We start from the raw sequence: 72,089 nt of genomic DNA on the forward strand, positions 1-72,089 counted from the left end.
TTTGAGTCCCGCTTCTCTAAATCTTCGCAAGACTTCCCTCAGTCAGTTTTTTAGTTGCTTTTTGTCCCTGGCAGATACCAATATATCATCAAAGTAAGGGACCACCCCTTTGAGTCCTGTCAAAAGGTGCTCCATCAGGCTTTGGAAAACGCCTGGGACCACGCTGACGCTAAACTGCAGTCTGTTGCATTTGAATGCCCCCCTATGCGTCACAATAGTCTGTGCCTCTGCTGTCTCGGGGTCGACTGGCAACTGTTGATATGCTTGCGCAAGGTCGAGCTTTGCGAAAACTTTTCTCCCTCTAATGAATGTAAAAGGTGCTGGACTACCGGAACGGGGTATGCACTTGGTTGTAACGCGTGGTTAAGGGTGGCCTTATAATCACCACAGATGTGTACGGACCCATCTGGCTTAATGGGAGTCACAATTGGAGTTTCCCATCTTGCGTGATCGATGGGTTCCAACACCCCCTGTGCGATGAGTTTGTTCAATTGCTCATCGATTTTTGGTTTTAGTGCAAAGGGAACTCATCTGGACTTAAGTCTGATTGGCACTATGTTAGGATTCAAATTAAATGATATAGGGGTCCCTCGGTACTTGCCTAGCTTCCCATCGAATACGTCTTGGAACTCCTTCATCATGCTCTCTTCCCAGTCCGTCTCGGTGATGCTGTTAATTCCAGTCACTCTGATTCCCAGGGTAGTGAATCATTCGAGTCCAAGCAGGGTAGGGTGATATCGGTCGACGATTGTCAATGGAAGAATTTCGGTATGTCTTTTGAATTTGACTTGTAAATGTCCGAGTCCAACTACAGGGATTCTGTTTCCCTGGTAGTCTTTCAGAGTCAGGTTTTGCTTTTCTAGTTCTTCCCTTTTTATGTTGGGTATCAAGTTCTTTATGGTATTCCATGATACCATGGACAGATATGAGCCGGGATCCACCTCCATCTCACATGGCTGTCCTTCTATGCTAACGTTGATGCGTACCTTTCTTGCATCGGGTGCGCTTGAATGGCCAATGATGATTGTCTGATGTGTTTCTTCCTTCTCGTTGAGTCATTTACTTCTGTTCTCTCGGCTCCAATGATTACCGGTCTGTTTCTCTCTGGTTCTGGGGGGAGTGCTGCCTCGTCTTTTGGGGCTGTAGTTCTTTCTGTTCCGGCAGACTCTGGCAATGTGCCCCATCTTCCGCAGTGTCTGCAAATGGCATCGAGGAAACGGCACTCGGAATGGGGGTGGTCTCCTCCATATCTGGCACAATGGAATTCTGATCTCCTCTCCCTCTTCCGACTGGAGCTTATGTATTTCTTCTTCCTCGTCATTGGTGTTGGCTGAGGAATCGATGTCCTCATGGTGGGTGGTTGTGGTGGCGGTCTTCTGATTGCCCTCTGATTTCTGGTCTTGGGTTTGGTTCGGGTCGCCCTGAGTTCCTTGGGCAGCTGTATTCATTTGTCACATGGTGGCTGCTGATTTTTTCGCTGCTTCAGCCGCGGTGGCTTCAGCAATGGCTTTGATCACGGTGATATTGGGTTGGGTCAGTAGTCGGTTTTGTAGAGTAAGGTCTCTCAGTCCAAGGACCATGCGGTCTCTCATGGCTTCGTCCATGTTGAGAAAGTCACATGCCCCTCCAATGTCTCTTAGGGCCGCCACAAAATCTCCGATGCTCTCACCTTCTCGTTGATCTCTTTTGTAGAATTCGTATCTCTGGATAAGGCTGGAGACAGCTGGCGTGTAATGGGTTCTCAGTAGCTGGTTCCAATCTGGCCACGCCATCTGTTTAACGTCCTGGGGTTTGGCCAATGCCTTGGCCATTTTGAAAACTGTGAGGCCACAGTGCATCAGGAATACGGCTCTCTTCCTTTGATCGGTTATCCCCTGTAGTTCGTTGCTCTCGAGGAACATGAGGAATATGTCAATGTACGACTCCCAGTCCTCTTCTGCTGGGTTGAATGGTGCAGGTGGCGAGTTGTTGCCAGTCATCTTGTCGGTTGCTCGGTTCTCATTGCCACGTGCTTACTGGTTTCCTTGTCTCAGCATCCCATCCTCGTCGCCAGTGTTCTGTCGCGAGAAAGATTTGACTCGAGACCAGTGTGAATTCAAGCTCTTTATTTGCAACCAGTAACTGCAACAAAACCGGAGCCGTAACAGCCTCTTTTATAGCGGCTGCTCGCGGCTCGTGGCCAATGACAGTTCCTTAAACTTCCCGCCATCAGGCAGACCAATCGCAACAGTCTTTTAGTAGCCAATCAATAGGCGGCGATAGCGGTCCAATTGGAATGTAGTATTTCAAGTATGTAAATGTCTATATACAACAGAAACCAATCCAGGACAGAAACAACCTGGAGCTAAGGAGAAACTTCCTAACAGTGAGGAAAATTAACCAGTGGAGCAGCTTGCCTTCAAAAGTTGTAGGTGCTTCATCACTGGAGGTTTTTAAGAAAAGACTGGAAAGCCAGTTCTCTAGAACGGTACAGGGTCTCCTGTTTGAGCAGCACGGGGTTGGACTAGAAGACCTTCAAGATCCCTTCCAGCTCTATTCTGATTGATTTTCCAGATTCAAAGTTCAACCTGATACGTTCCCCTATAGTCATGAGACCGAATCCCAGCAACTAGGCCACATTTATAGCTATTTGTAATGTCCTATAGTGAGTTGATTAAATTTTACAGTGCTGAAAATTGGCCTTTACTTTTGGTTTTCAGCAAAGTTGTATCCATTGCAAACCATAGATTTGCTTAATTACAGAATTTGCTTAACGACCACTGTAGTAGTGGTCATAAAAATTACGTCATTACATGACACATTTTATGTCTGTAATGGGCAGGTTCCATTACAGTCATAATTTGAGAACTACGTATATATGTTCCTCTTTTATTTGCTGAGAAACTTTTCCTGTGCCGGCTGATCTTTTGGTTTCAGACAGGAAGAAAACAGAAATATAAAGCAGGATGTCATGTTCAAGGTGATATGTTTCTTAAACATGATCAGATTTCATGAAGATGAACTATATTATATATTAAAAGTTTAAGTCGTAAGTCACATAACACTTATTTACTAAAATTCTATAAGACTAAAAGAAAATGAGTCATAGGGTAGTTTTGGATGAGACTTTTATTCTACAGTTGTTTACCTGGAACACAACTTACAATGTAAAATATGAATGATGTCAATCCACTACTTTCCAGCATTTACACTTTTGCAAGTAATCTACCAAGAAACTAAACATGAAGTAGTGACATTTCAAGGAAGGAAGGAAGGAAGGAAGGAAGGAAGGAAGGAAGGAAGGAAGGAAGGAAGGAAGGAAGGAAGGAAGGAAGGAAGGAAGGCAGGCACAAGCTACATCCCTTTCACAAATGTAAGAACTAGAAATCTAAGAACTTAAATGTCTGGATTTTTGCATCACAAGGAAAGAGGTCAATGATTAAAGAGGAGCAATATCATAGATAAAAATGCAGACTGGAATTCATTTTTGTTCTTGGCATGGCTTTGGTGTTAGCTAGGTCTTTCCATCACTTGATGTGGGCACAGTGGTATCTTGTCATGAGCTTCATTTATATACAATTTCAGCATCTTCAACAGTTCTCACAGGTAACAAAAGCAAGTCCTCACTAAAATAGAGAAGAGATTAAACAGAGAATAAGTGAAGAGTTATCTTTAGGAATAAAGATTATGATATTGTATCAAAGCCCATAGATGGGTTTTGAGGAAGGAGTCTTGAAAACAAAAAGCAGCCACTCTAGATTTTGGGAGATGTTGACATCAGACAAGATGCTCATAGTGAGATTTTACTCTACTTTACTTTATTGTCATTGCACCTCGTACACTGAAATCAAACATCATCTTCAGTGCACATCATGACCATGAAAATAAACACAAACACACATCCTTCACCCTCCACACATTGAACCAGAAACCCCCGACACCACATCAACACTGCACTATACAGCAGAATTCAAAAAAGCTACTGCCCTGGGATAGAAGCTGTTTTTCAGCCTATTTGTTTTTGTTTTTATTATTCTGTACCATCTGCCAGATGGTAATAGTTCAAAAAAAAAAAAGGGTTCCCAGGATGAGATGGATATTTGAGAATGTTTTGAACTTTTTTAAGACAGCGGGAATTATAAAGCTCTTCCAAAGAAGGGGGAAGGCAACCAATGATCTTCTGGGCAATGACATTAACCCTCTGGAGTGCTTTCCTATCTGCCACTGTGCAATTGGCAAACCATACAGAGGTGCAGTATGTTAAAATGCTCTCTGTGGTGCAGCGGTAGAAGGTCACCAACAGTTTCTCATTCAGTTATTTTCTGAGAAGCCTCAGGTAGTATAATCTCTGCTGGGCCCTTTTGACCAGGGCTGCAATGTGGGCACCCCAGGTCAGGTCCTCTTTTAGGGTAACACCCAGAAACTTAAAACTGGCCACTTGCTCCATTCGGTCTCCATTGATAAGCAAGGACTGGATGTTTGATCTGTTCCTTCTATAATCCACTATAAGCTCCTTGGTCTTATTAGTGTTGAGGACCAAGTTTTTATCTCCACACCATAAAAGCAACCGGTCAACCTCATCTCGGTAAGCGGACTCATCACCCCTGGAGATAAGTCCCACCACTGTTGTATCATCTGCAAATTTAACATGAGTGGGAATGCAGTCATGCATATAAAGAGTATAGAGTAAGGGACTCAACACACAACCCTGTGGTGTACCAGTGTTAAGAATAAGGGCTGAAGAGGTATGATTACCTAATCTGACCCTCTGTGAGCAGCCAGACAAGAAATCCATAATCCAAAAGCAGATTGAATTAGAAAGCCCAAGGTCCAGAAGTTTAGACACTAGTCTATGTGGAAGAACTGAACTAAAATCCACAAAAAGCATCCTCACATAGCCCTCCTGCTGTTCTAGATGAGTCAGAGCAGTGTGAAGGGTGATGGCTATAGCGTCCTCTGCAGATCTATTTTTTCTGTATGCAAACTGGTGTTTATCAAATGTATGTGGAAGACCAGAAATGATGTGTCGGCAGACCAATTTCTCAAAGCACTTCATGATGATAGGAGTGAGTGCCACTGGTCTGTAATCATTGAGGTTTTTGATAGGGAACTTCTTTGGCAGCGGAACAATGGTGGCAACCTTCAAACAAGATGGAATAGTGGACTGGGGTAAAGACCGATTGAAGATCCTGGTAAAGACTCCAGCCAACTGATCAGCACAGTCTTTAAGCACTCAGCCAGAGGCACTGTCAGGATCAGCAGCCTTTCTAGGGTCCACAGCCTCAGAATGCTCCTCATCCTGTTCCTCCACAATGAGGTGGGGGCTACAATTGGCTGGTAGTTGTGTTTTATATGTCTCTGATGTCTCCACTTCAAAGCGAGCAAAGAAATGATTCAGTTCCTCTGCCAATGAAACATCCCCCTCAGCAGGGGTGACATTGGTCGGTTGATCGTTTGTAATTTCCTACCGTAACAAAATCTCTGCATTTCATTTTAGTTAATTCTTTCCAGTTTGCTAGTTCTCTTTTTTTGAGACCAACCAGTACTCTGAAGGAAAGGGCAAAATGGATGAAACCTGTTCCTTCTCTCATTCTCTGGTTCCACTGTTTTTTTTATATGTTAACATTACTTGTAAGCCATAAACCATTGTTTATCATCCCCAAACCTGTCTTTATTCAACAAACCATATTTGGGTGATGCTAATTAATTTAATTATATCTTATTTTTCAAATCAATGGGCATTTAATTCAGCTTAGTGTAATGTTTTAATGCAACTAATGGCTTCTTACAAATGGGAGATAACAATGAGAAAAATGTAAGTAAGAATGCAGTTTGCTATTCTCTTACGTTGAGTGTCTAGATAATGAACTATATCAGCCTTTAGTGATGGTCATGATAAAATAAATATAACCAAGATAGCCCTCGATTATCAATGCTAATTGGGATTGGAAACTCTACCATTAAACAATCCAGATGTAAGTAAAACATTCACATGACCATCTGTTATATCTTTCCATATCATTTTAGAATTACAAACTGCAGTCACAACTATTATTTGCCCTTTGTTCTTTAAACTTCAGGTAGTCCTCAATTTAAAACACTTCATTTAGTGACCATTTAAAGTTACAACAGCACTGAAAAAAGTGACTTACGACCATTTTTCACGTGATTATTGCAGCATCCCTATATGGTCACATGATTTACATTTGGATGCTTGGCAACTAGTTCATATTTATGATGGTTGCAGTGTCCTGGGGTCATGTGATCCCCTTTTGTGATCTTCTGAAAAGCAAAGGCAATGGGGAAGCCAGATTCACTTAACAACCATATTACTAATTGTAACAATTGCAGTGATTCACTTAACAAATGTGGCAAGAAAAGTCATAAAATGGGGCAAAACTCACTTAACAAATTTCTCATTTAGCAATAAGTCTCTCCTTAAAAACTTCCAGTGATGATCAATCTTATTTTCTGAGGATTGCACACAAGGCAAGTATAGGTAGTCCTCAATTTAAGACACAAGCAGGAATAGAGCTCTACCTACCTTGGAGCTCTACCTGCAACATTGCAATAGCAACAGCGCTTACATTTACATACTGCTCCATAGTGCTTTACAGCACTCTCTGAGCAGCTAACAATGTCAACATGTTATCCCCAACAATTTGGGTCCTCATTTTATCGATCTCAGAAAGATGGAAGGTTGAGTCAATGTTGAGCTGGTCAGGATTGAACTCCTGGTTGTGAGCAGTTTGCCTGCAATACTGAATTCCAACCACTGCGCCACCATGGCTCCAGTATACTGTATTGTATCTGGAATAGTGTGATTACTATGAAAGACACTTTTTTGTCAAGTTCTTTATTTTATTTTACACATCAATGTGTGAACAGTGTGGCACCTGGGTATTATACATTTGGGTGCAAATAAGAATAATAATATTAATGATATTTGTTATATTCATCAAACATGTAATTCTAATGTTAATACACATATCTGTATTAAGCTATAGCCTTTCATTATTTAATTATTCAATGTTTCAATATATTATTCTAATGCCAATCACAATATTGTTTACATTTACATGATAATTCCATTATTCAATTTTTAATCTTCCCTCTAATTATTGCTTTTATCTCATTATATAGAAATGTGTACATTAATAATCCCCCGTCTCTTATTTCTATCTCCATTCTAATTTTTAATCATGCCACCATTATATTTAAAAATGACATTTCCTTTTTACTCCTCATCTCTTATTTAGATTAATACTTTAATTCTTATTTGCTTTCATTTTAATAAAAAACAAAAATCATATTAATTATATTCATCCAGCTAATGTAGTTCTAATATTAATACACATATTTATGTTAAGTTATGCTTTCCCATTATTTAATTATTCAGTGTTTCAGTATGTTATTTCAATACCAATCTATTGCTTTTATTTTATTATATAATAGTATATATAATGTTTCCCCATTTTCTTATTTCTATTCTAGCTTTTAATCATGCCACCTTTATATTAAAAGAGATTTCGTTTCTAACCATCATCTCTTGCTCACATTAATATTTTAATTCTTATTCATTTTTTAACTTGCCTCCCACATTCCCCTCTTAGATCTTTGTTTCTGTCTGCATTCATATCCTGATTATTCAATCTAAATATTCTCTCATCTCTAGCCTCTTCCACTGTCTAGCTTTCATGCCCCTGTCTACTTTTTGAAAATATCTCCAAGTCTCTTTTTAAAACTCTTGGAGTATTTTCCCCTTGTTTTGTTTCGTCAGTCATTGTTATTTTTAATTGTCTCCTCATCTTCTTTTATTTGCTGGTTCATCTATTCTATTTTTCCCTCCATTTTTTCTGTTGACTCCTCCCTTTCCTGGGTGTCTTGATCTTTACTCACTATCCCTTGTATTATATTGTCCAGATTTCCTTTTATGCCATGCATTATTTCCTTAATCTCCTTGTGATCTCCTTGTGATTTCTTATTATAATGTCCTTTATATACATTAATATCGTATCTTCGTTTCCCCCTTATTGAGCATCTCATCTTATTTTAATAGGTCCTGCTCTTATCCAGTAGTCCAGGAACCACATATTCAAGCCTAAAATTGCTCTCCAAAAATACATTGATCATAATTCCTTATGTCTCATAGTTAATCCTTCAGCTCCATTTAAGTAGTCCAGGGAGTTGTTCAAAATCTCTTTAAATCCTCTTTATAAATTCAGTCATGTATCATAATATTCAGGGGTCACTTTAGCAATAGCAATAGACTTATATACCACTTTATAGCCCTCTCTAAGTGGTTTACAGAGTCAGCATATTGCCCCCGACAATCTGGGTCCTCATTTTACCCACCTTGGAAGGATGGGAGGCTGAGCCAACCTTGAACCTGGTGGGATTTGAACTGCCAAATTGTAGGCAGCTGGCTGCAGAAGTAGCTTGCAGTACTGCATTCTAACCACTGTACCACAGAGACTATTTAATTAGATATCTTCCTTTTCTCACATTTAAATCTCTGGTAATCATAAAGTAGATGCATATAACACAGTAAATATCTTCACAGTTCTCCAGATAAGTATTGTTTATTCCATATCCAAAATTTTACCAGGCTTGTAAATATATGTTGCATTTCCTTTCATCAGCAAATGACAGGTGTGGCATTTGGGGGTCCTGAGCCCTACTTCAAAGCAGTTGTGCCACTCAGATGTCAGTGTCAACCAGATTTTCTGGAGATCACATGTTTTCTCTTTGGATGTAAAGCACTGCAGATCCTTACTCTGTATAATGTATGATCTAAATACATCACTGTACAGTATTTCTTCACACCGTATTAGTATTCACTTTTATATTTGGTCCGAACCCATTCATGCTTGATCCTACCATGCTGAAACCATCACTCCTTATCCTACACATTCAGAAATATCCTACTCCCATTGTGCTGTCCCAGTCAGTCTATGGGAATTGGATAGTTACTTAGGAATTATGAGCTGTCCCCTTAAGGGAATGCATCATGGTAAATGTAGTTAAAGGTATTCTGGAAAATGCAGTTCATGTCACGTGGCCACATCTGTAATCCTAAATTGACCCTGGAGGGGTTGGGGGAGGTTTCCCTCCATTCTTGCCTGGACTCATGAACCTATAGAAGCTTTTATACCGCTATGAGATGGGTTAGGAGATAACCATCTTTCACTACTAGGCAGATATACAAAGGATTGGTCATAAAAGAACTTCATCACAAACGTGAGTTATGAGGATACCTGATGAACCAATAAATGCTCTTTGTTATGGACGTCTTGTTGAGTTATCTCTCTGCATCTGTACAATTTATAAATCCACCTCTGTACAAGATACAGAAAACCCACTGTACTACCAGTTTCCATTTTCATATAACAAAGAAGGCAGGACCCACAATTATTCACAGCCATTCTGGCTTCCTTCAAAAATAAACTAGAACAGAACAGAATAGAATAGAAACTGGAAGGGGCCTTGGAGCTTCTAGTCTAGCCCCCTATTCAAGAAGGATACCCTATACTACAGGAGTAAAATTCACTGCATCACATTGCCATCATGTGACATATCACGACTTTTTTCCCCTTTCACAGAGCTGGGATGCGCATAGCCTGCGCATGATGCAGCTAGCTTATGGACCTCCAGTTTGACACCCCTGTCCTATATCATTTCAGACAACTGACTGTCCAGTCTCTTCTTAAAAACCTCCAATGATGAAGCACACACAACTTCTGAAGGCAAGCTGTTCCAATGGTTGATTGTTCTCAGTGTTAGGAAAGTTCTCCTTGAATCCAGGTTACATCCGGGGTGGGATTCCAATTTTTTAACAACTGGTTCTGTGGGCATGGCTTAGGTGGTGGGTGTGGCTTGGTGGTCATGTGACTGGGTGGATGTGGCTTGGTGGTCATGTTATTGGCTGGGCATGGCCAATTCAACATCACTCACATCGAGGCACGCATCTCCTCGCCTGGCCTCTCATGACTGTGGGGATGCTGCAAAGTTGTAAGTGTGAAAAATGTAAGTCACTTTTTTCAGTGCCATTGTAACTTTGAATGGTCACTCCACACAAGCAAAGTACCAGCAAAGGAGGGGGGAAAAACTCCAGAGAAGTTCCTGAGATAGGAAGTCTAGTCCTGCCACAAACGTAATAAGGGTTAACAGAGAGGCAGTTTCTGTAAGCAACACCAGAATGTTTCCTTCCTGCCTTCCTTACAGGATTAGGCCAGTAATTTCTTCTAACAACCAGTTCTCTGAACTCCCACCCCTGGTTACATCTCTCCTTGATTAGTTTCCATCCTTTGTTTCTGTTTGGAATGTAAGTCACCTAACAGTTGGGTTGGAAAATATATAAACCAGGATAGACATTTTAATACTGTCACTTTAAGGGAATGCTAAAATGGTAATTGGGTGTGGTTCGTCAAATGGCCATAAGATGGAGCCAGAAACCTGGGTTGTTCTGTTCTGTTCTGGAGAGTGTTGCCATTCCTGCATTTCCCTATTGACGGTTGCTGATCATGGTTAGTCTTGGATTTGATGTAAGTCTGTTACGGAACTGTTTATGATACTGGACTTTGTTATTGGGTTATCCCTGGACTGAAAACTGACTGCTTTAACCGTGAATGACTTGGATTGTTTGTTGAACTCTGCTTAACAGTTTTACTGGAAGTAAAACCTACATTTTTACTGTACAGTGTATCTGTGTGCTGGTTGTGTGTTATTCTTCATCACTCTCACTACATCTCCCTGTGTGCGCTCATTCTCCTAATGGGGAATTACCTCAACAGTTTCTTATCCTGCACTCTGATGCTTTGGAAAATAAGTTGAACCCTTCTTCTTTTTGGCAGCTCCTGAAATACTAGAATATTGCTATTTCACCCCTAGTTCTTCTTTTCTCTAGACTAGCCAAACCCAAATCCTGCAACTGTTCTTCACGTTTTGGTCTCCAGGTCTGTTGTCATCTTAATTGCTCTTCTCTGCATTTTTTCCCAAAGTCTCAACATCTTTTTTGTAATGTGGTAACAAAAACTGGATGAAGCATTCTAGCTGTGGCCTTACTAAGACATTATAAAATAGTGCAAATACTTCACATGATTTTGATTCTATGCCTCTGCTTATACAACCAAGGGTTATATTAGTTTTTGTGGGGGGTTTTGACTGCTGCTGCACACTACTGGCTTCCCACTATTTTTCTACCAGCATCTGCCTTAACACTTCCCCTTTGTTTTTCCATATTTAGTAAACATTCTGTGAAAGTACAGAAATTCACCCATAGTGTTTTTTAAAATCTCTGCTATCCATCATGGATTTGGTCAATTAAGGTTTTCACTTACTGTGTTTTACTAAAAGAGAAAGTCTATATTAGGGTTATCCACCTTGGGTGTACCAGTGCCACATGCCACATTTCCTGCTCATGGGAAGGACAGTTTATTTATTTATCTGATTTGTCAATTGCTTGCAAGATAATAGGTATAAGTATAAACATGAGTAAGAATATACAGGAAATAGGTACAAATAACTGGGGACAATAGGACAGGGACAGTAGGCACTAAGGTGCACTTATGCATGCCTCTTACACACCACTTAGGAATGGGGTGAGGTCAACAGTAGTTTGAGGTTAAAGGAGTGGGGGTTAGAGGATGAAACAACAGAGTCAGGTAGTGCATTCCAGACATTGACCACTCTGTTGCTGAAGTCGTACTTTTTGCAATCGAGTTTGAAGAGGTTTACATTGAGTTTGTATCTGTTATATGCTCTTGTATTTTTGTGGTTGAAGCTGAAGTAGTCATTGACTGGTAGGACATTGTAGCAGATAATTTCGTGTGCTACACCTAAGTCTAACCATAGGCGGCATAGTTCAAGGTTGTCCAAGCCCAAAATCTGAAGCCTGGTGATATAGGGTATTCAGTTACGAGCAGAGTGTAGTACTCTTTTCATGAAATATTTCTGAACTCACTCAATTGGATTAATGTCTGATATGCAGTGCAGGTTCCAGACTGATGAGCTGTATTTGAGTATTGGTCTGGCAAAAGTTTTGTATGCTCTACTTAGCAATTCGATATTTATGGAGGAGAAGCTTCATAAGATTAGATTTACTGTTATGTCCCTGGAACTTGCCAAAGTTCCCACCCAGGTCCGTTCATGCTGCGGGGGCGTTTGCTGCCCCTCATTGGCTGACTTCCCTCGACAGCCGGCTATAAAAGCCAGCTGCAGGGTTCGGTCAGCCGCTGTTCGCTGTGAGCCTGCTCCAGGCAGTGCTAACACGTTCAGTCCTTTATTCTCTTAATAAAGTCTTGTTGCACCCATGCCCTGGTCTAGCCTCTCATTGCTCAATCTACAACACTGGCGACGAAGGTGGGATGGCTACCAGAGGCAATCTGCAACAACTGAAGTCACTCAATTGCTGAGCCGCAGCCGCGCCGCCGGAGAGCTCGGTCAGCAAAAGCGAAAGGAAGAGCGTCTGTAGCCGCCGGTTAGCAAGCTACAGGGGAAAGTGGAACGCTGCGAGCCGCAGCCGCTCAGCTCAAAGGCGCTGCGAAATTCAAACGGCTGTCGTTTGAATTCGAGTCGGAATACAGCGCGGTGCTGTCATTCTGGGAGTCTCTGACGCCCACACAGGGCGCGAGATTCGAATCACCGTCAGAGGCGGTCAGCCATTACCGCCTACGCTCTCCAGGAGCATGAAATTCAAATAACGCTGCAAACGGCCATTGCAGCCTGAGCCATAAGCATAGCCCAGAGAGAACAGAGAGATTCAGTGGAACCTCTCAAGAGCTGAAGTCACTAGCCTGGCAAGAGCACAAAGGGCCGTTTTTTTGTCGTCCCAGAGAGATTACACAGCTGTGTAACCTGCAGAAGTTCACAACATGAACTCCAACCCAGCCTTCCCACCGTTCAAGCCTGATGAAGAAAAGTGGGAGTCATACAAAAATCGTTTTAACCACTACATCGATGCCATTGGCCTGGCTGATGCTGGGAAAAGAAGTCATTCTTCCTCAGTTATTGCGGAGCCATCGTTTTTGATACCGCCACAGCACTCGTTGCTCCACGTGAGTTAAAGAATGTTCCCTGGGCAGAATTGCTGGAGATCCTCACAAACGATTACTCCCCCAAGCCTTCACAAATTGCGAGACGTTTCGCCTTCCGGATGAGGAAGCAAGCTGAAGGGGAAACTATCAACCAGTACATGGCCGCCTTGAGAACCGCAGCTCTCCACTGCGAGTTCAAGAACTACTTAGATGACATGCTCCTCGACCAGCTCGTCTGCGGGGTCAAGGACCTTCACCTCCAGAGGCGACTGCTTGCCAGGAAGGATCTCAACCTCTCCCAGGCCATTGAGGAAGCCTTGGAAGCCTTGGCAACCCAGTCAGCCACCGAGATTCAAGGGTCCGTTCCCAAACAAAGCTGTGCCACCATCCATTCGGAGGAGGTGATCAACGAAGACGATCCCAACGATCAAACAGACATCCACCGTCTCACCCAGGCTAAGCAACCTCAGGTAGGAACAGGCAAGAAAGCAACAGTGCACCCAAACATATCATCCTGTGCCTATCCTGTGGCGGACCACACTCGAGAGCTTCATGCAGATTCAAGGGTGCCACCTGCAACAATTGCCACAAAAAGGGCCACATCGCCAGGGTCTGCCAGGCTGCTCACAGCTCTGCACAAAGGGTTCCTTCCTTTCCCCATTCTGGGCACCAAAGGCAAGTACTAAAGTGTCACACTTGCTACCATGCTAACCACACCTGTCATTCTATTAGTAAAATCACACTCTCCATTTTATTAGAAGGTAAACCTTGTCGTATGGAGGTTGACATGGGGTCAGCGCTCTCAATCATCTCTTGGAGCACACTCAAGAAAATCCAGCCCAGACTATCCAGAAACCAACTCCAGAAGTGCCAGCTCACCTTGAGGGACTATCAAGGGAAGGACATCCCAGTACTCAGCAAAGGCAAGTTCCTTGTTAATTTTAAAGCTTTCAAAGGCCACCTGCCTCTAGTGGTAGTTAACGGCAACCTCCCTAGTCTCCTGGGGCTTGATTGGTTCCCCTACCTCGGCCTAGGGTTAACAGGAGTCCATGCTGTCTCAGCTTCTGACACTGACTCCTTATTCACTGACTACTCAGATGTATTCAGCGATGAGTTGGGGTGTTATAACGGTACCCCCATCTCATTTGCAGTTGACCCCCAAGCAGTTCCAGTCCGGCTGAAACCTCGTAGGGTACCATTTGCCATTCGGCCTAAACTGGACGCGGAACTGGACAAATTATTAAAGCAAGGGGTCATTGAGCCTACAGACTTTGCCAAATGGGAGACGCCAATTGTCACACCCCTTAAAAAGGACGGCAGTCTGAGAATTTGTTCGGATTACAAAACAACAATTAACCGCTTTCTACAAGTTAGCGCTTACCCAGTCCCGGTCATTCAACATTTATTGCACACTTTTGAGCCTGGCACCATTTTTGCCAAATTGGACATGTCACAAGCGTATCAAGTTCCCTGTTGACAACCAAACAGCCGAATTACAAACTATTGTGACCCACAGGGTTGCTTTCCGGTGCAGGCGTCTCCAATTTGGCGTAAGTGTTGCCCTTGGCATCTTCCAATCCCTCATGGAGCGAATACTTCAGGGCCTCCCTGGCGTAGTACCCTACTTCGACGACATATTGGTCTCGGCCAGGGACAGACCCCAACTCTTCCAGAGAGTCAGAGCAGTGTTAGACAGGTTCAGACAGCATGGCCTCAAATTAAAAAGGGAGAAATGTGCCATTGCCACTAGACAGGTGGACTTTCTGGGCTATAGAATTGACGCCTCAGGCATTCACCCCCTAGAATCCAAAGTCAAGGCAATCCATGAGGCACCCACGCCAACCACTAAAGCCGAGCTACAAGCCTTTTGGGGATTATTGAACTTCTGTGCGTCATTCCTACCTCACAAAGCGTCAGTAGCAGAGCCCTTACACAGGCTCTTAGATAAAAAATCACCTTGGCACTGGGGACACAAGGAAGACACCGCCTTTCGCGCAGTCAAATCACTGCTCACATCAGACGCAGTCCTTATACAATTTGACCCACGTCTTCCATTAGTACTAGCAGCTGATGCATCCCCTTTTGGGATTGGAGCTGTCTTAAGCCACAGACTACCCAACGGCTCCGAGGCACCAATCGCTTTCTTTTCCAGAACGCTCTCAGCAACAGAGCATAATTACAGCCAAATTGATAAGGAGGCTTTGGCCGCAGTTGCAGCAGTAAAGAAATTTCATGAATTCCTTTTTGGCCACAACTTCAAACTGATCACGGACCACAAACCTCTCCTGGGTCTTCTATCCGGAGACAAGCAGACTCCCCAAGTGTTGTCTCCCAGGATGACGAGATGGACCTTGTTCCTGGCAGCATACTCGTACAAACTCATCCACCACCCAGGAAAAACGTTAAGCCACGCAGATGCCCTCAGCCGCTGCCCCCTGCCAGCTCCAGCTGAGGATCCGGCCCCGGTCCATGCCATCTTCGATGTCACCGAGCTCGACCTTCCTGTCACCGCCCTCGACATCGCCACCAAATCCAAGACTGACAAGACAATCGCCCAGGTACTGGGCTGGGTGAGGAGGGGGTGGCCGGGCACTAACCTCGCAACCGAATTCACACCTTTTAAGACCCGTCAACAGGAACTATCTAGCTTGCAGGGCTGCCTGTTATGGGGCACCAGAGTCATCATCCCGGCCTCACTTCGCACGCCAGTCTTAGAGGCACTACACGAGGGCCACCCGGGCATCGTCCGGATGAAGGCGTTGGCTCGGAGTTATGTCTGGTGGCCTGGCCTGGACGACGACATCGTCAAGTGGGTAAGCTCTTGCCAACCCTGTCAGGAATCCAGACCATCCCCTCCAGTCGCCACCCCCACAAAGTGGGAGAGCACCAACGCGCCTTGGTCAAGACTTCACATTGACTTAGCCGGTCCAATACACGGCAAAACCTTCTTGGTGGTCGTGGATTCATACTCTAAATGGATCGATGTGGCCCAACTATCCACAACCACCACGCAAGCGGTTACCAAGGCATTGACCCGTCTATTCGTGACACACGGGCTACCAGATACCATAGTTTCGGATAATGGCCCCCAGTTCGCCTCGACAGAATTCAGCCGCTTCGCCATCAATCTTGGCATCCGACACATCTTCACGGCCCCCTTTCATCCTGCCAGCAACGGATTGGCAGAAAGAGCTGTTAGGTCCACAAAAGAAGCGTTAGCCAGATTCAGCAAAGATGACTGGCATCACAAACTCTCCCGCTTCTTACTAAGCCAACACTCTACCCCATGCATGGTCACCATCAAATCTCCAGCTGAACTCCTGATGGGTAGACGCCTAAGAACTGTGTTGGATAGGCTTCACCTCACTATTGCCCTGACACCCCTCTTGCTTCAATGACGGGGTCAGAGATTTTGTCTTGCAGGAACATGTCTTTGCAAAGAACTACGCCGGAGACCCACTTTGGATTCCAGGGAGATTGTAGCCATCACCGGTCCCAGGTCGTACCGAGTCCAGCTGGAAGACGGTCGCATCTGGAGAAGGCACCTGGACCAGCTAAGGAAGCGCCAGGGTACCCTCGCCAGCGCTGGGTCGTGGGCACAGGTCAGCCCCCAGGTGCCACACCAAACTCTCATCGAAGACCATTCCAGAGGCTCTTCACCACCATCACCCGAGCCGAGGGAGCAGGCAGTAGACCGGGACTGCCCGATGGATACTCCGCCTGAACCATCTGATGGAGCCACGGTATCGCCAGCCAGAAGCACTTCACCGGTACCAACTCAGACCTCTGAGCGGGCCCGCACTCCAGCACCAACCCTGCCAATTTCTCCGAACTCTGAAACACTTGGTAACTCGCCTGAGTTATGACGCTCAGGGCGCCAGCACAGACCACCCGCTTATTTAAATGACTATGCGTGTTCGCATCTGGGGGGAAGGGGTGTTATGTCCCTGGAACTTGCCAAAGTTCCCACCCAGGTCCGTTCATGCTGCGGGGGCGTTTGCTGCCCCTCATTGGCTGACTTCCCTCGACAGCCGGCTATAAAAGCCAGCTGCAGGGTTCGGTCAGCCGCTGTTCGCTGTGAGCCTGCTCCAGGCAGTGCTAACACGTTCAGTCCTTTATTCTCTTAATAAAGTCTTGTTGCACCCATGCCCTGGTCTAGCCTCTCATTGCTCAATCTACAACATTTACAACTCTTAATGCCTTTTTGGTAATGCTGTTACAGTGAGCTCTGGCGTTTAAGTCATTTGATATGAGAACTCCAAGGTCCTTGACAGAGTGAGGATTATCAACGAGGTCATATCTGCCTAGTTTGTATTTGGTGTACTGATTATTTTTTACCAATGTGTAGGACTGAGTTTAGGCACACTTTGGTTAGGATACCACATGAGGAGCCAAATTACTGCAAACCTGCTATCCATGCTACATGTAGAGATTATCTTGACAGACCATATATTGTTGGGCTATCATATGCCCCAAGAGGTATATGTGTAGTGACATATTCTCAGAACACATAAAACATGTTGGGTTATTTTAATGTGAATGAAAGAATGCATACCCAAGTAGAAACAGAACAATCATATCTCTGTTCGAAACTGGAGTGTAGTTCCTGTCATTTGCATCTTGTAATTCTCATCAAAACGCTCGTTTTGTGCCACTGTGAATTGGTTCTTCCAGTCACCAGCAACTCCTAGATTGAAGGAGAAATAATTCCCAACATTAGTTTCCTTGATGTTCTCTGAGCATGGTGGGTGTTTGCAGTCATTTAATTAGTTACCCAAGTAGGTAACATTTTAAACGTCGTTATTTTGCAAGAAATAGCTCAGGGTTGAACTACGGAGCCCTTGGTGTTCTCTGAGCTTGGTTGCTTAGAGACATTTTATTATTCAATTAGATATATATTTTCTATTGCAACATGACTATTTCAAAACTGGGTAAGGTAAAGTTGAATCCCAGTAGGAGATCCCTACATAGCAAAGCATTTGTTGGACTATCTCAAAAAGGCTCTCCTAAAATTAAACAGCTCAAATTTCACTGAAAGTATTGCCCAAATCTCTTAAAATGTTGGTAATCTCTCATGAGCTTTGGGATGTTTTGCAGATTTGCGTGAGATTTTTGGTGAAACCTTTTTGAGATAGTTGCAGATCTCCATATTTAAAGTATGTACACCTGGATTGTTTTTCCTGATTACATGATGACACCTATTACCAGGAAAAATTATAGTTTGCAAAATACAGATGTATTTAATCATTAATACGCTAAAACAACATGTAATATATGACTGCCAGAACAGTAATACACGTTTTTCTTCTCTCTCTCATCTATTCTTTCTGTCTCCTTTCAGTCAAGGCCACTCTCTTGGACACAGCTGGAGTTGGGGTGAGGCCTGTTTCTCCAATCCAGACTTCTTCTTTTTGCCTCTAACCTGAATGGTAGACTCTAAAATTCTAAGTCAGAGATCCCAAACTGGTGAATGATCCCCAACTGGTAAATGTAGAATACAAGTAGTCTACAATGCATAACAACATTGGGCTCAACCATCATTAAATGAACTGTTGAAATTGAGGACTACCAACGTGCTCCCTTCTTTCCAACGATGTGGTGGGGACTATTGTAGGAGTAACATAAGCTCTATTTATTGAGAAGCTTCCAGACAGAAGGCTCCTAAAAATACTTCTCAAGAAACATGATATGATGGTGTGTGTTTTTTTTTAGTTTATTTTCTCTAGAGAATAAAATTAAGGGAAAAATGGGCAGAGGGTAAATGGAAGACATACATTTGGAAGAAAGGGGAAGCAAGCAGGAGACATCTATCAGGCTTACCAGGTAAACCAGATAGAAATATCATCAGATAACCTAATTCAACTTTATTGTAAAGCTACATTAAAAAAATCTGAAAGTACAATTCTTCTGCTATCTCATTTAGAGCCTGAGAAACTAGCGAGGGTCGCTTCTAAGCTTCCTTCTCCTCTCACTTTCCAGCTGCAGATTATGCTGTCTTTAATTTGATCATTCCTTAGACAGCATCCCTTTGCCCCATTGCTCAGGATCTGTCCCACACACCATTACACAATCTCACTTTCTCAAATATTTTTCTTCATGTGGGTTAGACTTGTCAGACTGCAAGATCTAATTTGCCTGTTTCTTACTTGAGGTTTCTATAAAAGCTGTGAAATCTCCAGAAAATGATCAAAATAAGAGAGTCATTTAGTTCCTCACAGAATATAGAACAACATAGAGTTGAAAGGGTCCTTGGAGGTCATCTAGTTCAACCTCTTGCTTGAGCAGGAGAGCCTATATCATTTCAGACAAGTGACTATCCAGTCTCTTCTTAAAAGCCTCCAGTGATGGAGCACCCACAACTTCTGAAGGCATTCCATTGGTTGTTTGCTCTTATCCTTAGGAAAATTCTCCTTAGTTCTGAGTTCTTCTCTCCTTGGTTAGTTTCCATCCATTGTTTCTTGTCTTGCATTCTGGTGCTTTGGAAAATAATTTGACCCCTTGTCTTTGGAGGAGCCCTTCAAATATTGGAACACTGCCTAGTCCTTCTTTTCACTAAACTAGACAGACCCAATTCCACCAACTGTTCTGTCTATGTTTTAACTTCCAGCCCCCTTGTTGCTCTTCTCTGCAATCTTCCCTGAGTCTCATCATCAAGGGCCCAGGCATAACCTTCTCTGTTAATGACATATTAGTCTTCCCCAAGCCATTGTATTGTATTTGCTTGGAGACATTTCATTACCTGATGATCATCATCACCTGATGATCATCATCTACAACCACGCTCAGAGAGCACCAAGTACTCCACACTTCAACTCTGAACTGCATATATCCCCTTCTATTCAAAATAATCATGCTAGTTTCTACCACTTGTTCCAACTTGTTAAAAATCATGGTCATTCTTTCTGGAAAGTCTTGGAGTTGAAGCCCATACATTTACAAGCTGCTCAGCTTGGTTGTACATGTACCATCAAGCCTATTTGCTTACAACAATAATATTACATCGGCATGGTACAATTATTTTGACCTGTGTCTCATTTTTTCTCAAATAGATCAAGGTCATATTAGAAGCAGAAAGCTTGACTTCAAATTCCATAATCTCTGACCAGCAGAGATAGTACATGTAGTCCTCGACTTATGACCACAATGGAGTCAAAAAATTATGTTGCTAATTGAGACATTGTTAAGTGAGCCATGCCTCATTTTATGACCTTTATTTCCAGAAAGGTGAATCACTGCAGGTGTTAAGTTAGTTACATGATTGTTCAGTGAATCTGGCTTCCCTATTGAATTTGCTTGCAAGAAGGTCGCCAAAGGTGATGACTACATGACCCAGGGACACAGCAACCATTGTAAATGTACCATAAGTTAGTTACCAATCTTCTGAATTTTGGTCACATGATCATGGGGATGCTGCAATGGTCATAAGTGTGAAAAATGGTCATAAGTGACATTTTTCAGTGTTGCTGTAACTTTGAACAGTCACTAAATAACTATTGTAAAGACTAGCTGAAATCCTGGTGGCTGGGAAATCTTAACACATTTGGACCATGTCAATTTCGATAAGGTAACACTACTATTTTAGCCTTTTATGTGTGTTATAAATATAACTCCATCCAGCCCCAGTTTGGTTATTTGATAGGCTCACCTTTCCGCATAAAAGGAGAAACAGTGTGATCCATAACTGAAGTGGGAAGGCTTTTGTAATTAGCCATCTGGTTCTGACTCATCACTTTGAAGGAAGTATGGTGTGAAATCTTCTTGACTAAGTTTTCATCAACTGGCCTCTCTAGGAATTCCATTATCTTTCGAATCTCCCGTTCTGGATCCTGTGTACAAACAACAATCAAGTAGTGAAAGTCAAGAATTTTGGATTAGGAAGAGTTTTGAGGTACAGGTATATCGTGTTATATTAAATAAATTAAATTAAAATACACTATCCTTTGTGATTTGACAGCTATTACCTATCTGGTGTACAGTTATAAACCAGTCAAGAATGTTTCTTATTATAATGCTTTGCAGTTAGACACATGTACAAGCAATGTTTAGCCATGAGTTTCATTATGAGTCAGTATTATTTAATGCCAAGTATAGCTAACCAAAGTTTAGCCTGGCAGCAAAACAGCTATCCTGAGGAAATGATTAGCATGGAGGAAGTGAGAAGAGAGATGGGAGTAACTGTCTTGTATTCAATTTTGGGGTGGCTCTGATTTAGATAAAATAGGCCTATTGAAATTAGTAAAATAAGACATGACACTTAGTTTCTATGGGTTTACTCTCAGGCATCTCTACATATGTCAACTTCCTTCTGTGATCAGGAAAAGAATGTAAGAAATGTCTTGCTGGACAAATACAAAGTAAAATAAGTATGTGGAAATAAAAGAAAACAAGTTTGAATGGATGACAAAATTTTGCATTCTTCATCTCCTATTTGTAGGTTTTCAGGAGCATCTAATTAAAATCAGAATGCTGGAGCAAGGGATCTTTTTAAGGAACTTGAAATTTTTGGCCCTGGAGATACTATAGAAGTCCCACCCAGTCCTCCCTATTGGCAATTCCTAAGACTTGTAGAAGAGGATATCTATGTTCCATACCTAAATTTTAATGTGGGGAAAAGAAGTGAAAATTAGAGTAGTAGCGAATAAGAAGGTTAATAAAAGGAGCAGAAAGAATCTTGCCTCTTTCAGGTCTTCATAAAAGAGGTACAGAATCCTATATTTCTTCATGAGGTCCCACCAACCTTTGACGTGATCATACCAGGATCCAAAAGACACTGAGGAGAGAAATAGAATGCTTGTGAATGATTGGGCATTTTAGTACAACAACATGGAGAAAGCTACAGTTTCCTTACTACTTATTTTGGTTCGGACATCAGGAGTATGAAACAGGAGTAGAAACTCTAGTAGAAGTTGACAGTCAAGCTAAAGAACCATACATTTACATGGACATATCTGCCCAAACGGAAAGGATAATAAACAAAGTCCAGTGTCAAAAAACAGTTCAGTAAGACTTACATTAAAACCAGAAAATATCAGTCAATTAGGAAAAATGGAGGAACGGCAACACTTTCCAGCAGAAGGAAACAGAGATACACTCACACTCTCTTCTGAAACTCAGACTAAAACAATCCAGGTTTCTGGCTCCATCTTATGGCTGTTTGAAAAACCACACCCAACTGCAGTTTTTGCAATCTCTTAAAGACATAGTACGAAAATGTTTATCCTGGTTTATATATTTCTAACCCAAATACCTGTTAGGCGACTTATACTCCTAACAATAATAATAAGAAGGTTCTGATCTGACCTTCTCATTCACAGAATTTCTGTGAAACATCTCACTAGTTCCAAGAGCTTCTACAAGGCCGTCTTCCCCCAAAATGGTACCCAGTCACCCCCATTATTTGCTTTCTTAGCTGCAGGTAGGATCAGTATCATATTCTGAAGTTACCCTATCAAGGAGGGTTAATATCAAACTCAATGCTTGGAAGGATTTATTATCCACTTACCACTTCCGTCCATAAACTTCTCCAGAAATTCTTCCCATGTTCCAGGCTCTGGGTGTACTTTTGCCATTTGGTAGAAGTAATAGTATGAGACAGCCACATCTTTGGCATTTCTGGCCACATAGATAACCTGTTGAGTGACAAACAAGAAAGTTAATTAAACTGATAATGCATTTCATTTCTGAGGATATGATGTATAATGATTTGCAGAAGTTCATTACCAATATGTTCTTGTGTTCAATTGACTAGTTCTTCATGCATTAATATTTTTTCTCACCTTGCAGTTCTTTTCCAAGAAGGATTTGGGGAGCATTTGGACAGGAAGGTGGGTTTTAATTAGACATGGACGGGGTACTTCCTTAAGCAGATCAATGCCTGGAAGGGAAAAAAGAATAATCGAAGAGACTTCTCCCATACTCTCTCCACCCTCCATTACCCTATCAATACCAGATACATTCTGGATGAATTTGCTTGCAGATATCTCAACTAGCATTAGGAAAAGCTATGGAGATGTCTGCAAGTAATCTATCATATTATATGGTTTGCATCCTCTCCCATCTTCACCGTTGATATTTCTATTCCAATGTTAGGTGCGAAAGACTTAGGACCACACATGAACTTCCAACTTAACTGATTTATTATTCATGCCTGTGCACAGGAATCTACTCAACTAACAGCACTAGATTGGCATTAGATAAAGGTCAACAGAATTCAAGAAGGGTTAGAATTAGTTAGTCCATTTGTAGCTATGCAGAGACTCTAGGCTGATACCACTTTTGAGTCTGCCCTCGGGTTCTGCCACTCCTTCTCCCACAGTCACCTCACAGGCTAGACTTCCAACTCCAACCCTCTTCTCCCCAATTGCTGTCTAGAGGGGAAGACACCTATGATGTTTTACCTGTAGGGACATCAGGTACAGCAAATTCCAGGAAAGGGACTCGCATGTAGATGGGCTGAACTTTGCATTTTTCCAGACTGCCTTCTTTGTAGATCATGTCTATTATCTCACTGACCCAGGTGGTCCCTGAAAAAGCACAAGAAAGTTGGACGTGCTCAACCAAGATCATTTACAAGAAACAGATTGTTGCCTAAAACAAAACATGATTCTTGTTATAGCTACAACAGGTAGACAATGGCTGTAGGAAGTCTACACACCCATTTAAAAATGCCAGGTTTTTGAGATGTAAAAAAATCAGACCAAGATAAATCACTTCAGAATTTTTACATCTTTAATATAACATATAAGTTGTACAATTGAAAAACAAACTGAAATCTCTCAGGGAGAAAAAATAAAAACAAAAACCTGGAATAAATAAAATAAAAACCTGCATAAGTGTTCAAATTCTCTTATGAGTAGGAATGTGGCTGTATTCAGAATTAACCAATCATATTAAAACTAAAAATAATAGTCAGCATACATCTGCCATTAATTAAACTGGCTCTGATCAAGCCCATATAAAGTTCAAATTGAATTTTTTCTATATTTACTCAGTTGCCTCTTAGAGCAAAAGCCATGGTCTGCAAAAAGCTTATAAAGCACGGGTGTTTAACTCACAGCATCAAATTGCCATCATATGCTGTATCGTGACTTTTTCCCCTTTGTGGAGTTTGTGCAGGCATGGACTGCATCCAGCCTGCAGGCCATCAGTTTCACACTCCTGTTATAGGGTCTCCTGCTTGAGCAGAGGGTTGGACTAGAAGACCTCCAAGAACCCTTCCAGCTCCATTCTGATTGAAATTGATTGGATCTCATTGTTGGAAGGTATCACTCAAGAGGAGAGTACAAAAAATGTCCAAAGCATTGGATATTCTATGGAACATAATGCCATGGAAATTTTTTGTACAAAGCACAATGAAGACAGTCATCAACAAGTGTAGAAAACATGGCACAATAGCAACATTACCAATGGATGCCTCTCCAAAATTGATGAAAAAACAAGAAGGAAACTGGTTCAAGAGGCTGCTAAGAGGCCTACAGCAACATTTAAGGAGCTGTAGGAAATTCTGGCAATTATTGGTTGCGTACTATTTGTGACGATGATCTTCCATATTTATCATATGCCTTTGGCAAGATAGAAAGAAAACCTCCAAGCCTTGGTACATTTTGCAAAAACCTACATCATGTCTGAGAAAAGGATGTGAGAAAATATGCTATGGTCTGATGAGACCAAGGTTGAACTTTTGACTATATTGTAATTCCAGAAAGTATGGTTGGCACAAACATAACACTGTGAATCAGGAGAAATACACCATCCCCACAGTGAAGCATGGTTCTGGCACTCTTATAGGTTGGGGTTGCTTTTCTCCAGCTGAAATTGGAGGGAAGATGGAGGGAATTATGAATGGTTCCAAATATTAGACAATTTTGGCACTTAAGCTTCAGACCTCTGCTAAAATGTTAAAGAGGAAGAGAAATTTCACCTTTCAATACGACATACCACACCTTCAGATCAACAAAAAATAGCTTCACTCAAAGTTTTGAAATAGCCCAGAGTCCAACTGAAAATCTGTGGGGTCACCTGAAGAGGGCCTTGCATAAAAGATGCCCTCACAATTTGACAGATTTTGAGCACTTTTGCAAAGATTCATAAGGCAAAATGAGCCATACTCATAGGCTCTTACCCCAAAATATTGAATGTTGTCATAAAATTATAGGGGCTTCAACAAAATATTAGTTTAAGAATGTGCAACCACACTTTTGTAAGTTTTTTACTGTTACTTTTCTCCCTAAAAGATTTTAGTTAGTTTTTCAGTTGAATTATATAGCTTGCATAGGTGGTCTTCAACATACAACCATTTGTTTAATCAGCTTTCAAAGGTACAACAACATTGAAAAAAGTAACTTATGACTCTGTTTCATACTTAAGACCATTGCAGCATCCCCATGGTTAGGTGATCAAAATTCTGGCACTCAGCAACTGGCATGTATTTATGATGGTTGCAGTGTCCCTAGGGTCATGTGATCACTTTTTGCAGCCTTCTGACAAGCAAAGTCAATGGGGAAGCCAGATTCATGTAACAACCATGTTACTAACTTAACAAATGCAGTGATTCATTGAACAACTGCGGCAAGAAAGCGGCATCAAGTGGAGAGAACTCACTTAACAACTTGCTTAGCAATGGAAATTTTGGGCTCTATTATGTCATTAATTGAGGACTATCTGTATGTTATGTTAAAGGTAGAAAAACATTTGAATTGATTTATCTTGGTTTGATTTTTTTATATCTTAAAACTTGGCATTTTAACAGGGGTGTGTAGACTTTCTAGATCCACTTTATTTTCTGAAAGTGTTTTCCTACTCAACACTTCATTCTTGAATTAGAGTGAAATTGTCTGCTCCAGGTGCCAATCAGGAGTGGCAGGATATCCCTATCCATCTAAAATGCTTTTCTGATCCTGCCCTTTGGTGTTCCACCAGACTTCAATTCCAGTGTTACAAGTGGAAAAGCAAAATAGTTTTAGTTTTTTTGGTTTTTTGTTTTGCTATCGCAGGTTTTGCTATAACCTGGCTCTCTTCCTATTAATCTATTATGAATGCAAATGAGATTAAACAAAAGCAATAGAGGAGGATAGAGATTGGGCACCAGGCAGAGTAAATTTCATGCTGATTCAGTTTTCTTCCAAGTCAAACTTAAGATCAACAGAATTAAAAGAGTTTATTATTGTCAGGCCCAAGACTACCCAGTGAAATCCAATTAGGTCCAAACCTGTATTTGCTTATAAGCTAATGGACAGAATCTTGCCAAAGTAAAGCAATAACCTTCTAACCTACTACTCTATCCTGAAATTTTTTAGTGTGTGGCTATCCATGACTATGAGCTGCAGTGGCGCAGTGGTTAGAATGCAGAACTGCAGGCTACTTCTGCTGATTGCCAGCTGCCTGCAATTTGGCAGTTCAAATCTCACCAGGCTCAAAGTTGACTGAGCCTTCCATCCTTCCGAGGTCAGTAAAATGAGGACCCAGATTGTTGGGGGCAACAGGCTGACTCTGTAAACTTCTAAGAGAGGGCTATAAAGCACTGTGAAGCAGTATATAAGTCTAAATGTTATTGCTATTGCTACTCTAAACTTCTTCCCCCACCCTAATTCATTTTAGAACGGAATAACAGAATAACGACATAATAGAATAGAAAGGGACCTTGGAGGTTTTCTAATCCAACCTCCTGCTTAGGCAGGAGACCCCATACCATTCCAGACAAGTGGATATCCAGTCTCTTCTTAAAAGTCTCCAGTAATGGAGAACCCACCACTTCTGAAAGCAAACTATTCTACTGGTTGATTGGTCTCGCTGTTAGAAAGTTTTTCTTAATTCCAGGTTACTTCTCTCCTTGATTAGTTTCCATCCATTGCTTCTTGTCCTGCCTTCTGGTGCTTTGTAAAATAGGTTGATTTGCCTCTTCTTTGTGGCAGCCCCTCAAATATTGGAACACTGCTATCATATCACTCCTGGAGAAGCCCAGAAAAGCCCAGATTAAGAGTCTGCACAGTCTCCTAATCTGGGCCTTTGTCAGGGAAAGCTCTGCTTTGCCAAAACGCATATCCACGGATCATCTTAAATAACAAGAAAATTTATTTCCACATTCCATTTCATGACATATTAAGATAACCAGCGTACCCCATTTAAAGTTTGAGGAAACGTTTTATTTGTTTAATCAGTCTGTTTAACACATTATGAAAGTTTTCATCAGTTTAAATAGACCATTGTGTTTAGAATTGGCTGCTTGTTCTCCCAGATTTTGGCCTGAGCAGAAGAAAAGTCCAAAATCCCAAGATTTTCTTTAGGATAAACAAGAGGTGCCATCAATCAGAGTGGGAAAATGTTCTTCTAATGAGTTTCCTGAGTTGTAAAGAAAGTGACCCATAAAAGTGATAACGATGACAGGATTGTATTTGCAAAATGAAAAATGCTTTTGGAAAACATTGTTTTCAGTGAGAAATTGAGATCAGGGAAGAGAACAGGAGGCCGGTTCATCTGCCTAGGACAGGAGTCCCCAACTTTATGGCTTGGTGTTCCCACAGGGAAAGGGGAAGAAGGGAATTGGCCAATGCAAGTGGTGAGCCTGCCCACTGTAAATTGAGCTGCATGGCTGCCACTGGTACACGTCAAGCTGCACAAACACCTGCACATATACACCAACCAACAGATCACACAGCTCACTTATGAAACGGCCACAGCACGGTAAGTGGGCCATGGCCTGGGGTTGGGGTTGGGGACCCCTGGTCTAGAACTATCTGCTTTTCTGGACAGTCATGAGCAAAGCAGCTCTCCTCCTACTAGAAGTGTGGTTTTTATGTCCTATGTACAGGAAAGAAACTTAGAAGGGAGGATGGACAAGCAGGCAGTGAGAATGCATACTAAACACCCTGTTCTCCCTCATACACACCACTTAAAAGGGCAGTCTCTAGTAGCTAACAACGGCATATCAAATTAAACATTCCACCGGTTTTCTTATCAAATGAGAGTTCTGCTAATAAATATTTGGAAGCTATCCAGAGGTGTCCTGCTGTGAAGTCTTGCCTGCAAATTCATGCTGATTGTGTCTCTTTTTCACATGTACGTTTAGGCCACACATTAACCAAAATGTATTTTAAGTGACAGATGAAATTGCTTCAATAATATATCCCAAAATAATTCTGTTTTATATTAAATTGCATGTCAGCTATGCTGAATGCACCTAGCAATCTGTTAATAGTATACTATAATTTAGCAACAAGATATGTTTTTGCAAAAAAGAAAATTAGTAGGAAGAAAAATGCCTTCATGATGCAAAACTAAGGGCAATAAATCATTGGGATGCAGGGCAGCTGTAATGTAAGTAGATATGTCCCTTTTCAGGCGTATATAGTCAGCCTCTCAAAGAAAAAGTTGCTTTCCAGCTGCCTAGAACTTATTGTCTTGTGTGTTGATAGAACAAAGGGAAAGTAGAGAACTGGAAATTATCCACACATGAATGACCAGCATTTACATTCTTCATTTAAGAAAGTGAAGTCAAAAGCGTCACTCACCAGACTTGGGATATGTAGAGATCAGTAGATCATCTGGATGTGCTTCAAATCTTTCCACTTCATCATAGATTTCTGCAAAATACTTTATCATGGGGATCCCCTTAACAGGGACCAATGGAGGACGTACCTCTTCTTGCTTCATTTTCGCTGAGAATGGATTAAAGCGGAGAATGGCATTCTGAGGAAATGCAACTCTTTTCATCCAGAGTTAAGAGATTTGCAAGCCAACCCAGCAGCTATCCTGTATTCAGAGCCTCATGAGAATAGCAGTTTATAGAAGCACCCCCAAATGTTTCAGAACATCTGACATATAGAGATAGTCCTGTCACCCTGGACGCAGGATTGAAAAGTCAGCTGGAGGAGATAGATAGTAAGGAAGACATAGAGAAGGAATAGAAAAAAAGGAAAGCATATCTCTAACCTTGATATCCAAATATGCTATAATTTAAAATGTTTTCCTAAGAAACTGCAGTTTCTGTTTTTCACAGAAGTGTGAAAAATTGTTCAAGGGTAATCAAGGCAGTTTCAATCTTCACATGCTAGTCCCTCTTTTAAAGAAAACAGCAATACTCACCAGCTTGTATCTGCATATATTGGGGAAGACAGCCCTTAAGACAGCCCTTCACAAAGACCCAACAAGTTCTGATTCAAAACTTCTATTTTACATGACCCACATTCTTCCTTCCTTTTGCAAAGTGCAGCCAAGCAGGAAGAGTCCCAGCTGTCTGGAATATTTACCTTGGCTTGGATGGAGATGGCTGGCCTCCTGGTGGGCTTTGGCTTGGGAACTGGAGCAGAGGCAGATAAGTGAAGCAGCAGAGAAACTTTAGTCTGTACTGAGAAGAACTGCGAGTATTTAAGAGGAACTGGATTCAGCCGTCCTGATCCAGCCAAATAGGGAGGGCTTTGCCTTTTGAAACACATGTTTTGCAATGCTTGGCAGTGTTTGATACTAGGTTGGCTGGAAATCAAATCCTTTTTTTAAAAAGTTTCTGGCATTCAAACTTGCCTGAACTTCTTTCCCTCTTAAAGACATGTCATTAATATCAGCTTTGTAAGGTTTTAGACACCATATTTACTAGATGAATCTTCAAAGCCCCCTCTTCCCTTTACCTAGGAGGAAAACATGCCCCCTACAATCCTGCTTTTAAATGATATTTTCTGGATCTTGATTAACAAAGCAATTCTTTTAAGTAACTTCTACAAATCCCAAATGTCGTCATTATGATTTCGTAGATTTGGACTTGCAACTTTGCACAGAAAGAGCACATCACAAGATCAGAAGCTCAGGTGCTTATTACTTATTTATTGAAGGACATTTATTTATTAGCATATTAGAGGGCAGAACTCTAGTATTAAAATGAAACAGTTCTCTTTGATGAATTTTGACCGGAATTTAGATTTGATTCTTTGTCCTGTATATGGTCTACTTCCATTGATATTTTTTTCTGAGTTTCAAAGAAAGGACTTGGAGAAGTGAAAGCAAGTACTTCGATTTACTCCTGTTGGGCATAAGGAGACGATCAAAGGCAAAGGCAATCTTAGAAAAACATTAACTTTTTTGTCCTTCTTTGATAGATGTGTTGAATAAATTATATCAACCTGTAAATTAATGAACAATCAGGAGTTCCAAGAGCACCACGGGTCTTATGAATCTCCTTGTCAGTAAAAAAAATGTTCTGATATTTAAAATATTGAAAAGCCATTACAGTAAGATGACTTTTTATTGCAGGATTTACATTGTAAAACTTGGTAGGATTAATTTGTATTAATTAACTACAGGTATACCTTAGAAATATTGGAGTTTGATTCAAGACCACTATAATAAAGTGAATATTGCAATAAATAGCAATAGCACTTAGACTTATATACTGCTTCATAGTGCTTTACAGCCAGAGGTGGTATTCATCAGGTTCTGACCAGTTCTGGAGAACTAGTAGTGGAAGTTTGTAATAGTTTGGAGAACCGGCAAATCCCACCTCTGACTAGCCCTGCCCTCATCTATTCTCTGCCTCCCATTGAGTCCCAGCTGATCGGCTGGGTCTTCTTTGGTTGCCCTGCACAGGAGAATGGGGCTGGAAAGCAGGTGAGTGGGGTGGGGAGGGAATGGAGATTTTGCAGTATCCTTCCCTTGCCATGCCCACCAAGCCACACCACAATCACAGAACCGGTGGCAAAAAAAATTGAATCCCACCACTGTTTACAGTCCTCCCCAACATCTGGGTCCTCATTTTACCCACCTCGGAAGAATGGAAGGCTGAGTCAACCTTGAGCCTGGTGGGATTTGAATAGCCGATAGTTAGCAGAAGTGGCCTGCAGTACAATAAAGTGAGGCAAATGGGGTTTTTTTTTTTGTTTCCCAGTGAATTATTTTCTTTCCCAGTACATATAACAGGTATATTTACACAGGGTCTGAATTTTGATCATGTGACCGTGGGGATGCTGCAACAGTTGTAAGTGTGAAAAATGGTCATGTCATTTTTTCCAGTGCGGTTGTAACTAAATGAACTGTTGTAAGTCAAGGATTACCTGTATTTTCGTGCTAAAAAATGCTAATCATCATCTGAGCCTTCAGTGAGTGATAACCTTTTTGCTGGTGGAAAAAAACTACAATATTTGTGAAGTACAATAAACCAAAGCACAATAAAACGAGTACTGAATGCCTAACCTATAAAAGAGAAACGTGGGGTTGGATTGCATAGTCTTAGTGTGTTTAAACTTTAACCTAACAGCCAAATGTAAGAGGTGAAGAGACTCACTCACAAACTTTTGGGAGGGTGCCTGATCCATAGAATCCCTTTAGATGTAGTCCTCGACTTACAACCACAACTGAGCCCAAAATGTCTCTCGTTAAGTGAGCTTTGCCCCATTTTGTGACCTTGCTTACCACAGATGTTAAGTGAATCACTGCAGTTGTTAAGTTAGTAATGCAATTGTTAATTGAATATGTCTTACCCATTAATTTTGCTTTTCCAGGAAGTTGCAAAAGATTATCACAAGACTCTACGATGCTGCAACCACCATAAATACGTCAGGCAGAGGTGGTATTTAGCAGGTTCTGACCCATTCTGAAGAACCGGTAGCGGAAATTTTGAGTAGTTTGGAGAACCAGCAAACATTATCTTCAACTGGAGATTTTACAGTATCCTTCCCCTGCCACGCCCACCAAGCCATGCCCACAGAACCTGTAGTAAAAAAAATTGAATCCCACCACTGATGTCAGGTACCAAGTCTCTGAATTTTGATCACATGACTATGGAATGCTCTAAGGTTCCTCTAAGGTCTACTCTACTCTACTCTACTCTACTCTACTCTACTCTACTCCACTCCACTCCACTCCACTCCACTTCACTCCAGGCCATAAATGTGAAAAACTGTCATAAGTCACTTTTTTTCAGTTCCATTCAGTAGTGGTTTTCTACCGGTTCAGCCCACTTCTTCCAAGCCGGTAGCACTGATGAGTGGCAGAGACTGAACCAATTCTCTCCACCGCTCTGCTGTTGGGCCCACCCACTCACCCACCCAGGCTTCCATAGTCACCTTTATCCTCAGCTTTTGAAGTGCGGCTGCTTTGTGCGGCAAGAGTAGAATGCCACAAGGCAGCTGCTGAAGCAACCAGGAGAGTGCAGGTTTGCAGGAGGCGAGTGGGAACGCCTCTGCACCTGTACAAAGTGCGCATTTGGCACATGTGTCCATGCACAGTGTGTACACGTGCGCAAAATAGATTGGCCTAATCTGTGTTTGTGAGAGAATAATTGGGAGTTGGAGACAGAAAGTTAAAGATCCTGGAGGTAAGATTCTTGGTTTTGGTGCCCACAAATGAATTATATACTCTAAAAGATCAATGATAGCACTGTATCCTAGTTTTTATCTTTAAAGCATCAATTAAAAGACACCTAAGCCTATAAACTGAGAATAGTTTGTGGAACATGTTATTACTGGGAAGACTAAATGGAACTTGAACTGGAAATTAAGAGACAAAAATGGTTGCACCCATGTTTGTTCTCTAGAGAAAGTAGAGCTCTCCATTCTAGCCTAGCTTTCCTAACAAGTGGGAGACATGCTGGAAAATTGCTGGATCCTGTAAAAATATCTGCAAAGAATAACCATAATTATCTTTCAGAAATGGTGATCTCTAAATGTATTGGACCAAGGAATTCTGAAATTTGCTTGTGTGTGTGTGCATGTGTGTGTATGTGAGAGAGAGACAGAGAGAGAGAGCAGTTAGATCAGATCTCTCTCTCTCTCTCTCTCTCTCCCACCGTCAGCAAGCCACTGTCAGTCAAAATTCATGTTAGTGGTCCCTGGGACAGAGACTAACTTCTGTAATTGAGACATCAAACAAGCTAGCTAAATATTTTATATATTTAAAATCAGTCAGATCCTCTTGGAAATGAATGCCAGCTGAATAAGTCTGAGACCCTAGATTATGAATTCCTTCACAGGGACTGTTGGTTATGAACTTTGTTTTATTATTATAAAAGTTTTTATTTTTTCACATTTCAAAAACATTTTTTTTAGTGAACAGCATAATTCCAGGTTTTCACATTTCCATACAAACATAACCTTGATTACATATTCATCTTTCACATTTAGTTTCATATCCTATCATTTCTTTACATATTTTCTATTAATTTTCTAAATTATTCATTTCTTAACCTATTTCTTTTAACTTTAAATAATTGTCATATCATCATATTTATTGTGCTTTATACTTTTATCTGTCTGGTATGAAATTTCATCGCATATTCTTATTTCATCATTTCAAAAATTCCTTCTCAATTCAAATATTTCAAAAAAGTTTCCCCCACAGTTACCAATTAGAGTGTACCACCCCTATACCTTATATATCATTTGGTTAACTCCTCTTTAATTCCCAATAATCATTTAACTTTTAAATTATCACCTTAAAGATTAATAACAATAGTCTCCTAGCAACTACGTAACACACATACATTTTAAGTCAGATTCTGCATGGCACTTTTCCCTTCAATTACATCAAATCATTTATAATTTCAAAAAAAATTAGTCTACTCAATCATAAAAACTGATATTAATCCCATTACAGCAATCATCATAATTCATTTTAACTATATTCTTGAAGTTCATAAATTTATCATAGTTTCTCTTTTTCTCATTTATTCAATTTTTCTCTATATATAGTTTAACAAAGAACAAATATTCTAATAACATGAAAGTATCAGTTCCAATCTGTTCATTTTAAAAATCTATATTTTCCTACTAAGTAATTTATTACTTCAAATACATTAATGCTACACCACATCACCTTGCAGAATCCCCCTTTTTAATCCTTATTTAACCATTATCCCTATGTCTTTTAAATAAACAATTTCTTTTCATTTTTTAAAAGAGCCACAGAAATTTTCTTTTACCACTAGGTGGCACTCTTTGTTATATACAAGCCCCCCACCCCCGCCTTTTTTTTTCTTCTTATTTAGGGCTTTTAAAATTCAAAAATCCAGTAAGTCCACATATCAATTACTGGGTTTTTTTTTTTTTTTTGACAATCAAGTTCAGCTTTAATTATGCCTATTTAGTGCCAAAATCATATATTTATCCAATTTAAACAGGTATTTTCTTCTGGCTTCTTCCTTTCAAAGTTCAAAGCTACTTTCAGCTGTCAAAAATGTTTTCCCTCACTTTCTCTGGTCACTGCTTTTATTATCTTTCTTTAAAATTTCCTAAAATTTTAATTCCAGGGTACCTTTATGTTTAAATGTTGTGCCTGATTAGCCCGATTTTCTTGCTGTTCTCTTCTTCACCATTCCAGCACAATCTTTGTCCCAGTTACCTCTTCCTCTTCAGGGTGGCCATATTTGACCACTGCTACAGCCATTTTTGGAGGGGAGTGGTGCCTAGCCAAGGAGGGGAGATGCGGCTCCCTTGACCCAACTAATGGTTTCCCCCTTCTTCACCACCCCTACAGGGTGGTTCTGGCCCCAAAAGCAGATGCGCAGGATCCTCCGACGGGAGAGCACAGATCAAAGCCACGGACTATCACGGTCTCCAGTCCGTCCAGCAAGGAAGATGCCACCAGAAGGGTTATGAAGGTTTGATGTCCAGGTCCATCAAAGTAGCATTTGTTGGGTGGTATTTCCATATGTACTACAAGCAAGGACGATGTTTGCAAGGATAATCTTTCATAATCCTTTCCCTTTCACATCCCAATTAAGTCCAGTCACTTTCCTTCTCAGGGAGAGAATTACAGGGTTGGATGACTGAGTGAAATTATTTAGTACACAAAAGGGTGTAATCTGAGTCAAAATTCATTGTCACAAATCGTTTTAGTTTTCTATCCTAGCCATGGAAATGTGTACTGTGGTAAAGAAAGATGAGAGGAATTCTATTCATTTAAGCAGTTGCTATTAAATATGCAAAAATAAATCATTTGAATAGTATTTTATTTTGCAGTGATATGGTTCTGGGGCTTATAAGCAAACAATATGGTTATATTTACTCTCTTTATTAAATGGTAGTTATTAAGTTCTGATATTGATGAGGTATTTAATGGGGACTTTTGATTAACCAACTGTCATGTTGCACCGAATTTGAATAAAGCAGTATTTCTGAACCTCAGCAACTTTAAGATGGTGGACTTCATGGCTGGCTGGGAGTTAAAGTCCACACATCTTAAAATTGCTAAGTTTGGAAGACACCAGTTTAAACTAACACATACATATCTTCTATAATTGATATAGGGAATTATAGAGAGGGCAAGAAGCAGGAAGTAGATAAACTGATTTAAAATAGCTTCTTGTTGGCTATAAATGTTATGTGTAGACTTGAGAATTGCTTGTTTGCTGATACAAAATATTGCTTGCCTTGTCAACAGCAAATCCAGTGTTCCTAGGATAAAAATATTGTTGGCACTACAGTGTCACAGTCCAACTAACGTTTTCTTTGGTGTGAGATGTGTTATACAATGCTATCAAAGATGATATTTGCCAAAATGATTTGAGATTAGGAAAAAGATCCATTGTAACCATTAAGTGCTTATCTATTGCCCAAGATGTGTTTGCCTAGTTGGGCAATGTTAGATGAGCCAAGTCATTTTGTACATTTCTAAGGATCTTAGGAAAGAAAATACTTCATGGTTACTTAGGTAAAATTTGTACATTGACCTATGAACAAAAACTGCTCAGTGTGGAGGCTGAACAAATTAGGATCTGACTAATAGTTTTCATGAATTCTTGTAACTACTTGTAAACCATGATTGCAGAAGAATTTTGTCTCTAAAACTAATACTATGCAAGACATCCAGTTCAAGATGAATTAGTAATAATCTTAAGCACTTGATTTTAGAATTTTGCATTCATTAATTTGAATTCATTAATTGAAGCAGCTACATGCTACATATGCTTGCCATTAACAACAGGTTAACAGTTGATGTCTACACAAAACTTTTATGTTGCTGAAAACATCTTTATTCTTCAGCTATACTGTTTGTACATTCCTGTTTGGTTATGTTTCCTGAGAAAGTTAAAAAAAACATTTCCCTGAAAGAAATTTCTGGAAGCTTGCTGAAGGTGTCAAGTTGCATCATATTTAGCTGTTAAATCGTCTTTCTGTAATGATTGCTACTAAATATAAACCAGCAATTAACTGAATTCTTCGCTAATTGTAGAGGCACAAAGTATTCTGTGCCAGGCAGATTTTTGCTTTTTTTTTTTTTTGCTGGCCGAAGTTAGATTTGATGTGGCTCAACAGTGCTTCCTTAATAATTCTTCAACTGTTAAATTGCAATATCTGAGTAAATGTGAGGGGGAGGAATAGTAAAAAAAAAGTTTTAAGTAATGTAAAAAGTACCAGAGATTAAAATTCCATCAAAATGCAAACTAGAAAAGAATCAGCTAGAAATCCCATCCATTTGTTGCAATTCAAACATATTTTAAAGTATTTTTTAGACTAGCATTTTTAGTTAAGGATTTTGTATCGTGTCTGTTAGTATATAGTGCGTGAAATTGCTGGATGAGGAGCCTGGAGATCTTGAATCGTAGTCTTGTCAATGATCTTGGTTCAATTCTCTCAGCCTTAGGAAGAATGCAGTATCAAATTACTTCTGAAAATCAAAACTGTGGGGATTTAATCCTTTAACTGCCAGAAACCAGGCTGCCTCAATAGACCATAACAACTCTTTGTATCCAGCCTCATTTTAATGCTATAATGGTAGTTATATTAAGCTATTCATGATAGTTTCTAGCATTTTACCTGAAGTTTCTTTATATCTTACTGCTATTGTCAAAGTTGCTCTGTTGAAAGAGCAGGACATTTAAAAAGTAATATATTAAACTATTGCATGATTTCCTAAAATCGTGAGGATAAAGCAGTTTCTTTTGAAAAGCTTGAGCTCCCTCTAATGGCATAGTTTTTGAATCGCATGAGGTGAACATATTTAAGATTTTTTATTTGGTGTTCACCAGAAATATTAAGTTACAAACTCAGAATTTCCACTCAGGGTCATCTTTTTCTACAAATTATGGGTGTTTCTGTGCAGGATTTCTGCAAGGTTCTAGTCAAAGGAATCTCTTGCATAAATAACCCTCTAAGCATCCTTAGAAACAAACAGGATTATTTTTTTAAAAAAGGATTTGGAATTATAAATTACAGATCATTTGGTATGTGAACCAGAGCTGTTTGGTAGGATTAGGATTCAATGTATTGTACAAACTCCGCAAATGGGTTAATTAAGTAACCAGATTAAATGTTTAATACGTTTAATACAGTCAATGACTGCAGGAACACCTTTCGATTTCACTTAAATCCAAGAATTTCTCTGCAAGAAAGCAAATTCTTTTTCAACAAACCGAATGAGTGTCAACAGAAAGTGCAGAATTGGTGTGAAAAAGCACAGCTTGGAATAAAGGTATTGCTGACTTTTATGAACCATCCCAAAGCTTCATCTTGTTCCATTCGGTAAGGGCCAGAACCTGAAGTTAGTCTACTCTTCAGAAACCGCACACACAAGGCACTAATTGTAGAAAGTTCTTTATTCTGAAGTTATTCCTAAAAGGATGTTCATTCTTCAGGGATTCCATACTTTCAAAGGCAGATTAAAAAAAAAAAGGTTGGTAGCGAGATCTCCCTTATCATTACAAAGCCAATGCAAAGAAGAAAAATCTTAGAACAAAAAGTGCCACAAAGTTTGGTCTTTCGTCTCAAATTCTCCTGAGACTACCTTTTGTTTACATTTCACGAAACAGAGTCACAAAAATGTATTCTTCTTTGTTCCTATCTAGATTTTGCTTTTTTAGTTTTATGTCCAAATAGTTTCAGGGAGTAAATCCGCCTGAAAGAAAGGAATATAATTAATTCTAAATAAACATAGGGCTGAACCATTTCAGAAATGCAGAGCTAGAAGGTTAAGGCAACATCTGTTTTCCAACCCACACCCTTCATATCTCTAATAATTCCCTCCACCAAGAAGTTACATAGGAGGTACAATCTCTCTGTGGATCTCCTTCCACAGGCTGCTGCAAGGATGTTGTCATTCCTCACAACATTTTAGAAATATTGTGGTTTGTAGAGCTCTTCATCATCTCTGATAATTTTAATATTATTTGATTTTGAAAAAGTACTTGGTCCAGTTGTTATTTTGTAGTGATTTTACTGTACTGTAATGTGGTTTGTCTTAATTCAAGCCCTTACTGGATTTCAACCAAAAAAAAACCCCCTCTGCTGATAAATACTTTCAAAAATAATGATAAATAAATAATAGTGCAGTTTTTCCTGCAGCTGCTATCTTTCTATGTGCTGGATTACATTCCTCCATCAAGAGGCTACGTTGGAGGTACAAAACAAAATTATTTTCTCATAAGAGCCATCACTCTGGATCTCCATCCAGTGGAGGCTGTGTGGATATTGTCATTCCTCATGACATCTTAGAAATACTGTAGGTTTTAGAGCCTTTCATCAACTCTGATAATTTGATTGTGAAACAACAGCTTGGTCCAGCTGTTATTTTGTAGTGATTTTACTGTACTGCAATATAGTTGTTTTAATTCAAGGCCTTACTTACATGATTAAAAAAAACCTGATACTTTCAAAAAATAAAATAAATAATGGTCCAGCTTGTCTACATCTGCTATCTTTCTACATGCTGGATTACAACTCACATCACCCCAAAAGCATGACTGTGGTGGCTAAGGATAAAACAAAATGCAATTCTAGACATCTGCAGAGTCCCAGGTGGGGGAACGCTATAGCAATCTAGTAAAAGTAGATGTCTATTCTTTTTTCTCTAAAGCAGAGTTTCTCAACCTTGGTAAATTTCAGATGTGTGGATTTCAATTCCCAGAATTTTCCACCCAACATGCCAACATTCTGGGAGTTGAAATCCACATACCTGAAATTTGCCATGGTTGAGAATCACTGCTCTGAAGGCCCAAATGCTGTCTTATTTATTTTTAAAAAATAAGTAATTTGGCCCCCAGGGAAGGAAGGAAATTTCACCCAAGATATCCCAAGAAAAGAGGAGAGGAAAAACAGAAGTGCCGTGGAGAGTGAAAGTTATCTCAGAGAAAGTATCTTTGGATACTGCCATATTGTTTTGCAAAATCTAGATTGATCAGCTGATTTCTTTTCCTTGATAGGATTGATAGAAATGAATTGCCACTGAAGTAATAGATTGTTGGATTTTGTTCCAAATCAGACTCTTGCGCATAAGAGGTTTCTATTATTATATTATTATTTTTTAAAGTGGGAAAGATCAGCTTTCCCCACTGCCACAGCATATGAGTGGGAAAAGTATTACTGATTTATTTCTACATATGAATAATGCAAAAACAAAGAATGCCCTGCCCTGCAAGGAACAACTTGGCCCTACAGAGTCCTCTAATCACAACAATCCTGATTTGACCACATTTGTGCCACAGAAAGAAAAAGTGAAGAAAGTGAGAAAACAGATTCTATCTAACACCCCACCACAACCATGGGAACAAACACTGCTCTGCCTGCTAAGAATAGCAAAGGGGTTACACATCCTGGTTATCAAATGTTTCTTTCCTGCCACAAAAGCTCTGCAGGGGCCAAATCTAAAATTAGGACCACGGGGCTAACCTGGCCACCAAATTACCAGATCTGTTTCTGGGGGAAGCCCTGTTTTTCAGCCCAACTACAAAGCAACATATAGCCAGAGAAGAATGTGGGCATTTTGTCCCAGAATCCTTTGCAGCGTTTACCCAATTCATAGGCCCTGTGCTAGTATTGTCTGTCAGGCTGTATGGAACCCTGAAACGTGTGCCTCTTGGACCCTGCCTGTGATACAAACCCTGGTGAAATAATACAACCACTGGAATCTCTTCCAGATGTGGTGATCAAATTGTCCCACTCACTCATCACACGTTCCTTGTGAAATTACTTCCCTACCAACCCATGTCAAATTGTGATGTGGATAGGATTCTGGAGAGGATCGGTAAGGCTTTCTGCATTAGGAGGGTTTATCATGTCCCGACCTCCACTGGCCTCTCTCAAGTGGATCCGCTGATGGTACATCATACTGTGTCTCCGCCTAAACCTCACTCCGCACTCACCACACTGATAGGGTCTCTCACCGGTGTGAATTCTTAGATGCCGAGTGAGATGCGACTGTCGTCCAAACCGCTTTCCGCATTCTGTACAAGGATAGGGTCTCTCGCCAGTGTGAGTGATCTGATGCCGAGTCAGATGAGATTGCCGACTGAAGGTTTTCCCGCACTCAGTGCAAGGATAGACCTTGGTTGCCAGGTGGGTCTTCTGGTGTCTCGTGAGACCGTAGAGATCATGGAATATTTCCCCACACTCCAAGCACTGGTAAGCTTGCTTCTCAGTGTGGGTTCGCTGGTGAGCGGCCAGCTCTGAAGGCCATATGAACCCCTTCCCACACTCAGTGCAGAAGTAGCGCTTCTCTCCTGTGTGAATACGTTGGTGTGTGGCGAGTTCGGACGGCCATCGGAACGCCTTGCCACATTCTCCACAAAGATGGCGTTTCTCCGTCATGCCAGCTCCCAGGTGAGGGGGATGAGGTGGTTGGCTATTGCTGTTCTCACAATCAGCAATGGGAGACAAACTGTTGCCTGCATGGCTCCTCTGATGGGCCATCAGCTCCGAGGGCCACTGGAATCCTTTCCCGCACTCAGGGCAGAGGTAGTGTTTGTTCTTGTTGTGAGTTTTCTGATGAGTGGCGAGTTCAGAGGGCCACCGGAACCCTTTTCCGCATTCGGGACAAAGATGAGGTTTCTTGACAGTATGAGTTTTTATCATATCACCATTGGGAGGTGCTTTCTCACCTGTCAAAATATTCTCGGTTGTATTAAACTCAGAGGGCCAATGAAGCAAAGTGTCAGCATCCATGGTGTAGTGTGGCTGTTCCGTGTCATGGATCCTCTGGTGGATGGTTAGCTCTGTTGACCAGCGGAATCGCTTGCCACATTCGGTGCAGACATGACATTCCTCACCCATGTGGGTTTTCTGATGCCTGGTAAGGTGTGAGGATCGACCAAATTGTTTTCCACACTCAGTGCAGTTATAGGATTTGGGCCGGGTGTGGACTTTTTGATGAAGGGCCAATTCTGACTGGCAGCGGAATCGCTTTCCGCATTCAATGCAAGGGTGGCGTTTCTCTCTTATCCGTATCCTCTTCGGAGCCATTTGCGGCACTGCTCCGTTGGATTTTTCTCCAAATCCCATCTGAGGATCTGCTCTGTTGGGAGTCTGGCCACCTGCTTTGATGTGGGAATAAGAGAGAATTCAAACAATTTATAGACACCATCTAGCTTTGCTGACTCAATAAACCATGATCAGCCAACTTATATTCATATATATAATATATATATATTTTACAAAACTGAATGGATTAATTACACCCCGGGGGAAATAATATTAGCCAAGTTACTAGTTCAGTTTAGGTTAATTGACTGAATTAATTATGCTTACACAAGAGAAACTTAAGAAAGTAGTTTTCAGACATCACACATATACACACTCATATTCCAATAAGTACTTCCATGTAAGGGCCTTTCCATTTTATCTTACATAGCAGATAATGTCCCTCCTCCTAAAGGGGTGTCTCCTCTGCAGATTTTCTTAGCTAGCCCTTCTCAACCTAACATTATCCAGATTATTTGGGACTTCAACTTCCATAAGAGAGGATTTACTGCAGCACCTGGCAAATCTGCTCTAGCTGTGAAAGCTAAAGAGGGGTGAAGCTTAGTTGGTATTTTAGATGGGAACCAGAAGTGGTATTCAGCAGGTTCTCGCCAGTTCTGGAGAACCAGTAGTGGAATTTTTGAGTAGTTCAGAGAACTGGCAAATTCCACCTCTGACTGGAGATTTTACAGTATCCTTCCCCTGCCACACCCATTAGGCCACGCCCACAAAACCAGTAGTAAAAAAATCCCACCGCTGATGGGAACTGTAAACTAGATTAAGCAATCAAAAGCCATCACAGAAGAAGGCAATGGTGGGCCATTTATCCATGAAATTGCCAGGAGTCAAACTCTGCTTGAAGACTTCACTTTCTTTCTTTTGGGCCATATTGTCAGAAACTCTAGTTCAAAGGTGTCAAACTACATTGTCACAGCGTCCCCTGATGTATCAGGACTTTTTTCCCCTCTGCCAAACTGGATATGGGCGCATCTGGTCCATAGACCGGGAGTTTGACAGCCCTGCTCTAGTTGTATTCCCAACATATTTGGGATTACAGAGAGCTCTGGTGGTGCGGTGGTTAAAGTACACTACTGCGGGCAAATTCTGCCTACAGTCTGGAGTTCGATCCTGATGGGGCTCAAGGTTGATTTAGCCTTCCATCCTTCCAAGGTCGGTAAAATGAGGACCCAGATAGCTGGGGGCAATGTGCAAATAATGCTGATATTGTAAATCACCCAGATAATGCTGTAAAGCACTATGGGGTGGTATATAATCTAAATGTTTTTGCTATTGCTATATTCAGGTATCCATTTGAATTAATCACTGTGATAACATACCTTACATATAATAATAACATGCAAACAGAAAGATACAATCCAAAGTTTTATCCAAAGCAAAGGCAGTAGCATCTACAGCAAATGTGACCGATGCCCAAACATGCAACCCCTGATATCATCACACAAATGACACAAGTACATATTTGCGTTAAGGCATCTGATACAAATTCATAAGTCAGGACATTTGTGCAATGACATTTATCTCACACAAAGTATTAGTTTACCTCCTTGCAGATGCTACGAGCAAAGAACTGGTGACTTTTTAGTTGTGGTTGAGATTTTAACTCCCATCTCCCCAGGTCAAAGGTCAGGGATGGTAAGAATTGTATAGGTAGTCCTCGATTTACAACAATTAAGCCCCAAATTTCTTTTGTTAAGTGAGATATTTATTTTCTGACAAACCCCCCCCCTCCATTTTATAATATTCCTTGCCACTGTTAAGTGAATCACTGCAGTTGTTAAGTTAGTTACCCGGTTGTTAAACAAATCTTGCTTCCCCATTGACTTTGCTTGTCAGATCCCCAAAAGGGATCATATGACCCCGGGAACACTGCAGCCATCATAAATATATACTAGTTGCCAAATATCTGAATTTTGATCATGTGACCATGAGGATGCTGCAAAGGTCATAACTGTGAGAAATGGTCGTAAGTCACTTTTTTCACTGCCGTTGTAACATTGAACAGTTACTACATGAACTGTTGTAACTCAAGGACTACCTGTAATTGGTAATCAAAAAGACAAGCAGTTCCACGAAATGATTTAGATTTTCAGTCTGAATGGTTTTTATTAAAAAGTGCTCTGTTCCTTATAAAGACAACCAAATTTTGCTAGCTTCAGACACTATAATTTTCCTCTGTCTCATGCACTTACTCCAGAATAAGACATCACTGAATTTAAAAAAAAAACCTTGCTGCTTTCTTAGTCTGCATTAACTAATAATCCATATTAGTGACGATTAGCATTCATTATTAAGTTTGACGAAAACAACATAAGTCTTTTAATTGGCGAAGTAGCTGCTTTGTAACATTTAAGGCATTTTTCCGGAAGTACAAGCCTGTGTTGCAATTCAATCAGACAGCATAAATAGTACAGCTGGTGTCAGCCCTGAATACATCTTTTAAGCTGGAGACATTTTAGGAGCATCTTCAGGACTGCCACAGCCAGGGCGGTCTGAGCTGTGGGTAAGCGAGGGGGGAGATAGAGATAGCAATAGCTGGGGATGTGTAGTCAAAACAACATTATTTTCCGTGGGAGCCAAGGACGTTCGACCAGGTGTTGGGAGAGGCATGGACCAAAGCCAGCCAGATGGTGCCTGCGACCTAGTTGGACCCTGGGATGGATGTGTGACTTGAGGGGAAGAATTTTGGGGTTTGATTTGGGTGGGGGAAACCTCGGATCCTCGAGTCGGGTTTTCCCCAGATGTGCCAATAGGACATGCCTAATAAATCTATATTTTCAGGAATATGCCTGCCTTGGAGTTTTGATTCTGTTGGGTGTGTTAACTGGAACTCCGATATCTGGTTTCTATCTCTTTCAATTATGTTTATATTACTATGACAATGGTTATTGTTTTTGTTATTATATAAAGCATATATTCCTAGCTCCTATCAGTATGATGGTTAAGCAATGCTGGAAAATTTTTAGAAGCTAGACATAAGATGGCTGGAATAGATTTCCAACAGTTGGAACTGCAGCTAGCCCTTGACCATAACTGAGCCCAAAAATTTATGTTGCCAAGTGAGGCGTTTGTTAAATGAATGTTGTCCCATTTAATGACCTTTCTTGCCACAGTTGTTAAGTAAATCACTGCAACTGCTAAATTAGTGACCCAATTGTTAAGTGAATCTAGCTTTTCCATTGACTTTGCTTGACAGAGATTTGCAAAAAGTGATCACATGACCCTGGCACCCTGCAATCGTCCTAGATACGAGTCAGTTGCCAAGCATCTGAATTTGGATCACATGACCATGGGGATGCTACAATGATTGTAAGTGTATAAAAGGACATGTCACTTTTTTTCAGTGCTGTTGTAACTTTGAACAGTCATCAAATGAACTATTGCAGGGGTGTCAAACTCGATTTCATTGAGGGCTGCATTAGGGTTGTGTTTGACCTGGGGAGGGGCTGGGAGTGTTTGGACAGGGTAGGCATGGCCAGCTCAACATCACTCTGGTGGCCTGAATGCTCTGCCAGTGAAAACTGAGCTCTGGAGGACCACCCGCCGCCCTCGCAAGCTCCATTTTTGGCTGTGATGGCCTCTTGCAAGCCTCTGCCAGCGAAAATACCTGCTGCCCTCAGAAGTTCCATTTTTGCTGGCAGAGGCACCATGGACCGGTCCTTCGCTGTTTCCAGGGCGCCCCTGCGGGCCAGATCTAAGCACTCTGCGGGCCAGATCCGGCCCCCGGGCCTTAGGTGTGACATCTCTGAACTATTGTAATCGAGGACTACCTGTAAAACCTGTACTACCTAGCTGAAATTCTGTCAGCTGCTCCCCCACAAGACTATCATCTTAAATGGAAGAATTATAAGCTTCTTCTTTTCACCATTATCATACCGAACAAGCCCATGCTAATGCATTAAAAAGAAAGGATACTCTATTTGTCTGGTACACAATAATCAAAATAAGATTATTCAGATGCAGAAGACAATCTGAATTCATCTGCTTCATCAGTAAGTACCAAATGAGCTTGAGGGCGATTAAGGACAGCAGCCTTCAGACAATTGGCAAAAACCAATGTCTTTTTACTAATGATAGTGTTTTGGAGTTCAAAAAACCATAAAGACTTTTCACTGTTATAGTCAGGGTGGTCAGCCTTTCGATAGCTGAAGCCAGCCCTCAGACTGGGGTTGGAGGAGGGAGATAAGATCACAGCGATTCAAAATCATGCTGCTGCAGAAGGAAAGGTTTTGACTCACCTGAACCTCCTCCTCTTTCTCTTCCATCATCTGCAGAAGAATCCCAGGTGGCTTCTGAGTCAGAAGAACCTATGCAAGAAAGGAAAAATGTGAAACCTAAAGCTTACCTGAAAACATGCCTCGGGATGTGTAAAGAATACTCACCATCGCAAGACGTTTTTTAGATCTTTTGGAAGGAAAGCTAACAAATCAAATCTTTATTACGGTGAAAGACCAGCATAATGGAAAGCTGATAGGTTTCTGCCTGATAGCACTTGTTACTAATTGCCTGTATTTTTCAAAGACCCTGATAACGTTGTGGAGTCCAATGCCAAGGCAGCAAAGGAATGGATTGCATTATCCAGGGAAAATGAAGACATTATTCCAAATTCCCTTCACTGGAATTCCATGGGGGAAAAAAAGATTTCTTATGTTGTTTAATCATAGCCCAAAAAGAAAAAGAAAATTGTAGGGATATAACTTGGTTGCTATGTGCAAACTTCTGGCTTCACAAATCACCTCTGCATGTTCCTGTTCTTGTTTTGATATGCATTTACCAGAGTTTAATCCACAACCATGATCAGCTTTCAATTCTGCTTTAATAAATCTATTGTTTATACAAAACAGTTTATTATACTTGAGAAGGATGTCTGTGGATATTCTCAGCCATCCAGGTCATAGTTGTCTCAAATGTACTTTTTAAAAAGGCAACTAGATTATGTTTTTTCCTTTGAGGAAAAAGACATTTCGCTTCTTATCCCAGAAGCCTCATCAGTTTTGGTTGGACTGAAGGGGTGGGGAATGGAAGGATTAGTTTTGACAGGATGTTGGGCAAAGGTGGGTGGGGATGGGCGCAGGAGGATTATTTATTTGCAGTCATCTTGTCATTAGCTCTCTCTCTCTCTCTGAGAACCGTTGAGGCCATTTGGGAGTCTATCTGTGCCCTTATAATCAGAATGTAAATGGGGTGGAATCTTCTTGGAACCGCCGAAAGGACTGATTGTAGACAAGAGATAGATGGTCATGTTCCTCCCCCTCTGTTGAAGAACAGCTGTTCAACTTTTTTCCCCAATGATCACTCTCTATCCAGAATGTGGACTTCCAAATTAGAGTCTATCTATGTTAGAATTGAACAGTGCTCCCTCAAGAAGAGGGAGAGGGATATGGCACCATCTATCTCCTGCCTACAGCACAGTTCTTTTGGCAGTTCCAAGAAGATTCCACACCTGTTTGCAGTCTGATTCAAGTGACCTTGAGAGCACAGATAATCCCACAAGTGGCCTCAATGGCTCTCAGACAGAGCGCTAACCACCAGATGATTGGAAAGAAATATAATCCTTACATTCCTCCGGAACATCCTGTCAGAATACTTCTCCCAGTTCTCTCCCCACCCCTCCCCGGCAACCAATCATCCAGCCAGAATTGATGAAGTTTTTTGGATGAGAAGCGAAACATCTTCCTCAAAGGAAAAAAACACAGTCCAGTTGCCTTTTGAAAATGCACCTTTGAGATTTGAGGATATCACAGCAGACCAAATTTAAGAAGAATATAAGAAGAAAAAGAACAGAATTTAAGGTTCATTGCTTTGGCAGGTCTTCAAAACAATGGCTATGAATGATGGCATCTGGAGGACACTGGATTGGAGAAGCTAAATTGAGTTATTTTTAAAAGTATACTTAGTCCTTCATTAGGATTTATATTACTCTATACATTTAGTTCCTAGATGTTTACCATGTTATATAATCCTTGTACGGTGGGAATGCATATATCAATAATAATTTTAAAAATGCATTTAGAGAAATAGAAGCAATTCAAAGCGCTAAGTAGGTGGATTGATAGTTCCTTACCAAGCAAACATATATCTACATCATCCCGTTGTCCAGTTTCCATGCATATATCTCCATGCTCAGTATTTGAAAGGACTTGGTCTCCATTAGGAAATGCCACCACTACTTCCTCAAATAAGTAAAAATCCTGAAGATTCATCAAAGAGGCACAATTAACAAAGAAGTCAAATACTAAACTAATTAGTATTTGTTTAATACTAACCTAAGCAGATTTAGAAAAATAAACATTTCCTCTCTGAAAAAGAAAATAAAAGGGGATAAAAATGTTGGCCGCAGCTCTCCCATAGGGATCTATTCCCCATACAGACCTGGCTGTTTGGCAGGGGTGGAGGGAATATTTACATCTTATTTTAAAACTATATATTCCTAGGTAGGTTTAAGTAGAAAGTAGTTGGGCATCTGTAAATGATGCTATAGTACAGGGGTGTCAAACTCAAAGCCTGTGGGCCGCATTTAGCCCATGGGGTACTTAGATCTGGCCCATGGGAAACAGCAAAGGACTGGCAGAGGCTTGCAGGAGGCCATCACATCTGTAAACGGAGATTGGGAGCCCATTTTCACTGGTAGAGCACTCAGGTCACTGTAGGCGCCCCCAACATGAGTGATGTCAAACTGGCCATGCCCTTCCCACCCCAAGGTCAAACACAACCCTGATGTGGCCCTAAATGAAATAGAGTTTGACACCCCTGCTGTACTAGAATCCTGAACTGAACAAGAGTTGGATTAAATGTTCTCCAAGTTGCCTACCAACTTACCTTCTATGAAACTAGGGAGAATTTTTTAAAATAACCCACCTTACAAGGTTGTTATTCTAAGAAAAAGAAGCATTACTGTATGCATTCCAGCTTGTACAAAGTAAGTGAGGGATATCATCATAATCATAATATAGATTCTTCCCATCTCATAGTATTCTGCTATTGTTGCTATTCAGAATGTGGACTGCTTTATTTGCATTTTAGTATCATTTACTGATGGCAAGCAAAACACGCCACAAGTTTTAATTCAATTGATTATTCAATGCAGTCTTGGCAAATGAAATCTTGGACAGTTGGATAACCAAAAGCATACATGGTTTTTCTTCTGCTTTCCTGTTGTATTAATTTTTGATTTTAATATTTTCTCTAAACTTCTAAACCAGGTGCGTCAAACTCATGGTGTAGCATTGTTACATGATGTATCGCAACTTTTTCTCCCTTCGTTAAACCGGGGGTGGAGGTGGCCAGCGTGTGATGCATCCAGCCTGCAGACTGCGTGTTTGACACCCCTGCTCTAAACCCTTTCACTAAACCTGGAGCCAATAAGAGCCAATAAGAGCCAACAACAAAAATACCCCACGAATCAGTTTCCATTTGGACTCTTCCACTTCCCTTTCAAACAGGAAAATCAAAATTAAAACCTCTCTGGAAAAAAACCAATACCTAACTCAATACCTAAGAGCACTTTGAGTCTGTTCCCTCCAACACAGAATCTGCAATGCTCCTATTAAATGAAATGAAATAGTAGAAATCTCAGAAGAACACTACAGTCTTCTGAAACTTTTAGCTTTTGACCATAAATTCAATAAATATTTTTGAGACATAATTTGAGGGTCAATTTGGTTCAGTTGCAGATTTTTAATGACTTTTGGGTAACTCTTTCTATTCTTTTAAGGCAAAGATGCACAATAATAATCTGAAGGCTGGGGTATGCTAAATTTGTCCTTTCATAGGCATTTTAGAAGCTGAGGCCAAAGCAAAAATTAAATTTCAATCAGTGGAATCAAATTTCAAAATTATCAATTAAATATAGTTGTGGCTTCCACAAATAATGACTGACATTCTAGAAATGCTACAAGAATTAAGAAAAACTTTATAACCGCATGGGTTTCAGAATTCGGGAAAGATGATATATTAGAGCTACCTGGCAGGGGATGATGGGGAATGCAATCAGACTTAGGAGGCCAAGTTTGCTGTACAGTATGGAAACTACATTAATCACTTTCTCAAGTGCTTCTGGTTTCCATAAAGAAGTTCCAATAAAAAAATCATAAATTGTGACTTTCTGCTCCAGTGTCACAATTTATATCAATGCCTACTTTCTGATTACAGTTTACATTTCTGCAGAAAGGAGCTTTTAGAAGAAACCTAATTTAACTTCTTAGCAGAAACCCTTTGCTTCCAGGCTGCAGACTACAGCTCCCAGGATCCTTTGTGCAGCGTTCTGGAAATCTACTGAAGGCAGATGATGCAAACCTCTTTGTGGAAAACCATCATGACAAAGGAAATAAAGAGACAGGAGGGAGGATGTTGAAATGTTTTAATTTAAAGATCTGTAAAGCCTATGAGATTTCAGTGGGCAGTTCAGAGATTTGAGGAGCTGAGAAAGAAATGAAAAAATGAATCAAGAGTTTGGTTCTTAAAAATTATAAGCATGATGATGGTTTAGAGCCAGAATACCCCTGATATTTGAGGCAATTTCTAAAAAAAAATAATCTTGGGGATGAAAAAAAAAAATGCATAATTTTTCCTGCTGAGAGAGGGGAGAATTTTGCCCACACTCACTCCTGCTGAGGTGCCTCAGCTTTGGCATCCGAACTATTTATAATCGCTCAGATGTTAAAGAAGAAGCCTGATTGCCTCTGAAAACTACAGCTTCTGCTCCTTTCTTTCCTCTCTTTAAAGGGACATCCAAGAAAGTGAGGTATATCTGATGTGACCCTTTCCTGCACTCTCTTCCTTGGGAGGGAGAAAGGAATTCAGAGCTGCTTGATGTCCTGGCATGCCAACCCTTTCAATCTATTACCAAAGTGGCAGAAAACATGTCAAATAATCGTACCCTTTTCCTAGGAAGTCAGGCCTTTTTAGAACAATAACCGTTGGCTTCTGGGGGGGAAAGTTAACAATTCTAAGTTTGATGTATATTGAAAATCAAACTCTGAAAATTTGGAATTTCTTGAATTGATCAAGCTTGAATGTAAGTAAAAAGATACATTTTACACTGCTGGAAGGAAATTATCACTACATAGTATATTTGCAATCTGGTCTAGTCTATATAGAGAAGGATTACGCAACCAGCTGCCTGCTGGATCTTATGGACTACAATTCCCACAATTTTTGCCCCAGGCCATGCCAAAACTTCTGAAAATGTCCTTGTCTTCACAAATACAGTAGGAGACTTTTGAAGGTTCATTACTTTTGATAAAAGTTTTGCATCCAAATTCTCTAATTAAAAGGATCAAACAACAGGTAATGAGAGAATCCTCTGACAGTAACTTCAGAGAGTTATTGCAACATAAAATAGCTGAAAATTTTCAGCAGACAAAACACACACGCATCTAGAGGACTCAGTTCTCTAGATACGTGCGTGTTCTGTCTACCGTTATGCCAAGGAATATTATGGTTTGTTGCACAGTACCCAAATGCTTAGACTGGATTTAGCATTTTTATGCATCAATCTCATTCTTCTCAAGGACTAGGACATTATTTACTGTATATCTCACCTTATTTTTAAAAATAAGATAGTGAACATACCTAACTTCTCCCACAGTATTTTCCCCACAATAATCAGAGACTTGTCTAAAGTCACCTAGTCCATTTTCATTCCAAGGAAGGACTAAAACTCACGGTCTCCTGGTTTCTAGCTCTGCATCCAGTTATACTGCTATTTCAATCCCCAAACATTTCAAGATCAAAACTTAGCTTCCAATTTTGCTGCAGTGGAGGTAGATGCACCCATGAGTCATTTTAAATCCAGGCTCGCAATTAATACACATTTGTAAGTTAGGACAAAGTTCTAAAGAGCTAAATAGTTCCAGAAATGTCATTTTAATCTCAGTATGAATCAGGTGCTTCAACCAAGAGGATGTTTCTTCAGATAGGAACTTCTGATCAGTCTCATCTCCCTGTTTAAGATTGTCCATAACAAACTTTCTAAAAGGTCAGGCAGAAACCAGTGGACCTCCACAGACTGTCACTTTCAACACACCCGTCAGTCTGGCTGATAAAAAGACACAGTGAATTGTAATTCAGAAGCACTGGGGTCTGGTCAGATTTCACACTGCTGGAAACCACAGGTGGGGTTGAGGATCAACTCAAGACTATAAACACATTTTTATGACAATAGCAATCTGATAGTTGTCTCTGCCACTGGTTTGCATCCCTGTAGGAAATCAGGGAACAGCTTGCAAGCAATCAAAAACTCCAGCTCATTCAGCCATTGCCAGAATTCCCCCCACCCCACCCCCAATGCATATTTCCTCCCCATTTTTTGCACAGGGGCTTGACTGTCTGCTGTAAAAAAAAGCCCACCCCCATGACTTTCCAAGCTCATGGATTAAAAGTAGCAAGAAGTGAGGTGAGCATATGGAATCAGCAGGCCACAGTTGGCTAAGGACAGCTGGCAATGCCCATAGATTGCCGTGTGATAGGGCTGGTAAGGAGACAGTGGATTGTAGCATTTCATTTGCAGAGGAATGATCACACCTTTGGTGCTTCCCATAGTTCTGCAAGTAAAACAAGCCAAGGGAGAAGAAGAACGACCTCAAGTACTAGGTGTGGTTTGGTGTAGTTGTCTAAACTTGCTATAGGAGGAAATATTTTAAAGTGGCATTCACCCTGCTAATTTGGACCAGCCATAAATCTGCTGAGACCTCCTCTGTCTACCTACTGGAAATAGAATGGAATATATTTCTTCAATTTTATGGTGTTTTATTTTATTGTTCTGTGATGTTTTATTGAGATTGAAGATTGAGATTTGTATGCTTTGGAAGAAAGGTAGTATCATAAAGTCTTAAGAATAATAATTGCGTAATTACCATCAGTCAGGTGTGAACATTTGTTCCAAAAGGAAAACATTTTGACTCTCCACCCATTTCATTTACCTTCCATACTTGCTGCAGATATCCCATTTCAGGCACTTGCCTATCCCAAAGTTTCCCCCCAAATAATATAGCCCAACAATGAACCTTAAGAATATATGCAAGGAAAGGAAGGGAGACTGAGCCATCTTACCTCCTCTTCTGGTCTTTCTGCTTCATTTTGCTTGGCTAGGAACTCCTCCGCTAGGGCCACGGCCCGTGCACAAGTCTCCGGGCTACACTCCCATACCCGACTTCGGATTCCAGGAGGGAGAACGGCTAGGAACTGTTCTAAGATCAGAACATCAAGAATCTGTTCCTTAGTACGGTTCTTTGGCTTCAGCCAGTGATTGCAGAGCTCCCATAGCTGACCACATGCCTTTCGTGGACCCTCAGTGTCCTGGTAACAGAACTGCCGGAAGCGCCGGCGGGCAGTCTCCAGGCTGAAACTGCCTCCTCCAGATATAGGTGTCCGTGCTTTGCCAGTACTCCCTCTATCTGCACTAGCTGGGGAGCGTTGAAGGTCCTGGTGGCTCTCTTCAATGAAAGATGCTCCCCATGAAGATGAAGTATTCCCCAGTTGCTCCATAGTTGGGAAGGTGTCCAGTTCTACCTCTGCTGCAGCGACTTCCACTACCTGAGTGATATTGGAGGTGGCTGCTTCTGGTGATATTAATGGTGATTCTATAATTTCAGGAAGAAAAGGCTGTGAAGTTTGGGACACCTCCTCCCACTGGACCTCCCAGCGCTGAGGTTGTGCTGCCTCTAGCTGCACTGATTCAGCAGTTAGTGATGCCTCTAAGCCTAGCAGCTCTTCAACTGTTCCAGTACACACCACAAACAGGGAGTCATCTCCATTAACTGCTCCCATTGCCTCTTGCTGAGGATCTTGTGGATGTGCCTCCTCCTCCTCCTCCTCCTCATCCCCTTCTCCCTCCTCCTCCTCCTCCTCCTCCTCTTCATCCTCCTCCTCCTCTTCTTCCTCCTCCTCCTCTCCCCTCTCTTCCTCTTCTTCCTCTTCATCTGCCCCCCCTTCAGCATCTACTTCTACTTCGTCAGGCTCTTCCTCCTCCTCAATTGTGATCTCTGGATACATCTCCTGCTCAAGCAGCACCTTAAAATGGAGATCCACTTTCTGTGAACCCTGTATAGACTCCATTTTATTTTCTAAGAGATAGACAGATTTATCCCAATTGTAGACTGAGGTTTGGCCAGTGATACCCCACGTCTCACAGGCAAACATGGTGGGAAGAATCTTCTTCCTCCTCAAATTTTGACCACAAGCTTAGGCCAAGGTTTGTCAACAATTTCCAGGAGGCAGAGAGACTGTTGTCAAGGAAACTGCTCTGTCGCAGGATTCCGCCATATATCAAGTGGATTTGGCTTTTCCAAATGTGTTTACATGAGTACTTTCTCCCTAAAAAGACAAAAAAAAGCAATCACCTGAGCAGTCAACAAAATGAGATTAACCAAATTTATATTTACATAATCCATTCCATATAAAAAAGAAAGCTATTTCTGAGGAAAAGGGGCTTTTTTGTATGGCTTGCTTTGGTTTAGTTTAAGATGATGGATGTGTTTCCCCTGGCAGAAACCATTTTAAGAAAAAAATTACCCTGAGGTGTAAAAAAAACGACAAAAAAGACTTCACTTTTAAGAGCAGGACAGTTACCCCTGGGTTTCACATATTGCAATTATAATTCAAACATACTTCAATCATTTAAACCTGCTTTCATTCACAGGGGCAGTTGTCATCAGTCAGAAAGCTTCTATCGGCCTAAAAAAAACACAGGGCAAATTAAAGACTGGAAAAGTTTAAGATGAGTTAATGTCAAAGAAAAACCTTCCTCATAACAGTTAACTCCTTCACAAAGATAATGGGGAAAGGAATAATGCTAAGTGATTATTCTTCGCCCAATCTATTTTTGGAAAGGGTGAGGATAAAGAGCAGGGGATGATGGTTTCATCCATGCAGCTCTCTCCCTGAATCTACACATTCAGAATAATAACTCTTCACAGATTCTACCACTTTAGAATCTGGAGGTAGGGTTAAGGTTCTGGTCTAAAAATCAGGAGATGATGAGTTCTAATCCCACCTTAGGTTTGAAAGTCAACTCAGTAACTTTGGGCGAGACACTCTTTCTCAGTTCAATTCACCTCACAGGGTTGTTTGTTCTAGGGAAAATAGGAGGAGGAAGGAATGTTAGGTATGTTTGCCATCTTGAATTATTTATAAAGTAATAAAGTTGGGATAAAAAGCTAATAAATAGATCACATCACAGTAAGGTTCTCTTCACTCATCTTTCACCATGCTGAAAGCCAAACTTAGAACTAAACTTTCTCCAATATGACAATATTTCTCAATTAAATGTTCTCATTGCAGAAATCACCCTAAGCTCATATAATATTGCTCCATCTCCCCAGAAAATAGCAAACCTGTTCCACAATAGTTACCTTCTTTTATTGCAGTTTAAGTCTGTTGTTTGCACATCACCACACACAGATGGTGATAAAATGAATAATTTATCAAATCTATACAATAAAATAAAATGCACAGAACCAGGATAATCTTAAACAATTCTTTGTTAACCAACAGAAAAAGTCAGGAATTTTCTCTCAAGTTTTCTAATTTCCAAACCAGGGCAAAATAGATTTGCAATTCCATTTAAAAATCATTTTTGCACAAAATCACAAGGATGCTACCTCTCATTTCTCCCCACTCATGAAGATGTCACCAGTGGCATATGGTGTCACTTCAGAATCAAGACCATAGAAAATTATGTTTAGTTTCTCTACACGTGAACTGATTTCACTGTATCATTTCACAGTCATAAGTGACAATGATATGCAGGAAAACAATTGTTCAATAATGCTTTGGGGTGAATGTATCAAATTCTAAAGATTCTCCCCCCCAAAGAAAAACAATTTTGAAGCTTTCTTCATTTTCAACTCCAGTAGTAATGGGTAAAATCTGGGGAAAAAATCCTAATTTTTCATTTCAAAAATTGCATATTTTTCTTGTCCACTATTGCTCCTTGTCACATTGTAAGTATTGATTTATAACTGGCTTTTCCACTAGAGTTACTCAGTCAATATTAATAAGAATTTGAAAAGAAAATCTGGAGCAGGGCTCTATATCTTCCCAACTGAAACATCATCACAAAGTAATGCTTCTGGTTCTCAAAAATAATCATTGAGATATTTAATCTTTCTAAAAGGAAAAAAAAAGCCTCCTCTTTCAAAAAATGCAAATGATCAAATATAAAGCTACTATCCACTACAAAACCTATTATGAAAACAAGCAACACTAACAGCAGGGGCAGTTTTGCCTATTACATCTACACATTTAGATGTATTGTACTTGGAAAGGGTATTTTTTTCTGAATCAACAATTGTCAAGTTTACTGATTCTGATTTACTGGATTTACTTACTAGGGTTTTGACAAACAAGCAAAAACATCAAACAGATTATTTTCATTGATTTATTTTGCCAACTCAATCACAGACCTCTGGGGCAAAAGAATTTTTCACAAGATATATATCTAAGAAATTCAAAATTCTACCTCTCACTTTCCAAACAATCCCCAGAGAAATATCTGGCTCACAAATGCATCCCCTCCTAAAATATTCATAAAATTCTCTAGAGAGAAGATAGAGGAGCAGAGGATAAGGCCTTCTTACTAATTACTAACCTCAATTGTGGATTTTTTTTAATGTACTTGCGTAGCAGCAACTCATAAGAGCCAAACTATTTTTTAAATAATTGGAATGGAGGCTCTGACTGATTCTTTAGGGAATTCATTCGGTGTCACAGGTTTAGGAAGCAGGCAGGTCATTTTCAGTTATTCCTAAATGAGCAAGTCATGTCACTTTTTCCCAAACAGGGCTTGGGCTTATAACATCACCTTATTGTTGAAACTGAGTTTGCATAAAACGAATCTTCCTCTCCCTTCCCCACTTCAAACGCTAAAAACCCCTTCCTCCATTTTACGGTTTGCAAACTCCTCTTCCTGTTCTCCCCCCCCCCGAACACAGCTGCCCTAACTTTCCCCTTCCAACTTCGTTTATTGCATCTCCACTTCCTGTCACCCGCTTTCCAGGAGAACATTTTCTTCCCCTCCTCCCCTTCTTCCTAAAACGTCTACCCCTCTCCCGACCCGCAAAGGGCTTCTCCCACTGCAAACCCCGTTCGGGGCCCCCACCCCGTTTGCAAGAGGCACGCACCCCCATGGAAAGGACCTTGAGCCATTCATTCCCCAACCCCGCGCACTCACTTTCCTATCTGCTGCGCCCACCTTTCTCTTGCAAAGCCGGGCTTTCGACTGCCCTACGCCCCACGGAGCAGAGCCTCTCGGGGCGCTTCCAACCCATTCGTTCCCCCCATATGACACCAAGACAAGGGAATGCAGCCATTTGCCTCTTTGATGTGGTTGGGGATGGGAGGGGCAAAGAGATGGCTAAGCTTTCTCCCACCCAGCCACCCCTTTCCGACCTTTTGATATTATACCCACCTTGGACGGGGGGTGATAAAATGAGCGCCCTCCCCACCTAATCCCTTACCTTGCCGCCGATGCCACCACCTCCTCCTGGTCGTCTCGCACGTGTCTTTCTAAGAAGGAAAGGTCCGCCTCTGTCCTGTAACTCACCCTTGCAAGGGAGAGCTGGTCTTCCCTCCCGCCCTCTTGCACCAGAAGCGGCTGCTTAAGCGGGCGAGGGAGGGACTCACTACCCCGAACCTTTCTCACTGCTCCAAAGGCGGAGCAGGAAGGCGCCGCCTCCTCTTCCTTGTTTCCCACGTGGTCGCCAGGCTATTAACCCTTTTTCAGTCCAAAATTTTAGCGCGACCCTTTCTCCCGTCTCCCACCCACCTCCGCCAGGATCGGATTTTTTTTATTATTATTATTATTTATTTTCGTGGGTTTCAGATCCGGGCCCTAATTTAAGGTTTGAAAAGGAAGAATTTTGGAAAACTGATTGTCTCCAGACACCTGCCTTGACAACGGAATAATCGTAGAAGAAATGATAATGACAATCATCATATCATGATCATGATAGTTTGATCTTGGGACATATATATTGTCACGGGATATACACTATTCCCAGACGTTCTGCCTCGTATTTTATTTCCTTTGAGCTTACATTCAAACCATGCCTTTTCATTTTCATCTTCTAAACCGGAATTGACTTTATTGAACAGCTGTTCCTAAGAATAAAATAAAAAAAACCCGCTAAAAAGCAAACAAGAAAATGATTCTTGTAGCCCGTTGCGAGCTAAACCACTTATGCTTTCTCGGAGAACGCTAGACGGACATCTAAAGTTTATAATGTACTGATAGCTTTTTCTTCTTCAATTCTTTTTTTCGGGGAGGAAACGAACAAACAAAAGACCCAGGTGGGAAAGTTCCGGGGAGGTACAAATGAAAGAACGTGGTCTGGATCCTAAATAAAATTCTGGAGAATATGCTGAGAATCTTCAATAGAGTCCCCTTATGTGAATATTCTGAACCCGGGTTAAATTTCTTTCTAGAGTTTTTGTGTAATATGTTACTGCACAAACTGAAAACTGGGATTTCAAATAAAAAAAACCCATTTCTCCTTCTTCAACGATAAAAGTTTACATTGTAATTCAGAAAAACGTTTTATCTTCATGGATTTCTGAAAGCCTTTGTGCCTCAACCAAACAATGTTTGGTTTTGTCAATGGGAATCTTACCCTTGGCTCAAACTCCAAATTACCACTACAGCAGTGGATTTCCAAATGTGTTTTGACCTCAAAAATTTCGAAGATCAAATAAATATCTTTAAATTTTTCAGTTTTAATTTCTCAGTTTTAAATTTCTCAGTAAATATCTATATAAAGTAAACCCAAGTAAACCCAAACTCTTTGGAGTCACCAGTCTTTTTTAAGAAAGTAAAGGTGTCATGAGAGGAAAATGTGAATCACTAACACGTGTATTCTCTTCCTTGCTTGAATGGATTTTATTGATTCATTTTACTGGAGAGCAACTAAGGAGAAATTAAGGATTTGCACACAGACTCAGAGACAGATTCTACGCACAGAAGTTACTCAGTATCTGTTATAGCAAGGACGACATACTAAACTTATATGACACCAAACTCTTACTCTCAAAATCAAACAAAACCACAACCCAATCCACAACCCAATCCACAAAAAAACATAACCCAGACAAATATTGATATCCCAATCCTCATCAGAGGAGCTGTTGAGCGTGAACGGAAACGTCCAAACGCCATCTTATTTGGTCTAGAGGGCATCAATGATAATGATGACATCACAACTGTCCGAAACATCATCAGTGATTATCAAGCATCAACCATCTCCCCTGATGAAATACTTGACATTTCCCGCATTGTCCGAGAGCTCAAAAACAGAGACGGCTCTGTGACCCCACGCTTCTGCAGGGTCATTTGCAAAAATGAATCAAGCAAACGCAAATTCATTTACACTATAAATTCACTCAGCCAAAACCAACACCAACCATAAGAACCTCCGTTGTCGCCCTGACCTAACCATACAGCAACGTGCCCGCTCCTGTGTACTCCGCACTGAACTCAAAAACGTCTAGACAATGGAGAGAAGGACCTGTACATTGACTACCATGCTGACTGTATCAAAAGTAAGTCACACATCCCGCAACTCAGCTTTAACCTTCAACCACAACCCTACCTCAACCAATCCACCATCACCCAAGACTAGGCACGCACGCCCCTAACTACCTCAATTCCAACTACTGCTGGCCTTAAATACAAGCTACTCAATGCAAGAAGCCTTGTAAATAAAATACCTGAATTTTTCCTCCTACTAAATATGGCTAAATTCGACATTAGATTTGTCTGTGAAACATGGCTCAACGCATCTCTCCCTGACTCCATTACCACAGTAAGAGACTATCATGTTTACCGATCAGATCGTGAAATTCGTAGAGGAGGTGGTGTTGCTATCTTCTATAAAAAGTCCTTACATCTAAAAAATATCCAAGTTACCCAGGAGCTTGCTCTTCCTGAGACCATTATCTGTGAACTATCCTTAAATATCACAATTCGATTCTTACTATGTTACAGAGCACCTGATTATGACATCGAACATGTAAACAAGCTAAATACACTACTAACATGGGCAGCATCCTGCCCATACCCTTTATCTTTCTTGGTGATTTCAATCTGCCTCATATTGACTGGACCCTAAATGAATGTACAACTGAAACCATACATGCAACCTTTTACAATGCTGTTACAAATCTGGGACTGGAACAACTAGTAACCAACAACACTAGACTAAACAACTGCCTCGATCTCATCTTCTGCAATAGTTTGAATTTAATTTACGAATACAAACTAAAGAACCCTTTTCCAGCAGTGACCACAATATGATTGACTTTTGTCTCAACATACGTCCACACAAAAACCACCACAATGATGTGATCCCCAATTATAATTTCAAAAAGGCAACTATGATCTTATAAACAACGATCTCTCATCCCTTGATTGGCAATCTCTATTCACTGGATGCAATACTGTTGAAGACCATTACAACATATTTTTACTTGAAGTCAAAAGAGTCATCAAACTATATGTACCAACAACAACTCCCAAAACAAAACAAAAAAACAGATTGCCCATAACAATAAGGAAACTTCAATCCAAAAAGAGATCACTCTGGCGGAAAAACAAATCTGGTCACGTTGCCAATTTCAAAAGCCGATACAAAAATTTATGCCACCAAATAAAGACCGAATGCACCAATTATCACATTAAACAAGAGGAAAACTGTTGTAGAGCGATGGTAAGGACGAGGCATGAGACCAGAGCGTACAAGTAACAGGCTTTATTGCTATGAATAAAGGGTTGTCGCGTCTGCTAGCTAACTCGCAGACCAGCGGGCGACAACGGGCTGGCTCTGCTCGACAAACGGAGCCAACCAATGGGAGCTGCTGGTGCTCCCGCTCAAACAGCGGACCTGGTTGGGAACTCCAACCAGTTCCACAGACATAACACCCCTTCCCCCAGCTGCGAACATGCATAGTCTTGTAGGTACGTGGGCTGTCTTCGCTGGCACCCAGAGCGTCGCAGTTCGGGTGAACTGCCAGTCTGTGTCAAGTCCTGGCTCTCGGAGCGCGCGTCAATGGTTGTTGGTACTGGGGCTTGCCCCGGTGTGGTGCCTGACGGTGCTGGTGAAACCCCCTGCTCAGGTTGGCCCGATCGAGTCTTGAGGTCCGGCTGGTCGGTTGGGTCGCTCGGCGGCTGGATCGGTGATTCTGGTTGGAGACTCGGGTTCTCCATCCATCCCTCTCGCCCGTCTGGGAAAACCTGGTTCCACAGGGGATCTCCATCAGGCGCGGGTGAGGCGTTGTTGGAGCTGGCTGGTTGGCATGGGTTGGTATCTGTTGCGCCCACCCGTCGCCTTCTGAGTTGATCCACGTGTCTCCGCCACAGACGTCCATCCTCGAGAAGGACCCGATAGGATCTGGGGCCAGTAACTGATACAATCTGTCCTGGCACCCACAACAGTTCCCCTGCATAGTTCCTGGCGTGTACCTGGTCTTGTGGGGTGAAGTCTCTGACCAGGCTATCGGACCCTAAAGGGGTGTCTGGGCAATAGTGGGGGTGTAGCCTGTCTAGAGTGGTTCTAAGACGTCTCCCCATTAAAAGTTCAGCCGGAGACTTGTTGGTGGTGGTGCAGGGGGTTGTGTGCTGGCTGAGTAGGAAACGAGACAATTTAGAGTGCCAGTCCTCCTGACCAAACCTGGCAAGTGCTTCTTTAGCTGATCTAACTGCTCTCTCTGCCATCCCGTTGCTAGCGGGATGGAATGGTGCTGTAAGGATGTGCCTGATGCCCAAGTTGGCAGTATACATGCTGAACTCACATGATGTGAACTGTGGGCCATTGTCTGAAACCAGGGTGTCCGGGAGCCTGTGGGTGACAAACAGTCGGGTTAGGGCTTTCACTATTGACTGAGTAGTGGTCGTGGGAAGTAAGGCTACATCAATCCACTTGGAGTATGAATCTACGACCACCAAGAAGGTCTTGCCATGCACAGGCCCCGCTAGGTCAATGTGCAGGCGGGACCAGGGCGTTTGCGCTCTCCCATCTGGTGGGCGTAGCCGCTGGAGGGGCGGCCCGGGTTTGTTGGCAAGGTTGGCAAGAGCTTACCCAGCTGGCGATTTGAGCGTCCATACCGGGCCACCAGACGTAGCTGCGGGCCAGGGCCTTCATTCTTACAATGCCCGGATGTCCCTCGTGAAGCACCTTCAGGATGGGCACTCGCAGTGATGTAGGGATGACCACTCTTGTTCCCCACAGCAGACAACCTTGTAATTTTGACAGTTCCTGCTGGCGGGTTTTAAAGGGGACAAAATCAGTTGTATATTGCGTTTCCGGCCACCCCCTCCCCACCCAGTCCAGAACCTGGGTGATGATTTTGTCCTTTTTCGAGTGCGCCGCGATGTCTTCGGCTGTCACTGGAAGCTTGAGCTCGTTGACCTCGAAAATGGCATGGATAGGTGCTGGGTCTTCGACTGGGACTGGCAGGGGGCAGCGGCTAAGGGCATCGGCGTGGCTCAGAGTCTTGCCTGGACGATGCACTAGTTTAAATGAGTAAGCAGCCAGAAACAAGGTCCATCTGGTCATTCTGGGCGAAAGTACCTGCGGAGTTTGCTTGTCACCAGACAGAAGTCCTAAAAGGGGTTTGTGATCAGTCACTAACTCAAAGTGGTGGCCAAACACGAATTCATGGAACTTCTTAACTGCAGCCACTGCGGCCAGGGCCTCTTTATCGATCTGGTTATAGTTCCTCTCGGTAGGAGAAAGAGTCCTGGAAAAGAAAGCAATTGGTGCCTCGGAACCGTTGGGAGCCTGTGGCTCAGGACAGCCCCGATGCCAAAAGGGGATGCGTCAGCGGCCAGGACTAGGGGAGACGTTGATCGAACTGAACCAAGACCGCTTCTGAAGTGAGCAAGGCTTTAACTGATTTGAATGCATGGGCCTCCTTGGGTCCCCAGTGCCAGGGTGAGTCTTTATCTAGTAGCCTATGTAATGGTTCAGCGACAGATGCCTTGTGTGGGAGGAATGAGGCGTAGAAATTCAAAAGTCCCAGAAAAGCTTGTAGTTCAGTCTTGTTGGTAGGTGTGGGTGCGTCATGGATGGCCTTCACCTTGGATTCAATGGGATGGATGCCCGAGGCATCAATCCTATAACCCAGAAAGTCCACCTGCCTAGTGGCGATGGCACACTTCTCCCTTTTGAGTTTGAGGCCATGCTGCCTGAACCTCTCTAGCACTGTTCTTACTCTCTGAATGAGCTGGGGCCAGTTAGTGGCTGAAACTAAAATGTCATCGAAGTAGGGGACCACTCCTGGGAGACCCTGGAGAATCATCTCCATGAGTGACTGAAAAATGCCTGGGGCTACGCTGACCCAATTGGGCGCTTACATTTGAACGCTCCCTGTGTGTGACTATAGTTTGTAATTCCGCTGTCTGTTCGTCAACAGGGAACTGTTGGTATGCCTGGGACATATCTAACTTAGCGAAAATGGTGCCGGGTTCGAAAGTATGTAAAAGATGCTGGATAACGGGCACAGGGTAGGCGCTGACCTGTAGATAGCGGTTGAGCGTGGTTTTGTAATCTGCACAAATTCTCAAACTGCCATCTTTTTTTAGCGGGGTGACTATGGGGTCTCCCATTTTGCGAAATCAGTGGGTTCTAGCACCCTTGTTTAAGTAGTTTGTCTAGTTCTGCGTCCAATTTTGGACGGATGGCAAAAGGCACCCTACGGGGTTTTAAACGAAGAGGGATTGCCTGGGGGTCTACTGCAAATGATATGGGGGTGCCCGAGTAGCAACCCAGCTCATTGCTGAATACATCGGAAAATTCTGAAAATAGGGTATCTACATCAGAAGTTGAGACAGCATGGACCCCGGTTACGCTAAGGCCGAGAGAAGGAAACCAATCAAGTCCCAATAGACTAGGGAGGGCACCGTTAACTACCACTAGGGGCAGGTGGCCCTTAAAGGTTTGGAATTGCACAAGGAACTTGCCTTTCCCGAGGACAGGAATGTTCTTTCCCTGGTAGTCTCGTAGCATCAGGTGGCATCTTTGTAGCTGCTTCCTTGACAGCCTGGGCTGGAGTCTCTTCAGGGTATCCCAGGAGATGATTGAGAGTGCAGATCCCGTGTCCACCTCCATCCTGCAGGGCTTACCTTCTAGGAAGACAGAAATTTTAATTTTATCATTGACTTCCCTGAATTTCAGCTGCTGACTGAGCCGAGAGCTCAGCAGCCAGGGCCTCCTCCATAGCTATGGCTAGAGTCAGGTCTTTCTTCGCCAACAAACGCCTTTGGAGTTTCAGATCTCTTACCCCACAGACGATCTGATCCAGTAGCATGTCTTCCAAATATTCTTTGAATCCGCAATGCAAAGCGGCTGTTCTCAGGGCGGCCATGTATTCGTTAATCGACTCCCCCTCTGTTTGCTTCCTGACCCTGAAGGCATACCTTCTGGCTATTTGAGACGGTTTGGGTGAATAGTGATTTGAAAGTATTTCCTGTAGCTCGTCCCATGGGACGCTTCTGATGGCGCAGGGCGCAACTAGTGCTGTTGCTGTGTCGAAGACGGTGGCTCCGCAGTAACTCAGAAAATAGGACTTCTTCCTATGCTCCGCAGCGTCGGCGAGACCGATGGCGTCAAGAAAATGGCTGAATCGATTTCTGTAGGAGTCCCACGTCTCCTCGTTAGGTTTGAATGGAGGGAATGCTTGATTTGCGCTCATCGTGGAGAAGGAACAGGTTCGTCTGTTTCAAAATGTAATTCGAAATCGCGCTCTTAAAAGAACGTGCGGCGGTTGTCTCTCTGGGCTGCTTAGCTCTTTTTTGAAAAACGCGCTCTTGGTGAGCGTGGGTGGCCTCGGCTGCTGTGCCTGAGGCTCATTTCAGCGAATCAGCTCTCACCATATCAGGTTTGAATTTCGCGCTCTTTGCGGCGTGGGCGCTGCGGATTACAGCGCCCTTGCTTTCTCTCTCTGTGACTACAGCTCTTTGTAAAAACTCGTCTGGCTAGCCTTCAACCATCCCATCCTCGTCGCCAGTGTTGTAGAACGATGGTAAGGACGAGGCATGAGACCAGAGCGTACAAGTAACAGGCTTTATTGCTATGAATAAAGGGTTGTCGCGTCTGCTAGCTAACTCGCAGACCAGCGGGCGACAACGGGCTGGCTCTGCTCGACGTCAAACGGAGCCAACCAATGGGAGCTGCTGATGCTCCCGCTCAAACAGCGGACCTGGTTGGGAACTCCAACCAGTTCCACAGACATAACAAAAACCTTCTAAGCACCAATTCCACCAGTGCTTTTTACAGTTTTGTAAACAACAAACTAAAAGATTCAAGGTCCATCCCACCCCTGATAGGACCTAATGGTAAAGACTGCAATGACAACACCATTAAAGCCAACATCTTTAACACATTTTTTGGCTCAGTATTTGTAAACAGCAATGGATCATGCCCAGTATTTTCTAGCCGAACCACAGATAACTACAATGATCTAATACATATCGATTTTACAGAAGACAATGTTGAAAAAGCACTACGCAATCTAAAACCATCTCTATCTATTGGACCGGATGGAATATGTGCCTATTTCTTAAAAAAGCTATCCACTGCCATAGCCAAACCTCTAAGCATGATCTTTGAAAAATCTTTCAGGACCAGTTCCTGGCCTAACCTATGGTCACAAGCCACAGTCATCCCCATCTTCAAAAAGGGAGACCCTTGCCTAGTTGAAAATTACAGACCAATCTCCTTATGCTGCGTCACCTGTAAGGTCATGGAATCAATTATTAACCAATCCATCATCCTCCACTTAGAGACAAACAACCTACTCTCCAATAAACAATTTGGTTTCAGAAAAAACTATCCTGTAATCTGCAACTCTTACACTGCAAAAACATATGGACTACACAACTTGATCAGGGCAAAACAATAGATGCAATCTACATAGACTTCTGTAAAGCCTTTGATTCAGTGGTACATGACAAACTACTCCTAAAAATAGAATCCTATGGTATCTCTGGACAACTGCATAACTGGATAGAAGCATTCCTGTCAAACAGACAACAAATGGTCAAAATTGGGAGCGTCCTATCAAATTCTGTACCTGTCAATAGTGGTGTCCCCAAGGCAGTGTTCTAGGACCAACTCTCTTCATACTCTACATAAATGACCTCTGTGATCATATTAAGAGCAACTGCGTTCTTTTCGCTGGTGATGTAAAGCTGTTCAATACCACAGACAATACTGCTACCCTTCAAAAAGATCTTGACTGTGTATCAGAATGGTCAAACAAATGGCAACTTCAAATCTCAACAAATAAATGCTCTGTCTTACATATTGGCAAAAAAATCCGAAAATAAAATACAAGCTGAATAGTCAAGATCTTGTTGATGATCCAAGCTCTGTAAAGGACCTTGGAATACTCACCTCTAATGATCTAAGTGCTAGAGCCCACTGCAACTACATAGCCAAAAAGCATTAAGAGTTGTTAACCTAATCTTACGTAGCTTTTTCTCTGGTAATATCACACTACTAACTAGAGCATACAAAACATTTGCTAGACCAATACTCGAATACAGCTCATCAGTCTGGAACCCACATTACGTATCTGATATTAGCACAATTGAGAAAGTCCAGAAATATTTCACAAGAAGAGTTCTCCACTCCTCTACTCATTGTAGAATACCTTATGCCACCAGACTTGAAATTCTAGAACTAGAAAACCTTGAATTACGCCGTCTTCAGTCTGATTTAAGCATGGTATATAAAATCATACATTGCAATGTCCTACCTGCCAATGAATACTTCAGCTTCAACCATAACAACACAAGAGCACACAACAGATACAAACTCAAGGTTAACCGCACCAAGCTTGATTGCAGGAAATACGACTTCAGCAACAGAGTGGTCAATGTCTGGAATACTCTACCCGACTCTATAGTTTCTTCGCAAACCCCAAAAACTTTAACCTTAGACTGTCTACTATTGACCTCACCCCTTTCCTAAGAGGTCTGTAGGGGGCGTGCATAAGCGCACCAACGTGCCTACCGTCCCTGTCCTATTGTTTCTTTTATTTTTCTTTTATTTTTTCTTATATGTACCCATTTCATGTATTCATAAATATGTATACACTTATACTTATTATCTTGTAAACAATTTACAAATAAATAAAATAAAATAAATAAATAAAACATGACATTAAATAATGCATTGTTTCTCAATGCTGGCTATGGAGTTCTGAGAGTTGAAGTCCACACATCTTCAAGCAGCCAAGGATGAAAAACATTGCCATGAAGGATAAGGATGAAAGATGGCAAACACAATTAAGTGAGGGGTTTTCCTCTCCCTCACTGAAGACCAAGGTGAAGAACTCTTCTAAATAACACCAGAGTAGAGGCTTTTATTTAATTTTGATGGATGCAAGCAATCATTCATTTGATGATGGTTTAAAATTACACTGGCACTGAAAAAAAGAGAGTTATGCTTGGTCCTCATGCTTACGACTATCACAGCATTCCCCCAACATTTAATCAAATCTTGGATGCTTGGCAACCAGAATATATTTATTATGGTTGCAGCATACTGGAGTCATGTGATTTCTATTGGCAAACTTCTCAACAGCTTCTGACAAGCCAAGTCAACGGGAGAAGCTAGATTTGCTTAACAACTGCAGCAACAAGATCATAAAATCAGGTACTATTCACTTAATAACTGCTTTATTTAACAATGGAAATTCTGGTCTTGATTGTGGTCATAAGGTACAAGATTTTTCACAACCAATGATGTGCAATTAGAACTTAGCTTGTAGATACAAACCTCAGGGTGCTCTCTTTCTCTCCCCTCCCTCCCCAAGCAATGCTACACCCAGGCTGAATTTGGGAACTCAGTTATGTTTTTTAAATAATTTCAAATAGTTCATCATGTGGAAAAACTATCAAATTATGGGCATTCTCAAGAGTTTGAACCAAGAAGCACTGACAATCCAGATGTGGTTTCTTCTTTCTGCAGATGGGATTTGTATGACTTAAGTTTTCCAGGGATTAATATGATAGAAGGCAAGAGTGAGCAAATGAGCTGAGAGGAGAACTACATTCCTTCCTGCTCTGCCTTCTGTGGTGATGGGAATCAGGTGTTCCAACAGGAAAGTGGCAAGTTTATGTGTGAGGGATCTGGAAGATGACAGGAGAATACATATACATAAAAATATATATGTATGTTCAGCTGAAGAATTGAGAGACAGGCCTAAATTTATTGAGATCAAGTGATGTTGATTCCATGTGGCTCATTGTAAAGCATGCATACTTTTTAAAAAAAAAAGTACTTTCCAATCTCTTAGCATCCCCCAAACACCTATGCCCTGCAAGGACATGATGAGAGATTTAAACTTAATAGACTTATGGAGGAAATTAAACCCAGAAGAGAAACAGTTTACATATTATTCAAATCCACATAGAATCTGGACTAGAACAGATATGGCCTGGATGGATGGGGAATTGGCTAATGAAATAAAAGAAATTAAAATTCTACCAAATGAATGGGCCGACCACAATCCAATACAATTAATTTGGAGAGATAGGAGAAAGGCAAAGAAAAGATGGACACTAAATACCCAGTTAATAAACGAAGAAGAGTACATTAACAAGCTGAAAGAGGAATTAAATTATTTCCTAAAAGAAAATAATAATGAAGCAACTACAAAACAAAATATTTGGGATACAATGAAGGCAATTATAAGAGGAATGACAATCTCTTATAATGCCATGAGAAATAAAAGAATACATGCCCAACAAAATAAATTCCAACAACAAATTAAAGAATTAGAAATACAACTACAAAAATCCCCTAAAAACCAGAGAACACAAAATCAGTTAATAACAATTAAATATAAATTGAACTTACTTGAACAAGATAAAATAGAGATTAACTTGAAAAGGTCCAAACAAAATTATTTTGAGCATGCAAATAAACCAGGAAGATGGCTATCCCATAAACTTAAAAAAGAGAAAGAAAAGAGATTGATACACCAATTAATGGATGAGAATGACATCTTACAACATGAGATAGAGAAGAAAAAAGATATCATTTACAACTATTTTCAAAGATTATATAAAAAGGAGGAAGTTAATGAAGATAAAATAAGAACTTATTTAGAGGAGACGAATGACAAGGTAATTGGAGAGGAATGGATAGAATTATTGAATAAAGATATTACATGGTCTGAATTGATGTCAGCAACGGAGAACCAAAGTAATAACAAATCTCCAGGACCAGATGGGATTCCGGCAGAACTATATAAAGCAATATTGGAACTAGTAGGACCACTGATGCTGGAAGTGTTTAATGAGGTACTTTGGGCAGCCAAGATGCCGGACTCGTGGAGGGGGGCGCTGATTTCGCTAATCCCGAAGGAGGATGCAGATAATAGATACATCAACAACTATAGACCGATTTCACTTTTAAATGCCGATTATAAATTATTTACTTCTATCATAGCTAATAGAGTAAAACAAGCTTTAAATCCACATATCCACGAAGACCAAAATGGATTTCTTCCGTTCCGACAAATAAAGAACAATTTAAGAACCGTTATTGATGTACTAGAATATTATGAAGCTCACCCGGAGAAACAATCCGCACTTATGTTTTTAGATGCTGAGAAAGCATTTGACAACTTAAATTGGCACTTTTAATTCAAAAAATTTATAATATGAGCCTTGGCACTAAATTTGAAAACATTATAACAACAATTTACAATACACAATAGGCTAATATACTAATCAATGGCGAACAAACAGGTCCAATAAATATAGAAAAAGGTGTCAGACAGGGCTGCCTCTCTCACCTCTTCTTTTCATTTTTGCCCTAGAATCACTCTTAACACGGGTGAGGCAAAATTCTGAAATTAGAGGAGTGAGGGTCAAATCAGAAGAATATAAACTACAAGCGTTTGCTGACGATATGGTTTTCTTTCTGGAGGAACCCTTGGAAAAAGGATATAATCTAATAAAAGAATTAGAACGATTTGGCGCAGTGGCAGGATTAAAAATTAATAGAAAAAAGACGAAATTAATGACCAAAAATTTAACAGGAAATCAGAAGGAAGAATTAGAAGCAATGATGGGGATACAGGTAACAAAAAGGGTCAAATATTTAGGAATATGGTTAACCTCACAAGGTAAATCACTTAAAGAGAGCAATTATGACAAACTACTTCAACAAACAAAGAAAGATTTAGAATCCTGGAATAAGCTGCAGCTATCCTTATTGGGCAGGATTGCTTCGATTAAAATGAATATATTACCAAAATTTCTTTATTTATTCCAGACAATTCCAATTAAGTTGCCAAAAAACTTTTTTGAAGATTTAAATAAGATTACACTTAACTTTATTTGGCAGGGGAAAAAAACTAGGATCAATGTAAAGGCCCTACAAGATGCGAAAAGTAGAGGGGGCCTAGCTCTGCCAAATTGGGAATTATATTATTCGGCAGCTAGCCTATTATGGTTAAAAGATTGGGTCAACCTACTTAATAAAAGAACTTTAACATTAGAAGGGCATGACCTCCAGAGAGGGTGGCATGCCTTCTTATGGGAAGTGGGGAAACCCAAGCAGTCTTACTTTCATAGACACCTCATTAGGGACTCATTATTAATTAATTGGAAAAATATATGCAAAAAACACTATTTAAAAATTCCGATCTGGCTATCAACAACGGAGGCAATGGTACACCCCAATAATTTGGACATAACAAAAATGATTAAATATAAAGATTTATTAGATCCACAAGGAAAATTAAAAACTCGACAAGAATTACAAGAACAGGGATTTAAAATTGATTAGTGGTTATATATACAAATTCATAGCAGATACAAACAAGATATAAAAGACTTTGGAATTTATAACAAACTGCAGAATCTAGATAAAATTTTACTAGGATCAAATAAAAAGAACATATCCAAATTCTATAAATACTTACTGGAAGTAGAATTAGAACAGGAGATAGTCAAAGGGAACATGATAGCCTGGAGCAGGAATGTTGGAAGAAGTATTACATTATCAGAATGGGAAAAGATTTGGAATAGAAATATTAAGATTACAAAATCGGCAGCATATAAAGAAAATACATATAAAATGTTTTATAGATGGCACTTGCCCCCTGAGAGGTTAGCGAAAATGAACCCAAACACTAGTCCAAAATGCTGGAAATGTAAAAGCATAGAAGGAACCTACTTTCATATGTGGTGGTCTTGCAAAGAAACCCAGAAATATTGGCAAAAAATCAGAAAATGGTTGGAGGAGATAACCAAAGAACAAATCGAATACAAACCAGAGTTCTTCCTACTAGGGATCTCTGATAAACATTTACCTAAAAAGATGAAATATGTAACAATTCATATCCTAACTGCGGCCAGATTAGCATTCGCCCAGTGCTGGAAATCATCCTATATACCTACAGAACAAATGGTCATCCAAAAAATATGTGACTGTGCAGAAATGGATAAATTAACTATAGCACTTAAAAATAAAGAGTCTTCAACATTTCATGATAATTGGAACTCGTGGTATAATTGGTTACTTCAGAGATAAACTGCTTAATGAACAATGGGTAATTTAAGCATAGATATTGACAAGATGTGTGTATTTAAATTAAGGTAGGAGAATTGGACCTTGCAGACTGTCAAAAAGGATATCTGTCTGTTTTTAAATGTATTTTCTTTTCTCTTCCGTTTCTTTGTTTCTTTCTTTCTTTTATATCTCTTTTTCTCTTCTTTTTTCGGTTCGTAAGACCGAGCGTTTTTTTTTTCTTTTTTCTTTTTCTCTCCCTTTTGTATATGTAATGTCGATATGTTTTTAATTGTAAATTCAATAAAATTTATTTATAACGAAAAATAGTCCTTTGTCTAAAACAAGGGCTAGGGAAGTTTGATTGGCTAGCTAAACAAGAAGAATGGGGCAAATGAAGTCTGTGATCTCTAGTTTTATCCAAAGTGAGTCCTGGATTCAAAAATAGCCCACCTATGAATGTAGGTCAGAATGAAACTAAGATGAATCTTTTACTTCAGTTTTCAAGAAAGCTGAATTGGATTCCAGAGGTATTATAAGAAATAGTTTAAATCTTGTTAAGAGTGGTGAAAGCATTTTAATAAAATTCCTTCGAATACCACAGTACTCAAATTCTGATTTTGGCAACCTAAATGAAAGCAAATTTGAACTTCATTTAATTCAGGGCTGTCAAATTCACAGGCCACAGGCTGAATGCATCATGCACTGGCTAAACCCAGGCCTGGTTTAGCGAAGGGGGAAAAAGCCATGATACATCACATGATACTGCCATGATAGCCCAAGTTTGACACCCCTAATTTAACTGCTTCATTTGCAAATTTCAAGTTAAACACTTGATATATGTGACAGCTGGAATAAATTTGATTGACTCCCTGTTCTATACAGTGAAACTGTTTGTATGTCATAATTTGCTTTTGTCAGACTTCTTTTTTGGAAAATATTTTATTTTTTTATTTATTTTGTCAAGCAATTATAACAGGTATAAGTATAAGCATGGTTATGAATACATGAAATGGATACATATAAGAAAAAAAAAACCAATAGGACAGGGACGATAGGTAGGTTGGTGTGCTTATGCACACCCCCTACGTCTCTCTTTGGAAAGGGGTGAGGTCAATAGTAGACAGTCTAAGGTTAAAGTTTTTGGGGTTTGGAGAAGAAACCACAATCTTATTATCTTATATTCTCTGGATGAAAAATAAAAAATTGTTAACTGATTAATTGTAAGTATTTTAACTCATTCACTTCTGGTATATCTTTCTATCAATAAGCAAGTCCTGAAAAGACTGGTATGATGCAGAAGTGTTAGATTTAATTAGTTATTAAGTAGGTAGATCTTAGAGAAGGCTTTCCATGATAGGTGAGACAAAAAGAGGGAATGCTTCTTC

General features: G+C 41.0%; 2 protein-coding genes and 1 long non-coding RNA gene across 18 annotated transcripts; 1 reads left to right on the forward strand and 2 right to left on the reverse strand.

The window, feature by feature from the left end:
* Nucleotides 1–3,090: 3,090 nt before the first annotated feature.
* Nucleotides 3,091–29,397, reverse strand: LOC113443553 (sulfotransferase 1A1-like). 4 transcript variants are annotated; one of them, XM_026711858.2, is made up of 9 exons: nt 29,258–29,397; nt 28,520–28,666; nt 23,411–23,536; nt 22,790–22,887; nt 22,516–22,642; nt 21,689–21,783; nt 20,659–20,839; nt 17,569–17,700; nt 3,091–3,605 (listed from the first exon to the last, which is right to left on the reverse strand). In XM_026711858.2, the coding sequence occupies exons 2-8, from the start codon at nt 28,659–28,661 to the stop codon at nt 17,588–17,590; spliced, it is 882 nt and encodes a 293-aa protein (XP_026567643.1). In that variant the 5' UTR covers nt 28,662–28,666; nt 29,258–29,397; the 3' UTR covers nt 3,091–3,605; nt 17,569–17,587. The 4 variants fall into 4 exon arrangements, with proteins under 4 accessions (XP_026567643.1, XP_026567642.1, XP_087771720.1 ...); XM_026711857.2 differs by lacking the exon at nt 29,258–29,397 and adding an exon at nt 29,094–29,248; XM_087915594.1 differs by lacking the exon at nt 3,091–3,605 and having other exon boundaries at nt 17,529–17,700.
* Nucleotides 27,381–34,930, forward strand: LOC148124428 (uncharacterized). Of its 2 annotated transcripts, none has more exons than XR_015739958.1 (3): nt 27,381–27,692; nt 31,496–31,742; nt 34,467–34,872. It is a non-coding gene; the product is annotated as an uncharacterized LOC148124428 (long non-coding RNA). The 2 variants fall into 2 exon arrangements; XR_015739957.1 differs by lacking the exon at nt 27,381–27,692 and adding an exon at nt 29,356–29,809 and having other exon boundaries at nt 34,467–34,930.
* A 2,307-nt stretch (nt 34,931–37,237) lies between these two features.
* On the reverse strand, nt 37,238–56,826 carry LOC113443478 (uncharacterized). 12 transcript variants are annotated; one of them, XM_087915588.1, is made up of 8 exons: nt 56,638–56,826; nt 54,174–54,252; nt 53,789–53,854; nt 52,232–53,494; nt 47,244–47,370; nt 45,418–45,486; nt 40,069–41,235; nt 37,238–37,826 (listed from the first exon to the last, which is right to left on the reverse strand). In XM_087915588.1, the coding sequence occupies exons 4-8, from the start codon at nt 53,318–53,320 to the stop codon at nt 37,810–37,812; spliced, it is 2,469 nt and encodes an 822-aa protein (XP_087771714.1). In that variant the 5' UTR covers nt 53,321–53,494; nt 53,789–53,854; nt 54,174–54,252; nt 56,638–56,826; the 3' UTR covers nt 37,238–37,809. The 12 variants fall into 12 exon arrangements, with proteins under 12 accessions (XP_087771714.1, XP_087771715.1, XP_087771711.1 ...); XM_087915589.1 differs by having other exon boundaries at nt 40,090–41,238; XM_087915585.1 differs by having other exon boundaries at nt 40,069–41,238.
* Nucleotides 56,827–72,089: the final 15,263 nt, after the last annotated feature.

This window comes from Pseudonaja textilis, chromosome Z (assembly GCF_049901715.1).
Source record: "Pseudonaja textilis isolate UNSWEBS1 chromosome Z, rPseTex1.2, whole genome shotgun sequence".
NCBI lineage: Eukaryota > Metazoa > Chordata > Lepidosauria > Squamata > Elapidae > Pseudonaja > Pseudonaja textilis.

Bases quoted from the DNA above. Each gene is read 5' to 3' on its own strand.
- LOC113443553 (XM_026711857.2), bottom strand. The intron at 21,784-22,515 runs GTAAGTGGATAA...TTCTCTCCTCAG, and splicing joins GAAGTTTATGGACGGAAGTG to TGTCTTTTGGATCCTGGTAT. The intron at 17,701-20,658 runs GTGAGCCTATCA...CCTTCAATCTAG, and splicing joins TTCTCCTTTTATGCGGAAAG to GAGTTGCTGGTGACTGGAAG.
- LOC113443478 (XM_026711725.2), bottom strand. From the start codon at position 53,320: ATGTTTGCCTGTGAGACGTGGGGTATCACTGGCCAAACCTCAGTCTAC. The intron at 47,371-52,231 runs GTAAGATGGCTC...ATGAATCTTCAG, and splicing joins CAGAAAGACCAGAAGAGGAG to GATTTTTACTTATTTGAGGA. The intron at 45,487-47,243 runs GTAAGGAACTAT...TTTCTTGCATAG, and splicing joins TGTAGATATATGTTTGCTTG to GTTCTTCTGACTCAGAAGCC.